The sequence below is a fragment of the Carica papaya genome, chromosome 4 (assembly GCF_054855325.1).
Source record: "Carica papaya isolate Zhongbai chromosome 4, ASM5485532v1, whole genome shotgun sequence".
Classification (NCBI taxonomy): Eukaryota; Viridiplantae; Streptophyta; class Magnoliopsida; order Brassicales; family Caricaceae; genus Carica; species Carica papaya.
This window is the reverse complement of record NC_142312.1, coordinates 19,874,321-19,946,409: the sequence shown is the minus strand read 5'-3', so window position 1 is coordinate 19,946,409 and position 72,089 is coordinate 19,874,321. Positions and strand designations below refer to the sequence as shown.

At 34.8% G+C, this 72,089-nt stretch overlaps 3 protein-coding genes across 4 annotated transcripts; 2 read left to right on the top strand and 1 right to left on the bottom strand.

Moving 5' to 3' along the window:
- The first annotated feature begins 24,535 nt into the window (after nucleotides 1-24,535).
- On the top strand, nucleotides 24,536-27,713 carry LOC110810850 (serine/threonine-protein kinase SAPK3-like). Of its 2 annotated transcripts, none has more exons than XM_088218069.1 (9): nucleotides 24,536-24,779; nucleotides 24,966-25,040; nucleotides 25,406-25,507; nucleotides 25,611-25,664; nucleotides 25,744-25,836; nucleotides 25,929-26,021; nucleotides 26,891-26,995; nucleotides 27,077-27,175; nucleotides 27,332-27,713. In XM_088218069.1, the coding sequence occupies exons 1-9, from the start codon at nucleotides 24,657-24,659 to the stop codon at nucleotides 27,593-27,595; spliced, it is 1,008 nt and encodes a 335-aa protein (XP_088074195.1). In that variant the 5' UTR covers nucleotides 24,536-24,656; the 3' UTR covers nucleotides 27,596-27,713. The 2 variants fall into 2 exon arrangements, with proteins under 2 accessions (XP_088074195.1, XP_088074194.1); XM_088218068.1 differs by having other exon boundaries at nucleotides 25,929-26,051.
- A 1,524-nt stretch (nucleotides 27,714-29,237) lies between these two features.
- LOC110810868 (large ribosomal subunit protein eL43) lies at nucleotides 29,238-31,606 on the bottom strand. The gene is made up of 5 exons (XM_088218067.1): nucleotides 31,472-31,606; nucleotides 30,390-30,429; nucleotides 30,174-30,262; nucleotides 29,552-29,634; nucleotides 29,238-29,446 (listed from the first exon to the last, which is right to left on the bottom strand). Exons 1-5 carry the CDS (start codon nucleotides 31,472-31,474, stop codon nucleotides 29,383-29,385), a joined length of 279 nt encoding a protein of 92 aa, XP_088074193.1. The 5' UTR covers nucleotides 31,475-31,606; the 3' UTR covers nucleotides 29,238-29,382.
- Nucleotides 31,607-36,370: 4,764 nt separating this feature from the next.
- LOC110810842 (peptidyl-prolyl cis-trans isomerase) lies at nucleotides 36,371-56,686 on the top strand. The gene is made up of 5 exons (XM_088218066.1): nucleotides 36,371-37,107; nucleotides 49,027-49,125; nucleotides 50,228-50,272; nucleotides 51,766-51,903; nucleotides 56,120-56,686. The coding sequence occupies exons 1-5, from the start codon at nucleotides 36,709-36,711 to the stop codon at nucleotides 56,480-56,482; spliced, it is 1,044 nt and encodes a 347-aa protein (XP_088074192.1). The 5' UTR covers nucleotides 36,371-36,708; the 3' UTR covers nucleotides 56,483-56,686.
- The last annotated feature ends 15,403 nt before the right edge of the window (nucleotides 56,687-72,089 follow it).

The window sequence follows — 72,089 nt, the reverse complement described above, 5'->3', positions numbered from 1 at the left end:
ATATAGTGTGATGTCTTTACTGGACTAGTGTAACTCATTCCTTATTTAACCATTTCAGATCATGAGGACCTGACTCCCGAGCCTGATCCACAAGAAGACAGGGAGTAGATGCTAGATACTTTATAGTTTCCTTTATTTTTCTCATTTCTCGTATTTCTTTTAGAGAACTTATTCTGTGATATTGTTTAGTACTTTTAAGTTATTGTATAAGGGATATTAACCTTAATTTTTTATTTCGCTTCCGCACTCAGATTATTATATGTATTTTCTTTTGAATTTTCGGGACCGTTACAGTTGGTATCAGAGTCGCGTTCCTCGGACTCGTCCCTTACACAATGATACTTAGAGAAACACCAAACTAATGAATCATTACTCAACCCTTCCTTATGAGATACAGTTACAAAGAGATGAGAAGAGGAAGACCCCCACTAAACCGAGCAGTCCAGGGTGGTTCAGTTCGGGAAGATGTTGGCAAGATATTTGAGATGCTGGAGAGAAGGGAGCTACCCGACCCTCCCCCACTGCCATAGGTTGAGCCACCACTGCAGCGAGAGGATCCCAAGCCACCCCGGTACGAGCCTACTACTCCACAGTACCAACCGGTGCCACAACCATAGTACAATCCGGTGTTTCAACCACAGTACTGCCCGGCACAGCCACAGTATAATCCAGTGCCCCCACCATATTAGCAAGTACCACCACAGGGCCCCCCAGTCTATCCTCAGCCTGGCCCAATCCCTCTTTTGCGAGACCCATCATCTCCTTTCATGATTGACCCAAGCTACATAGAGAGGTACAGAAGACTGAACCCATCTACTTTTACAGGGGAATCCTATTTTGAAGATGCCTAGTACTGGTTGGCGAAGACGGAGAAGGCCTTCAAGACCGTAAGGGTAACTCCCGAGCAGAGGGTCACCCTTGCTACCTACATGCTAGTGGGAGAAGCAGACCGCTAGTGGGAACTCAAGCAGACCACTCTGTCTGTTCCAGTTACTTGGGAACAGTTCCTAGCAGCCTTTCATGCAGAGTACCTCCCAGAGCACATCCGACATTTGAAGGAGATAGAGTTTATCCAGTTGGTCCAGGGGAACATGAGGGTGTCAGAATATGCTCGTAAGTTCCTGAAGTTGGGCCAATACTCCCCTGAGACGTTGATGGATGAGGGCAGAAAGGCTAGGAGATTTCAGTGGGACCTCCGCCCAGAGATCAAATAGCATTTATTTGTACTGGAGCTCAGGACTTACTCGGCCGTTCTGGCCAAGGCACAGTTAGTGGAGAGGAGCCTCCACACCCTCCCTCAGTTAGCAGGGAACCACAAACCCTCAGCTCCACCCCGCAGACCAGCCCCTACTGCACCTGTCCAATAGAACAAGAGGCCCAAACCGGTGATCCAGGCTCCCCTTCAGGCTTCAGTGGCAGGGCGTGGCAAGATCTGTCAGCATTGCGGCAGGGATCACTAGGACCGACCATGCTACTACCTCAACAACACCTGTCGCATATGTGGTAGTGCCCAACACTATACGAGAGAATGCTCAAGGAACTAGAATTAGGGAAGACCTTCTATCCAAAGCAGGGCTTACAACCTCACCCAGCAGGATGCCAAAGCCGACCCGGACGTGGTACAGGGTATGTACACTATCTGTAACCATCTTGCTCATGTTTTAATTGACACTAGTGCATCGCATTCATTTGTTTCACCTGTTTTTGCATCCAAATTTAATGTATTACCTGATAAACTTAATTTAATGTTATTTGTGTCTACTGCTGGAAGTGTAACACTATTAGGAGAAGTTGTTTACAAGGCTTGTGCCGTGGAGATAGGACATAGAAAATTGAGTGTAGATCTAATAGAATTAGACACGGGGATTTTGATATAATTTTAGGGATGAATTGGCTAGCGGCGTATCACGCCACCGTAGATTGTTTTAGTAAGAAGGTTGTATTTAATCCTCCTAATGATGAGCCATTTACAAATTGATAAAATTATTTAGTACTTATTCCTTGATGACAAGTTTTCTTATTTGTCGAGTACCTTAACCTTGCTATTTTCTCTAATTAGGCAAACCCAAGAAAGAGAATTGTATTCAAGAGATTCTGTTAGTCCGAGACTTTCTAGATGCGTTTTCGGATGAACTACCTGGACTGTCAGTGGACAGAAAAGTCGAGTTCACCATAGATCTACAGCCAAGCACCTAGCCTATTTCGATTGCTCCTTATCGCATGAGCCGCGTTGAAATGGATGAGCTGAGGAAACAGATCACTGAATTGCAAGATAGTAGTTTTATCAGACATAGTGTGTCCCTTTGGGGTGCCGGAGTCACTTTTACCAGGAAGGGAGATGGAACGTTGAGACTATGTATTAATTACAGAGGATTGAATAGGGTCACAATCAGGAACAACTATCCCATTCACAAGATTGATGACCTCTTCGATCAGTTGCAGGGTGCGCAGTTCTTCTCCAAAATAGACATGCGATCAGGTTACCATCAGGTGAAAATAAGGACAGAAGACATCCCCAAGACGGCTTTTCGAACCAGGTACGGACACTATGAGTTCCTGGTCATGCCATTTGGGTTAACCAACGCCCCAGCCATCTTTATAGATCTGATGAATAGGGTCTTCAAATAATTCTTAGATCAATTTGTTATCGTGTTCATCGATGACATCCTGGTCTACTCAAAAAGCAGAGAGAAACATACTCACCATCTAGCCCAGGTTTTACAAGTTCTTAAAAGAAATAAGTTGTATGCAAAGTTGAGTAAGTGTGGATTCTGACTTGAGCATACCGCCTTCCTAGGACACATCATATCAAAGGATGGAGTATCAATGAATTCTTAAAAGGTTGAAGCAGTACTCGGCTGGGAGAAATTGACAACAGTTAAAAAAATCCATAGCTTTCTGGGAATGGCGGGCTATTACCACAGGTTCGTTGAAGGATTTTCTAGTCTAGCAGCTCCCCTAACCTGACTCACAAAGAAGAATGCCAAGTTTAAGTGGAATGAGGACTGTGAAAGAAATTTTTCAGAACTAAAGAAGCGACTGACTATTGCACCTATACTGGTCTTACTGAGTGGATCGAGGAGATATACAGTTTACAGTGATCCTATCTAGGCCTGGGTTGTGTTCTAATGCAGCATGGGAATGTCATAGCCTATAGGTCCAGACAGTTAAAGAGTCATGAAAAAAATTATCCCACCCATGATTTAGAGCTTGCCACAATCATACATGCCTTGAAGACTTGGTGCCATTATTTATATGGAGAGACCTTTCAGATCTATACCGATTATAAGAGTTTGAAACACATATTCACTCAGAAGGATCTCAATATGCATCAGAGAAGGTGGATAGAACTTCTTAAGGACTATGATTGTGATATCTTGTACCATCCGGGTAAGGGCAACGTGGTAGCCGATGCACTCAGTAGAAAAAGTGCAGGTATCTTAGCACATTTGATGGTCTCATAATGTAGGCAAATTGAGGCCACACAACAGGTTCGACTTTGAGACTTAAGGAGAGTCACATGTTTGGGCCATTTGACCATTCAGCCTGAGTTAATCCAAAGAATAAGGAAAACTCAGTCAGTTGATCCCGCCCTAGTAGCTTTCAAGAACAATGCAGAATAGGGAGTTAGCTCAGAATTCTGAGTCTCCACCGATGGGTTACTCCGATTTCAGGATAGGGTGTGTGTTCTAGGTGACAGTGAATTAAAGAGAGACATCATGACAGAGGCCCATAGCTCAAAATTTATCATGCATCCTGGAAGCACTAAAATATACCAAAGTATACGACCCCAGTTTTTGTGGAATAGGATGAAAAGAGACATAGCTGACTTTGTGTCTAAATGCTTGGTATGTCAGCAGATCAAGGCAGAGCATCAGCGCCCAGGTGGGTTACTTCAGCCTTTACCGATCCCATAGTGGAAGTGGGAACATATCACCATAGACTTCGTGACAATGTTACCTAAAACACGCTCAAGATATGACGCCATCTGGGTAGTTGTTGACCAGGCTACTAAGTCTTCCCACTTCTTAGTCATCAGGATGACTGATCTCTTGGACAAGTTGGCAAGAATGTATATCTGAAAAATAGTCAGATTGCATGGAGTCCCAGTGACAGTGGTGTCCGACAGGGACCCCAGGTTCACTTCTCGATTTTATAGTAGCTTTCAGCAAGCCATGAGAACGAATCTGTCCCTCAGTACTCCCTTTCACCCTCAGACTGATGGACAATCAGAAAGGACAATCCGTACACTTGAGGATATGCTTCGAGCTTGTGTCCTTGACTCTGGGGGCCATTGGGACAACCATCTGCCCCTGATAGAGTTTGCCTACAACAACAGCTACTAAGTGAGTATTGGCATGGCTCCGTATGAGGCGTTATATGACCACCCATGCAGATCGCCGATTTATTGGGAAGAAGTGGGCGATAGAAAATTATTCGGCCCAGAGCTGGTAGAGGAGACTACATTCAAGATAGTTAAGATCAAGAGGAACATTCAGACGTCTCAAAGCAGGCAGAAGAGTTATGCGGACACCCGGATGAGAGATTTAGCGTTTGAGAAAGGCGACCGGGTGTTCCCTAAGGTAACTCCTTTCAAGGGAATTAATAGGTTCGACAAGAGGGAGAAACTGAACCCCCGATTTATTGGACCATTTGAAGTCTTAGATAGGATTGGTACCGCCGCATACAGACTAGTACTGCCTCCAGAGCTTTCCAAGGTCTACAATGTGTTTCATGTATCCATGCTACGCAAGTACAACCCAGATCCCTCTCATGTCTTGGCCCACCAACCTCTCCCACTCCAGGAGGACTTATCCTACAAGTAAGTACCAGTCGGCATTATGGATCGAAAGAGCAGATTACTCCGCAACCGGAAAATATCATTTGTAAAGGTCGTATGGCAGAACCACATACCAAGGGAGCCACATGGGAGCTAGAATCAGACTTTAAAGCCCAGTACCCCCAGCTGTTCGATCAAGAGTAAGAGACAAATTTGAGGGACCAAATTTCTTTTAAGGGGGGGAGAGTTGTAACACCCAACCTTTCCTTTTTTCTTTTTATTAATTATTATTGTATGAATATAATTATTATTTATGTAATTTTAAATTGAATTTAATTTAATTTAATTTATTTTAATGGAAATAATAATAATAATAACAATAATAAGGGATAAAAATTATTTAGAGATTTAATTGAAAATAATTTTGGGAAAAAGTGGTGAAAATTTGAGTTCTAGGGGTATTTTTGAAAGAAAAATAAAAAACCGGGAGTCAAAATACAATTTAAAAAAGTTGTACCACGTCAGCTGCCCGGTCAGCAGCCCCGGCCAACCAGGACGCGCCAGGTGGCAGAGATGCTAATGCGGGAAGCCACGTGGGTGATCCGTGTGCGCGCGATCGAACGGCTGAGATCCGTCCCCACGCACACGGACGACCCAGATTGAATCACGATGAATGGCCCAGATTCATTTCTTATTTAATCGCGATCGGATGGTCAAGATTAAAAGCGATGGACGGCTCATATCAAAAGCGGGATGGGTATAAATAACCTCATCCGTACCCAAACCCTAACCCTAGCTGCCAGAGCCCCTCACCGGAGAAGACAGCTCAGCCGTCAGGGAGTCGACCGCCACCACTCGCCGCCGTACCGGAGCAATTTTCGGCCGCCAAATGAGGTTAAAATTCTACCCTTTGCTCAGAATTTGATTCTAAACCCACCTATGGCCAAATCAGAGTGAAAGCACTAGCCAATTGGCTGGAAAACACCACCGAAGTTCAATGGCGCCGTCGCGGGGTGTTTTGATTTTCACCTCTAATGAGGCCCTTCCCAATTCCCGTTCGATGTGATTTTTTCACCGTTGTGATCACCATTTCCTCCTCTACAGATTGAACGGAGCAAAACACCTAACTGCAACGTAAGCTGGAGGAGCTGCTGCACCGGAGAGTTCCACTACTGGTGAGTTTCGACTTTCTACATTTTTTCGACCCACCGAGGGCCCTAAGTGTGTTTTATCACAGGAATCGATGCAAGTTTGGCTGAATTTGACCGAAAACATCCAACTCGATGCAGATCGCTGCCGCTCGCCGTAGCACGGCAGAGCCGCCGTGCCAAACTTTCAAAATTGGCCAAGTAGGCCCTGGGTATGATTTTTGGGTAATTTGAGACATGTGTAAGTACCGTAAGCACGTTTCAGTTCCCGAAGAAAAATTCAGAGAACCCAGGGACCGCCCGTAGGCGCAGTGACAATCTAGTTTTCAGCGTCAAATCAAGTAAGGACCCCTCACCCATTTTCTTTCATGGAATTGAAGTTTGAATAAATGATAATACTGTATTTTGTACAAATTAAATAGATATGCATAATTAATTACGGCTGCTAATGGAGCCTGAACCACACATATTTTTCTGTCGATTTCTGTTGATTTATTTTACAGTTTGAATGCATTATAGTATCTGGTTTATCTATTCTATAGTTTTAAATGCATGTACCACTATTTACTTCACTAATGTTTGATTTTGGGAATCTAAGATATGTTTGCTTTATTGGATGCACGTTACTTATGTATGTATTCATGTTTGGGAATGGGATGTAATTCGATAAATGGATAAGATGACAGTCTCACTAGATATCCTGGTAGATGGTGGACGGACCGAGTTCATAGGGAACCCTACCGTAAATGTTGTTTCATACCGGACGGGGTATGAGGACGGCCCACTTCACTCTCATACCGGACGGGGTATTGAGGTTTATTATTTTGACACTCATATTGGACGGGGTATGAGGACGGCCCTGAAATCAATATTGTTAAAAAGAATGGTTCACGTGTAGCGAAGATCCCTATAGATCCTCATGGATACTAATAGGCTGGTGAAAACGAGAAACGATGATAATCAGTTATTGTTAATGAATACGGGTTTATAATGTGTTTTATGTTACTAATTATGCATGAAATTGTGATATGTATGATGTTATTGTCTTTATAGGTTGTTTTCACAGGTTCTCCAAGGGTAAGAAAAAGGGTAAGTGGTTTTATTTTAAATAATTGTATTGGTTTAAAATTTGTGCTCCATTGGTTGTTTTCGATTTTCTACCAACATTTGCTTCTATGACGGTGATATAGTGTGATGTCTTTACTGGGCTAGTATAGTTCATTCCTTATTTAACCATTTCAGATCAGGAGGACCTGGTTCCCGAGCCCGATCCATAAGAAGACTGCGAGTAGATGCTAGATACTTTATAGTTTTCTTTATTTTTCTCATTTCTTGTATTTCTTTTAGAGAACTTATTCCGTGATATTGTTTAGTACTTTTAAGTTATTGTGTAAGGGATATTAACCTTAATCTTTTATTTCGCTTCCGCACTCAGATTATTATATGTATTTCCTTTTGAATTTCCGGGGCCATTACACCCCAGGTTCTCTAAATTTTTTTTCGTGGATTAAAACGCGCTACAAGTACCTGCAAATATTTTAAAAACCAAAAATCGGTGTCATGACCTCTTTTTGGCCAATTTTGAAATTTCAGCACGGCAGCTCTGCCGTGCCTGGGCGACGGCACTACCGTCCACGACAGTAGTTTGTCTCGGGTCAGCTATTTTCTGCCGTTTTCGATCAAATTTGGCTGGTTTTGCATCAATCCCTGCAAAAAAACACGTTAATGGGACTCAGTTGGCCCAAAAAAAATGAAAAATCAAAACTCACCGACGGTGGATTTCTCCAGTGCAGTGACTCTGCCAACTTACCTTTACGGTTGGGTGTTTTAGTTTGGTCAACCTGTAGAGAAAGAAACGGTGTTTAAAATGGTGAAAGAATTATGCAGAATGAAAATCGGAAAGGGCCTCATTGATGCATTTTTTGCAATTTTTTGTGGTGGTGCTGACAGGCTTTGCCTGCGGTTTCTGGCCAATCTGCCCGTCTTTTAGCTCTGATTTGGCTATGAATGTGTTTAAAATTGAATTCCGAGCAAAGAAGAAAATTTTCACATCTTTTGGCGATCGAAAGTGACTCTGGCGCGGCGGTGGGTGGCGGCGGCTCTCCTTCCCGATAGCTGGGTCTTCTTCTCCGATGAGGGTGTCTGGCGGCTAGGGTTAGAATTTGGTGTGAAGAGGGTTATTTATATTCGTCCCCTTTTAATCTGGACCATCCATCACGTTTGATCTGCACCATCCGATTACGATTAAATAGGTAGTAGATATGGACCGTTGATTGCATTTAAATTTGACCGTCCGATCGCGTCTAGGGAAGGGACGCATCCGGGCCATCTGTGCGCGCGGTAGCGGATCTGGACCGTCCGATCGCAGGCACACAAATCACCCGCGTGGCCTCCCTCGTGGCACTGCGTCAGCGTCTTGCCACGCGGCGCGTTCTGGTTCGTCGGGGCTGCTGACTGTGCATCCTACGTGGCAGAACTTTTTTTAAACTACATTTTGACCCCCGATTTCTGATTTTTCTTTCAAAAATACCCACATAATCTAAATTTTCACTATTTTTTTTCAAAATTGTTTTCAATTTCATCCTTCACCTAATTTTCTTCATTTTTACATTAAATTAAAATTAAAAAATTATATTTATAGATTAATTTAAATTATAATTAAATCAATTTGGGTATTACAAAATATGTCAATTTTAGTAATAAATTTAAGTTTTATATTATTATTTATTATAACAACTATATTATGACTTTGGTAATGATAATTGAATGAAATAAGAAAAAAGTTCTTTATATCATTCACTAGTTAACTATAATTGATATGAAACATAATTGGTTATTTTTTGTAATTTGACAGTTGAACTATATGTTAGGGTTAACCTTGAGTAATAATGATGTAAGAAAATATTACATTATTTTTTAGCATATTCTTAAGAGTAATTATACATTTTATGCTATCCGATCATCAAGAAATATTATTAAATGTCAACTTTAATTAATAAATTGATCTGATCAATGTGTTACTGGTTTAGTATTGAACTTACAGGGTTGCACACTAATAAATATTCTGTTTTTCGCTAAATAAATTAATTATTTGATAATTAAATTAAAAACTTTAATTTAGTCAAATAAATAAATTTTTTGATATAAATATGATATAATTATATTCTTTATTAGCACAGAAGATATAATTAATATTAAAGATAAATTAAATTTTTTTATTTTAGAAGTAAAAAATTAATATTTATATTTATTAATTATTATATTATTAGTATTATATAACATGTGTGCCTGTTACAATAATGAATATTATTGTAAAATTTAATTTAGAATTGAATTAATTTGTAAAATATTTTATTAAAAAAATAAAAAAATGACTTGACAAGACATATATGTGTATGAGATTTATATATAATTGTGGGTTGAAAAAATTAGAAGTGTAGCCGCATACATATATATATATGAGATAGATATATATATATATATATATATATATATATATCAAATTGGGGGCTGAAAAAAAAAATAAAAGGGTTAAAATTGTGCCACGACATATATATATATATATATAATTGGGGTATTGGAAAAAAAATGAGAAGATGAGCTGCGCACTATAAAAAAAAAAGAAAAAATTGAGGAAATTTTGTTCTTTTAATTTGTTAAAATTTTGTGAGAAAATTTTAATATAAATATTATTCAATTAATTTGTGTGTTCTATTAATCAAAGAATTTATTGGTAAATATCGGTCTCAGTGTAAATACGCATAAAATTTTCGTATATTCAAATAATTTTAATTTGAAAACACACTACAGATATATTTTAAATTTAATTTTTAACATGTAATATAATTTTGAATCACAAATAAATCAAATTAAATTATTTTATATTTTTCGCTACGTATCATACTGAAAATATCTCACGTCATGATATTCTATCTTTAAACTTGATTAAAACATCCTCCGTTAAACTTTATAGTCGATTATAGTGTATTTATCTATGTATTGTTTATTAGAGCCAAAGCTGGAACTTTGTTTATGGAAACTATTAACAAAATGGTGAATGCTCTTTCAGATTTTTATTCGTAATCTGATTGTATACCTTATCTTGTAACTCTTCAAGGGTTGGAAAAACTTACTTATATTTTTCTACCACTAGTGCTAAGTCAACTACTTTGAATATAAAATACCAGTATAATAGGATCCAAAAGTTTATTGCGACCTCTACTAATGTCAAATAGATCTATGTTAAGGAGTAAATTGGTTTAACCAAACTCTAAAAAAGTCTAAATGCTCATTAAAAGTTATGTCATTATAAGATTTCTTCAAATCTTTCTAAATTTGATTATTGGTTGATCTGTTATTTTTAAGAAGTAACATAAGTTTTTGAACTTTTCTATTTCAACTAAGTTCAAAGATGTCATTTTAAAAAAAAAACAAAAAGATTCCTTTTTTAAAGTTATACATAATAAATAGAATCCAAATTCTTCCCAAGTTAGCTCATCGGTGCTGTATAAAAAGACTTAAATCAACACTTGAAAGAAAATTAAAACCCTCGCATTATGTTCATGGGTGATGCGTAATTCTTACATGACAAGAGCTTTACACTTGTTGTACCTCCATTATTCATATGAATTACTAGCAGATTGTTACACAAAACACTCATACATAGTCCTAGATGTGATTGAACTTTTATATGCAAATCCTAGGTTTTATGTCAAAATTTTTGCAATGTCCCTTGTATTATGAAAAAAAGAAAACGAAAAAGGACATGCATCTCTATCTCTCAACCGAATAAATAAGTTGTATATCTAGCGGAGTAACCTAACTATAATAACAGTGACACATGATAAAATTATACAAAAATAAAATATTTTCCAATAATAAATCACTATTGATTTAAGATGATCAATTGACAAAGATAATAAGTTTAAGATATTACAATATTGAAAAGAACTTAGATCATTCACAGTTCACCTTTAATATTTATTTGTTTAAACCATTTTAATTTCAAATTTTTTTTAATCCTTCATGAAATACTAATAACTCTTCCTTCATAAATGAAATTTCCATGCGATTCACCAATAACCACAATTAATAGCTCTAATCTCATTTTTCAGAACACCATATATATAATCATAGCCTTTTATAATATTTACGAACATGAACATGAAACCCCTAAAAGGTATTAAAAATTCCTTTATTAGGCATCCCATGTTTAATTAATATCTATCCAAAACCGAATATCAATAATTCATTTGAAAATGCAAATATTAAAATAAAGTAAAACTTTAAATGACCCAAATTGCACCTTTGAACAAATTCTAATATTTTTATATTTATTTGTAAAGTTGGAGTGAATAATTGAAAGAAAAAAATTTAATAGGTTTAATGATCTAACTAGCAGTGAATTAAATAATTAATCGCATTGATTAATAATATAATTGATAATTTTGTTTATTAATTATATTCAACACACAAACTTTGACATTTATAGTGTATGATAGATCTTAGAAGACATCAAAATAATTTCTTAAAAAGTAAACAATTTCATTAACAATTTCTATTCATATATATTATTCCATCTATTGTATCTTGAAAAATCTAAATGCGTAGGTAATATCATATTGTAAGAGTTATAATTTCTAGGTTCAGTGATATCTAAATCAATTATGTTAGGAAATACTAATTTCTCTGGTATCATCGTCTATCATAAATTTTTTTAACACTATTATAATGCACAAGTATATGATACCTTCTCTCCTATTAAGAATGATACATCATGGAATTACAGCTAACATAAATTTATAGAGCTTGAGTCGTACCTAATGACTATTCTCTTAAGAACATGGAGAATTAATGTAACTCATTCAATCTAAATTAAACATGGTGAAATTAAGTCAAAAATCATAATATATACACTAAGGTTATAGTTTCATGTGAGAATCCATATCTTTTAGATTATTTATACGACAAACACCTTCACATATAGTATGATACTCTTTATATTAAACTGAATCAAATATTTATTTACAAATAATATATTTCAGTATCTAATTAAATATTTTTTAAATAACGTTAATTCTTTTGTTAAGAAACTTCATAACTATGTTGGAGTCTCATTACTATATTTTTTTATAATCGTATCTTGTTCTCAATAGATTAATGTGTATTTACTACTAAAATCTCAAACATTGTGATAAAATATACAAATTTATTTTTTTATTAATGAAACAATGTATTACAATATATTTCTTTTAGAGAATTATCACAATATTGTAATATCCATATTGTAATATCCTAATCCTGGCTAGGTCAAATTTTTTTAAAATAAAAATAAATTTAGATTTTTTAAGAAATAATATATAAATTTGTGTGTTTGTATGTATATTTACTTTTAGTCCCATTTTATAAATCCAAACAGTAAAGCCCAATCCCATTTGACAAACTCCAGCCAACTATACTCAAAGTTCATAAAACGACGTCGTTCTTTTTTCTTCTTAAAACGATTGTCTGAGAAATGGGCTTAGGCTTTCTTCATCTCCAAAACCAGGAGGAGAAGTGTCGGCCCAACGCGGGCGGGGGAAGAAGAAAATGAGAAGAGATTGACAGAGATATTCGACTAGGGTTTCTTGGAAATAGAGTCGAGGATGTAGGGTGTCTTGAAATCAAGGGTTGTGGAGCTGGGTTTTACACAGTTTAGGTAAAATCTAAAACTGTAGATGCAGTTATTCTTCCTAATGGATTTTGAGTAAGGCAATTGATGATCGTCATTGATGATGATATAACTCTTGTGGGTTGATGAATGATGATATTGATGAAGATAATTAGTTGATAATAATTTGTCTCCTTCAAAATGTCTTCTACTTCATTCATGATCTCATCAGTTTCTCCATGGCTGTAACTTTGTTTGTTGTTGCAGAACATATGGACTTGTATGAGTTGTATCTTTATCCTGCAATTTTTTCAAAAAAAAAAAAAAAAAAAAAGAAGAAGAATTATACACATTAATAATTTACCTTTAAATACCTTTTATTAGTTAATTAGTGTGTTAATTTAATTAATTAGTTAATTACCTTAGTACCCATATGCCATCAAAAAGGCAAAAGCAAGAAGAATATTGTACATGGCGGCTGTGAACTGCAAATTTTTGCCCTCCATTGATTTTCTTTTTTGAAAGAGAATTGTTCCATTTATATGTTGTGTGCATATATGTAGAGACCATACACACACATATATACTGTCTTGCATCTATGTTTTGTGGTTCTATAATTCTATTCTCTTTTAATAAAATTATTTTATCTTTCAAATGTGTATATATTGTTGCATCTTTTGACAATATTCTTCTCTTTCCCCAATTAGTGTTCATTATCGTCACTTTGTCCACTGTAACAGAGCAATATTAATGGTTGCTTGTCTGGCTTCAAATCATCCAAAACCCTGTACCCATTTCCATTAAAAGCACAGAATAAGTTCCCTGCGACAACAAAACCCCACTTCAACCACATAGAAGCCAACATAGTTACGAGCACACACGGAAAGAAGTATATGGAAGCAGGTCGTATCTTCGATGGACAATTCATTTTGCAAATCACAGCCAGGATACCCACATGCAATATTATTACATGTGTGTGTGTGTGTGTATATTATTGTCATTTTTTTTTCTTCTTTTCTTCTGTGAGCAGAAATATGCGTGTGTATACATATATATATATATATAATATGAATGTTGGTTCAGCCCATCATCATCAAGAAGAAAGAGTAATCCGTACACGCAACTTGAAAAAATTTTCTTGTGAATTTTAAGCGGCACGTAAAAATCAATTCTTTAGAAAATTTTTTGGGCAGGAAAATTGATCTTCACTTCTTCCCTCGCCTATGAAAGGAGAAGCCTTGAAGTGTAGTGCAAGCGGATAGGAGAAGAAAGCAGGAAAAAAAAAGAGAGAAGAGAAAGAGAAATGCTCCATGTCTAATATATATACATATACGAAGATTGGTTGTTGCCTCGTGGAAAGAAAAACAAGCGGCCACCATTTCTTTTAGTTTTTTTTTTTTTTTTTATCTCTCTCTCTCTCTCTCTCTCTCTCTCTCTCTCTCTCTCTCAAATACATAAAAAGATTAATTTTTCCTCTTTTTTATTTTATTTTTGGTAAATTATATTGTATTTATTTTTATGTACAGTGAATTTTTCTTAGAATTTCACTTGTAATTTTTTGTGTCCATTTTTTTTGCTAATTATTATTATTATTTTGTTCCGCGATTATTTTAATTTATACAATTAATTATTCTTCAATTGGGACCCAAATAGTATCAAATTTTGATTAATATCTTGCCTGAAATTAATTATGTATTAAAATGAAAAAATTTGCAAGTACGATGACTAAATTGATTATTTTAAATTACTCGATTTAGAAGTTCAAAATAGTAATCTTTTTTACTATAAAGATCTATATGATACTATTAAGTTAGGAACAGACAACCCAACTAGAAGATAAGAAGAGGATTATAAGAAAATGCATAGAAAAATTGTCAGATCTATCCGGTGTTAGGTAAATATCAGCGTCTATCATCACATAAACAAAGAAGTTAATGTACAATATTTGTTGAAGAAATTGGAGACTATGCACGAAAGAAAAAATGCTAAAAATAAAACTTTTGTTATTAAAAAGTTGGTGAACTTAAAGCTGCAAGATGTGCAGTCAATAACAGAACACTTGAGTAGTTCTAAGACTTGGTAAATCAATTGAATACCATGAAAATAACTCTAGATAATGTAATGTATGTATTATTGCTCCTGAGTTCATTACCAGACAGTTGGGAGACTTTGATGGTGTCTCTTAGTAATTCTGCTCTAAATAGTATTTTTTTTTTTATCATTGGTAAATGATAATCTCTTTAATGAAGAGATTATAAGAAAATACATGAATATTAATACTTCACGTACTCTTTTGTCTTAGAGAGCAGTGGTAGAAGTAATAACAAAAATCCTAAAGAATATAATAAAGGAAATTTTAATTATTATCACTACAGCAAGGAATGACATATGAAAGAAGAGTTTAAAAAATGGATAACAAAAACCAGAGAAAAATGGATGATTAGAATGCCACGACAGCTATAACTGATGATGAATAGTGGTTGTACTTTCTTTTATTGAGGATCACGACCATGTTACTGATCCTGATATTGAGTGAGTTGTTGACTCAATAATATCCTACCATTCTACATCCAGAAGAGATGTTTTTACTTTGTAGAAAGTAAGAGATTTTAGTGAAGATGAGTAACACTAGCTATGCAGAAATAGGCGCCATTGATGATGTTTGTGTACAGAAAAATGTTGGTTACATGTCTATTTTAAAACATGTGCAACATGTGCCCTATTTACGCTTGAATCTGATTTCTACTTATGTCTTGGATCTAAATGGTTATTACAACTCATTTAATTATAGACAATGAAAATTCACCAAATGTTCAATTATGGTTACTAAAGGTAAACTGGGCACGCATTCTACAAGACTCAAGTGAAGACAAATAAAGGTGATATGGGTGCAATGGAATATGATACTTTACCAGACTTGTGGTATAGGAGGATGACTCATATGAATGAGGAAAGATTGCAGATTCTGACAAAAAAAATCTCTTCTTCACTTTTCCAAAGGTGCAAGTTTAAACTCTTGTGATGATTGTTTGTATATCAAACATAATCAAATTTTTTTTAGTAGTTCTTCTAAAAGAAAAAAAATGTACTTAAATTAATATATTCTAACATTCGTAGTCCCATTGATGTGAAATTATTATATGGTAATAGATATTTTATTACCTTTATTAATGATGGTTCACGAAATATTTTGGAAAGAAAATATCAGGTTCTACATTACTTCAAACAATTTTATGCTATGATAGAAAGAGAAAAAAGTACATACTTAAAAGTGTTTACGTAGTGACAATGGTGGTGAATACACTTCTGAAGAGTTTGAGGACTACTGTTTATATCATAGAATTAGACATGATAAGATTGTTCCTAGTATTATTTCACATAATAGTGTTGCTGAAATAATAAACAAAACTATCTTAGAGAATGTCATATACATACTAAAAAATGATTAATTTACCAAAGCCATTTTGGGGTGAAACACTTTACACCGTCTGCTATCTAATGAATCGCTCTTTGTTAGCTTCTTTGAATTTTGATATTCTTGAAAGAATATGGTCTAGGAATGATAGCACCTACTTTCACTTGAATGTATTTGAGTGCCAGCCATTTATGCATGTGTCTGAGGAGTAGAGACAAAAATTAGATGACATAACTATTTCATACATTCTTATGGGTTATGGAGATGCACAGTTTGGGTACAAGTTATAAGATCTAGTGAAAAAGAAAGACATCAGGTCTAGAGATATGATATTTGATGAACATAGGACCTTATTGGACTTTGAGAGCTCATAGAAAAATACAAAAAAGTGAAAACATTCCTCTTCATGTACTGATTTCTCTTTCGATCAGAGATGCCCCTAGTGAAGGAGATGAGATTGATAATGTGTCAACACCAGTAGATGTAAATGATGATGTTGAGCAGAGGGAGCAGCCCTCTCCACCACAGATTATAGAAGAATCTCAAATTATAAGGTCAACTAGAATACATCATTCATCTACTAGATATTCGAGTTCTAAGTATGTTACGATTACTGAAGAGGGAGAGCGACAGAATTTTCAAGAGATTCAGAATCACAAAAAAAGCTCAATAGATAAGAACCATGTAGTAGAAGATGAGTTCTTTAGAGAATATTTACGTTAATGATAATTTAATTGACATATTAACTAAGGTAGTGATTCGTGACAAGTATCAATTCGGCACTAAAACAATGAGGTTGAGTGACAATCAGATAATAGATCTGCAAACATTCCCTCATGGGTTAAAGGGGGAGATTGTTAGTTTTACCCCATCACCACTAAGAAAAAGATAAGAGTATGGCATACACGTAATCATAAACAATTTACGTTTTACCCCTGCAAATTTCCAACAGAATGGTAAAAATCAATTCACGATATTTTTGAAAGATTTTTCAGGCAAAAAATTTGATTTTTAGACTAGGGAAGCCGTGAAGATTAATTTTTTTGCTTGAAAAGTCTTCTAAAAATCTCGCGATTGATTATTACCATACCGTTAAAAATATATAAGAAATAAGAAGCAAATTTTTTTTTACTGCATGTACAGCTTACTCTTATCTTTTTCGAGATGATCATGGGCTGGAACTAACAGTCTCCCTCCCCAGCCCATGAGAGAATCTCTGTACATCCATTTCTTAATTATCACTCAGTCCAACCATTTTGGTACAGAACTGATACTTATCACAAATCACCACTTTAGTCAACATTTCAATTAGATTATCATCAACATGATTTTTTTTCCAATGAACTCATCTCCTATGATGCAGAATCTGATATCAACAATGAAATCTAAAACCTCGCATATACATTAGCAATTAGAAACTCAAAACCCTAAGCAAACCCTCCTTTCTTGACCCCCACTTAATAGGGGAGTGAAAACCAAGGTAATTAAGAAAGAAATAAAGAACTAGAATTGAAAAGAGCAACGAAACTTACTTCAATAAGTGATCCCAATTTCTAGCACAACAAGTCGGTCGAAGACCACTCACTCTTATAAGCTAAGAAGCTTAAAACAATAATATCTAAAAATTTTGAATTAAATGCCTATTTATAGTGTAGGCTATGCGAATAATAAAGAAAAAATAATTTTCTAATTAATAGTAGAAATTACACAAGAAATTAAATCTAAATTAGAATAAAAAAACTAGTAAAAATTAAGAAAATAACCATTAAAATAGGATAGATATGATTTCCCTATGAGAAAAAATTTTTAAATAGGAAATGTTTTAATTAATTGTAGTTGATATAGGAGAAAAAATTCTGTCAAGATATTTTGTTCTTTCTCAAGTATTTTTCTTTTTCGCGATATTTGACATTTAAGTAGTTTTCATCTTTCTTAAGATAGCTTGCAATTTAGAAGCAATTTCCCATTTTATTTTATCTTTAATTGTGAAGATTTTCTATATGATTAGTAAATAAAATTTCATAGAAATTTTCCTTTTTCATGTCTTGCATAATTTTTTTTTTTTTTTACTTTTCTTCCTTATTTCCTTCTTGCAATTAGGGTGAATATATATACTATTATACCATTGGGTTAATGGCTATATTGTCTTTTTTTTTGGGCTTCTTTAATGGTCTAAACTCGTCTTCCTCATTGATCCACGCTTGGATAAAAAGTTAGAAGACTTGTTGTAATCTTTTAGCTCTCCCCCTTATAATAGGCCCACTTGACATTGATATACCATTTTCACCAACTTGATCCATGTCCATGATCACATCATCCTATTTCATTGTTTTTATCTACTAAGCTTCTTCGAGATGAATTCTTTGGAGAATATTCATGCTGATGAGAATCGAGCTGACATGTTGATAAATGTGGTGATTTATGACAATTATCAGTTCTGCAAAAAAAGAATAATAGGATTGAGTGATAATTAGGCAGTAAATGTGCAGACTTTCCTTCATGGGCTAGAGGAGGAGATTGTTAGTTTTAATCTATCACCATTAAGAAAAAGATAAAAACGGAGTCTTTGTCTAAAGAAATGTGTTGAGAAAGGGCAAATGGATTGAACCTTTCAACGAGATAGTGCTTTTTCAACTCTCTCAAAATGGAATCTACTCCAAATATGTAACCCATACATGTAACCGAAAAATATTTTCCTCTTACCTCTTGCAAATTTTTAGCAGCATGGTAAAAATCAATTCATGACATTTTTAAAAGATTTTTCAGACGAAAAATTTGATTTTTACTACCCCGCTGAAAATCTATAAGAGGTTATAAACATATTTTTTTCAGTTGTATGTGCAATTTACTCTTATTTTCTTTTTAACAGTGATAGACTTGAACTAAAAATCTCTTTCCCCAGCCCATAAGAGAATATTTACATATCCATTGCTCAATTGTCACTCAGTCCCACCATCTTAGTGTATAACTAATACTTATCACGAATCACCACATTAGTCAACATGAGAGCTAGATTCTCATCAATGTGAATTTTTTTTCAAAAAACTCATCTTCTATTGCATTACTTTTATTTGCTGAATTTCTTATAAATGAGTTCTTTAGAGAAGATTCATGTTGATGAGAATGTAACTGACATATTGATAAAGTTAGTAATTTATGATAAGTATCAGTTCTGCACCAAGATAATGAGATTAAGTGACAATTGAGCAATAAATGTGCAAACATTTCCTCTTTAACTGGAGAGAGAAATTATTAGTTTCAACCCATCACCATCAAGAAAGAATATTAGAGTAAGTCGTACACGCAATCAGAAAATATTTGTCTTTTAACTCTTATGGATTTTTAGCAGCATAGTAAAATTCAATTTATAGGATTTTTAGAAGATTTTTTGAGTGAAAAATTTGATTTATAGGTGAGATAAGCTATGAAGATTAATTTTTCCGCCAAGAAAATCTTTCAAAAATCCCATGAATTGATTGTTACCATGTCACTGAAAATCTGCAAGATATCATAGGTAAATTTTTTTCGATTGCATGTATGACTTACTCTTATCTTCTTCTTAATAATAATGGGGTGGAACTAATAATCTTTCTCTCTAGCCCATCGAAATAGCTACATATTCATTACTCAATTGTCACTCAGTCTCACCATTTTAGTGTAGAACATATACTTGTCACAGGTCACTACCTTAGTCAAGATGTTAGTTAGATTCTCATCAGCGTCAATTTTCTTTAAACTCATACCCTACTTTATTACTTTTATTTACTGAGCTTCTTGGAGATGTTGATTCATGAAAAATATCAGTTTTATACAAAGATAGTGGGACTGAGTGATAATTGAGTAATAGATGTGTGGACATTCCCTCATGGACTGGAGGGAAAGATTGTTAGTTCTTACCGATCACCATCAAGAAGAAGATAAGAGTAATTCATACACGTAACCTAAAAAGGTTTGCCCCTTACCTCTTGCAAATTTCCAACAGAATGGTAAAAATCAATTCATAGGATTTTTGGGAGACTTTTTAGGCAAAAAATTGATTTGTAAGCGAACTTCATTACTTTTAGCTACTAAGCTTCTTAAAGATGAGTTCTTTGGAGAAGATTCACGCTAATGAGAATCTAGCTGACATGTTGACTAAGGTGATGATTCGTGACAAGTATCAGTTATGTACAAAGACGATGAAACTTAATAGTGATAATTGAGCAATGGATGTGCGAACATTCCCTCAAAGTTGGAGAAAAATATTGTTAATTCTAGCCTACCACCATCAAGAGGAAGATAAGAGTAAGTCGTACATGTAATCAGAAAAGATTTTTCTCTTACCTCTTGTGGATTTCCAGCAACATGGTAAAAATTAATTCACAGGATTTTTGGAAGACTTTCCAGACGAAAACATGGTAAAATCCATAAGGGAGAGGTTCACTAACACTTATTCAGAGGAGGGAGAAACGAAAACCCCATAGAGATAATAGTCGAACGAATTTTTTCTTTTTTTTCATTTATTTAATTCATACTCATAGTAATTTCATATTCTTTTATATGCATACTACATGTTCAATGCAACCGTTTTCGAATCCAGAGGAATTTTATAATTTATCTGGCTCATAGGTTTCTTTTTTCACATATTTAACCTAAAGGCTCATGTTCGACCCGAAGGTTTATTTCACATATCCGGCCCAAAGGTCCATTTTACCCAGACTTGACCTTCGGGTCATCCTCTTTAACCAAGATCCACTAGAATAACCCTTTTCACCATTATCAAGGTAAGGCAAATGGTCAAACGCGTATGCAATTTCTAATCTTCATACATCACACTCAATACTCCATGATTAAATAATATCAAATACTGTGGAGACATTAAATGTCAAACTAATAAGTCAACAATGGAAAATATCACCTTGCATTCATGTATCTCAATGATGTAACAATTGTCATGTATCATGCCTTAGTTCGGAACCCGGTGGGGTCCAACTCATTCGGCAAAATTCATTATTTTCGGTTCTGACCATCGGACTTTTTCTCGCAACTGAGGCTCCTTAAAACACCCCTTTACTCTTACTAACAGGTAAAGGGTCAATACCTATAAAAAGTCTATTTTTTTGTCACTCGTACAAAGAAAGTATAAAATTACCGAATAATTTACCAACCAACACAAATCAAAATATGTCACCAAGCAAGCATTCATAACTATTTTACATTATCGTTACTTTGTTTATCTAAAAAGAGCACTTAGAGGTGTAGAAATAAATACTAAAGAATCCCTTACCATAATTGGGTTGACTTAGCCTTTCGGTAGTGAAGGAAGAGCTTCTAAAACTCAATTAAACAAATTTTCGAAATTCCAAACTTTTTTTTATTTTCTTGCTATTTACTCTTCTTAAAAGCTTCATCTTTCTTTCTCTAAAAGTCTCTCTTCTTTTTTTCTCTAAATTTTGGAAAAGGGAAGAAGGAAGAATGGTGTGGAGAAATAGAGAGGACAAGGTTTAAATAGAAAAAGAAAAAGTCATATTTGCACCACTTGGCAAAAATCAGTGAAATAGAGTAAAATTGTGGATTTTGGGCCCACCAAGCACGGCCAAAGAAAGAAAAGAAAGGCCAAGAGTGGCCATTGACCGACGAGACAAAGTCGTCCCATCGGTGACAACATGTTGTAGCGTTGTGCGTGTGCCTAGTGCGCGGGCTTGTTGTGCAGGTTGTCCACGGTTGTGGATCGCGGCTTGTAGGTCAGGAGCCACAGGCTATGTTTTCCGAAACCATTTATCTTCTTCGTCGTTTTTCTCATAAAATTTTAGTTAATTCAGATAAAAATTTGGAAAAACTAATTAAAATAAGAATGACTCATAATTCAACGAAAATTTTATATGACAGTAGGCTTGAAATATCGTAAATTTAAAATCCGTTAATTGCCAAAAAGTAGGGGTGTTACAAATTTTTTACCATGTCGCTGAAAATTCGTAAGAGATAAGATTTTTAGATATAGTGGATTTGATTTGGAGTTCTGTCCGTAGTTTTTCTCTCTACACTAGAGGGTTTTCCATGTTAAATCATATGTCCATTTTTTTAAAAGTCATTTTTTGCTAATTATTATTATTATTTTACCTCATGATTTTTTAATTTATACAATTAATTATTTTTTAAATGGGACCCAACGTTGAGTACATCAAAACCTTAGAAAACCATTTTGAAGCCACCCACTAACCAAAAAAACTTGAGAAGACTAGTGGAGGAGTAATGTGACCCCCAAGAGGTGGTGGTAGCTTCAGAGGTAGCTAAGACAACAGTCATGGTAGTCGCAACAAAAGAGGAGGATGTGGTTTTGGCAGAAAAGGTGGTAGAGGTGGTTTAACTTCGTGGAAAAGGGTGTTAATTTGGAATATTAATAGAGTTAAATTTATCATCAGTAGCAAAGGGAGAGAGATATTGGTTTTTAGTTCTTTATCTTATATTTTAGTTACGTTTTTGCTTAATTTATTTAAAATAAATAAATAGTGTAATGTATTTTTGTTATAATGGTAAAAATTATTTTTGTGTGAAAAGAGAGAAAGATACTTACGAGGACAGAAGGAGAGGGTGAGCGAGTTAGAGTGAGTTATGATAGTAGAGAGACAATGATGAGTGCAAGAGAGAGAGAGAGAGAGAGAAAGAAAGAAAGAATGTGGGGTGATAGCTAAGGGTGTGTATCAGTCCAAGACTAGCTCAGACCAGTTCGAACTACAACTAAAAAAGTTTTAACTCCGAATCAAATACTCCATCATCGTATTAGATTTGGTCTTCTCGGTCTATACCAAATTTTTCTAGTCCGGTCTCAGTCCAAATCGAATGGACCAAAAACCTGAACCACACTCCTCAATCATTAAAAGAAAAAGAAGAAAACTTGCCCATTTTTCCATTTGATCTAATATACTCAGATTTGTTCCTTTCAGTTGCAAATGATGTTGGACTGTTGGAGTAGTTGAAACAAAGGAGAGGATATTTGGAGAGGACTGATAGCAGCAAGTGAGGCTTGAGAAAGGGTGAGACGTCGAGATCCAAGCGATGAGGCCAAACGCCCAGCGATATCAAGTTCTTTGAGGAGAAGAGTTGAGCAACTAGTGGGAAGGACGACATAGCAGGAGTTGAGTGATGCAGCTAGCAGGATAGTAGGAGAGGGAGTTAGAGTAAGGTGCAGCCAAATGCTGGGGAGTGTGGGTGGTTGGTCGATTGGATGGGTAGAGTCTTGGCACCTCTATATATATACTTATGGTTTTGTGTTTTTGTATTTGAAGTTATTTTTTCAATTTTTTGTTATTAGTTTAGACTTGGACCGGACTGGTTTGGATTGATTGATTTTCTCGGTCCCTCTATCCATGGATTTAAAAACTGGATCAAACATAATTTGGTCCAGTTCAAACAATCTAAACTGGTTCGGTTTGGTTTTTCGGTGCAAACTGGGATTTGCACACCTTTTAGTGACAACAAGGGGAGAGAGAAAAAAATAATAATAATTTTTACAAGCAAAATAAGTTGATTCAAAATTTTCCATTCATTTTTTTAATGGTGTTAATTGTTTGAAAATTTTGGAGATTATTTTGTAATATAAAATACTTTGAGGACTAAATAAAAAATAGACAAAAATTTATTGAGTAAGATCAATTCATGTTTGAATGCAAAATTCCTGCTCGAACCCAATTATAGTTAATAATAAATTATTATATATATTTTAATCTTAATTAAAAATATAAAACTACAAAAAATATATATATAACATTTTTAATTTAAATAAAAGATATACAGAGGTGGATCGATTTAATTTATTCCCAAGTTCGATTTGAATTTTGTAAAAAAAAAAGGCCACTACCGCTTTTTAACTCAAAGTTTTCTTCTCTTACTCTTCTAAAGTTGATAAAACATGAGGCCTTGCATCCCTTCATCACTTTTTAAAAGACATTTCTTAATTTTTTTTTAAATCAATTTTATAATTAGTACTAAAAATAAATATTATATTAAGAAAATATATATATATATATGGGTAATATAATTTTCTACCATAATACTTATTATAGAGTGTATAATACTATCTAGAGTATAGACTGAGTAATTCACTGTTAAATAATAATTTCTGAAAAATAAAAAAAGTGAACATAAATTTTGAAATAAAATTAATGCATTTAAAATATGTTGTGGGTCAAATTGAGTTTATTTATTTATGTCTCATGATTGGATGCTACCAACTTCCCAATCACCATTACAGTAGAGTTTGAAGTCATTCCCACAAGGTGCACGCTAGCATACTACACTATATTCTTCTGACACCGACGCTGAAAGCGACTTATCCTGTCCACCCCGCCCCTCAAATCTAATCACCCCCTTAACGTACGCATCCCGCATTGATTATCTAACAACCGCGTGTCCCGTTACGTCAGACATTCGTCATCTATTTTTGTCCCTGTCGCTCTTGCCTTTTAGGATCCGAAACGCGTCGTTTTCAGCTCTTCGTTGTCTTTTTTTTATAAATAAAAAATAAAAAATAATATATAAATATATATTTTATTATTTTAAAAATTGAAGCGTGAAGAAAAATTTAAACGAAGACCGGTGGCTGCCATTTCTTCTTCCTCATTGTTTAATCTCTCGTTTTCTTTCTGAGGAAGTTTCTTCTGTGGCTGGATTCCTTGTTTCTGTGGGATGGAGGAGAAGTACGAGCCATTGAAGGAGCTTGGTTCAGGGAATTTTGGTGTGGCGAGGCTGGTGAGAGATAAGAACACCAAGGAGCTTTTTGCAGTCAAATACATCGAAAGAGGAAAAAAGGTAATTTGCTTTTCGAGATTACTAATCGATTATACAATTCATTTGTTCCTTGGCTAATTGTTTCAGATTTTAAAATTGACTTTCTTCATCTACTGCTTGTTGCAAATGGAGTGGTTTTATAAAATTCACTTCTATTTCTTCTGCTTTTTTCTATGAGAATTGCTCACCGTGGGCACTGTTTTCCAGATTGATGAAAATGTGCAGAGGGAGATAATTAATCATAGATCTCTAAGGCATCCAAATATTATCAGGTTCAAAGAGGTAAATGAGTTTATTTTCCTGAATCTTATGCTGTACTGAAGCAGAGAGAATGGTTATTATACCAGCAGCACACCCGAATTCTCATCAAAAAGCAAATCATTTTGCAGTTTTAGAGACAAACAAATTGGTGAAGTTATTGAGAATGTTCTCCACATTCTAAAACGAGGGAAAACAATCTGTGTCCATAAGTTTACAACATCTATATGATTTTTCAGGGAGTTCAATTAAGTTACTTTTGGTTAAATGATTGGCAGGGGAAAATAATTATGCTAAACTAAAAGTTGTCCCAAAATGATTGAGATAAATTCCTTTTTTTAGTCTTACATTTTCAAGAGGATGCTTTGAGAGATCACTTCTGTGTGTAGGTGTTGTTAACTCCGACCCATTTAGCAATTGTCATGGAGTATGCTGCTGGTGGTGAACTTTTTGAGAGAATATGCAGTGCTGGTCGGTTCAGTGAAGATGAGGTTGTGAACTTGGAACCCAATACACTCAGTCATTTTCTGTCCGGATTTCTCCACCTGGAAGTAAACTGATGGTAACTTGGTTAACATTTCCTGCTTACTGCAGGCAAGATTTTTCTTCCAGCAGCTAATATCTGGCGTCAGTTATTGCCACACCATGGTATGGTATTAGTTCTAGTATTTCATATTTCTCCTTCAATTTGTATGTTCTGTCACATATTTTATTGCTTTTGTTACAGGAAATTTGTCACAGAGATCTGAAACTAGAAAATACACTCTTGGATGGGAGCCCAACACCACGTCTCAAAATATGTGACTTTGGTTACTCCAAGGTTAACCTCTTTATCTGAATAGTTAAAAATTATGTCTAAGTTATCTTACATTTCCTGTTTATAATAATTTTGACATTCTTTATGGCTGACAGTCCGCTTTACTACACTCGCAACCCAAGTCAACAGTCGGGACACCAGCATACATTGCTCCAGAAGTATTGTCACGTAAGGAATATGATGGAAAGGTACCAAGTGCATGCATTACAGTTATAACCGTGAGTTTCATGTTTTATTATCATCTAAGAATTAGATAGGAGTAATTTTGCAGTTCTGTTCTTTTAATAAACATGGAATATCATATCTAGCATATTGTCAGGAAATATGCAATGAATGGTTGCAGATGTGAAAGAATTAATTAGTTATGCTGCTCTTTTCCGCTTCAGTGCAAATTGTTTAGCAGCTATTACATTTATTTTTCTGCAGTATCGTTGTTGTCTCTATCTATGAGTTCTTTGATTTCTCTGTTTCTGTATTAAGCACTGAGGCATGAATGTAGATTTCACTATAACATGGTTAGGCCTTAATTTGAAGACTTGAGTGGTTGCTTTTTGACCATCATAGGGCATCTTCCTTGTAAATCAACAACACAAAAGGTGTTCTTTATGGATAGTGCCCTAAATTTTCAGTTCTTTCCTCTAGGTGTGCCGTATTCAAATGGAACTATTTGTTCCATAATCATGAAGGCTGGAGTCAAGGAAAATGTTTCTGGAAGGGGTAGAAGAGAAAAAGCTGTCCATCCCAAGTGGAAATCTCTTTCATGTTTATTAAGCTTTGTCCTGATAACTTAAACTGGAACCTCAACTTTGAAATGAACGCACAGTTTAAAAATGGTCCATTTATCTTATATTTATCATTAAAGAAAAAATGGCTAAAGTTTCAATTTGGGTGGCAGCATGTCTTGAATTTTCTTTAACCTTTTATCTGAATTTCTATTTTAATGAATAAAAAGCTTTTCTCATAATTGCTGTCTTTTTTTTTTAGATAACTCATAACTGGACTCTGAAATAATAAGATTTCTCATTTTGCAATCTGATTGATAGTCTATTAGTTGTAGATTTCAGATGTTTGGTCCTGTGGTGTTACACTATATGTGATGTTGGTTGGAGCTTACCCCTTTGAGGATCCAGAAGATCCTAGAAATTTCCGTAAGACAATTGCGGTAAGAGTTCCCTGGTCAAACAGATAAGAATCTGCTTTCCAACTTAAACCACAGCACTAAAATTGGTTGTTACTTTTACAGAGAATAATGAGTGTTCAGTACTCTATACCAGATTATGTACGTGTATCTGCGGATTGCAGACACCTCCTTTCTCGCATATTCGTTGCTAATCCGGCACAGGTAAGATTTCTCTGAGGTATTTTCCTTGTACAAAGGACTTCAAAGATTTTGCTGAGATATGGACATGGAGAAATGATGGAAAAAGCAGTGAAGGGAACATTTAGTTTTAGTATGTGAGGTTTTTGGATGATGTTTACAAATTGTTTTCTTTTGAAGAGGATTACAATTCCAGAGATTAAGCAACATCCTTGGTTCCTTAAAAATTTGCCAAAAGAGATTGTAGAGATTGAGAAAACAAAGTACAAGGAAAAAGAAGGGGATGGAGCATGTCAGAGTGTCGAAGAAATAATGCATATCATACAAGATGCTGGGATTCCGGGGAAAGAAGGGAAAACAGGTGGTGGTGGTGGTGGGGAATCAGACACAGATGATTTAGAAAGTGAGGTTGATGTCAGTGGTGACTATTTGCCTAATTTATGAAACAGTCCTATTTAGAATTGGCTCTTTCAAATAATTTGTGGCATTGTAAAAAAGTGGACTCTGTTGTGCTCTGGGAGCAGATAAAAATCTTTAGTGAATGTTATATTATTATTTTTTACTTTCTATCTCATACCGTTAATTCTTTTGGTGTCCCTTTTCTTAATCTACGTATCTAATTAAATGAGATTTTTTTTCTAGTTTTTCTCGGGTTAACCAAAAATTAAGATATTGATTGCATGAGTTTTAAATTTGAATTTTGATTAAATTAATTTAATATTTTATTTTTTTTATCATCATAAATAAATAAATAAAATATGAATATTTTAACTATTGTTAAATTTTAACAATGATAACACCCTACCATTGAACTATAAAATTCTAATTAAAAATTAAAAATTTTGTTAAATTTTAGTGGGGGTGGTGAGATTTCAGACATAAAATTAAAATAACTAATATTCACTAAGTATTAAATTAATTAAAAGAACATAATGGAAATTATAATATTTATAGCTTTAAAGTTTGTATTTCATTGAGGGCTGAAATTAACCAAGTGGCTAACTATAAATCTATCACTTCTAAATATACGAATACGATTTGTTTCAAACCTTGTATTGACTAAATTAGTTAAAACTTAAGCTTTAACCCTCGCAGATTATATAGCTTGATCGTATAAATTTTATTAATAGAAAATAGGTGTAGTATAAAATATAATCTTAATACATAATCTTATTAATATAAAATAAAATATATATGTAAAAGGTTGAATTTGATGAATAATATTTATCATTGGATAAATTATAACATCTCGGAAGAAAATATCTACCACTTCAGGATATTGCATGCATTAATGCAATTTATCAAATTGTGTTTTTATTTTTTATGTTGTGCTTTTTTTTTAATAATATGTATACATATGTTATTTTTTGTTAAAATTTAATTTCTTTTGGTTAATAGTCTATATTTATATATTTATTTTTTATTTTATTTTTTTTTTTTACTTTTACTGCATATTTATATTTCTTAAAATTAATGCTATTACATAGGTATAGTTCATCTTCTTTTTTTTTTTGTTTGGCGTTGTAATTTTTTTAGTTTGATTTATGTATTTATTTTTGGTAAAATCCTTTTTATGTATTTGGTGGTTATGTATTTGATTTGATTTGATTTGATTTTTGAGTCCTTGTATTCATAATTTTCTACTTGTTTTATTATTCTTATGCTTTCTGTAAATCCCTATCGGTTCATATAAAAATATATATTTTATAAAAATTGAAATAAAATTTTCTTGTTAATTTAAATTTCTTGTTTCTTCCATTACGGCCATCTTGAAAAATTGCATTTACACTTGATATCACTAAAGAAAGATGATTATTAACAAAACAAATCACATTTTTACATATTCCCAAAAATTCAATCATATTTTTATTTATATAAATACACCAATATAATTTACTTTCGTAATTTACCCTTATAAATTGATGAGACTTTGTTCATGTTCATAGTGGTGAAATCGGTTTAGAAACTATAACTATTACCAGCTAAACACAAACACTTATACTAGAGAACATAAGAAAACATGTGGAGAATATAAAGCAGAGAACAGATTCCAATGAATTAACCAGCATCGATGCAGCTTCAGGGATAACAGCAAATATGTGATCAAAATTAAAACATAAATTCAATAGTACCCAATTCAGACTTAGTCCTTCTAGTATAGAAATGACAATCATGAGCAAAAATAGTAGCATCTTACAACTAGAACTTACATAGCACTACAAGCTGGTAATTTAGCTCTCAGTTTGCTCCCTCAGCCTCCTAATGGTGCTCCTCACTGTCACAGCACTGGCCGTGCTGTTAAGTTAATAACAAAAATCCTGTATTAGTAACTTGGAGAGAAAATTTCAAACAAACTTGATGGGGCAAATAGATGATGAGATAACGGAGTTAGGATCTTACTTCAATGTGTAAGCACCACCGGCTTTGACTTTCCCGCAGTCCTTACAGCCCCAAATTCCAACAGCCTTTCTCTTCACTGCATACTGTTGAAAGACAATATTATAAATTAAAGGTTTGTTTGGAAGAGGAGGAGATTAAATTGGAAATGTTCATGAGAGGAATATTTAATATTGTTTAGGAGACAATTCATTAATGGAATGGAAAAGAAAAGAAGGTGATTTATTTCCATCCCTTGTCCCTAAATGACCTCAAATCTTCCTACTCCAAATTGAGTAGAATGGACAGAGACAATTTTAATTATGTTAACAAATAGTAGTTTAATTATTACTAGTGAAATTATTACCTTTTGCACATTAATAATAATTTTACATTCCTCCCTCTTATCCAAACAAGATAAAACATTCTACTCCTCATTAACATTAGTATCTTATCCAAATAATATAAAAAAAATTTCATTCTATTCCATTTAATATTTTCCATTCAATTCCGTTAATTCCATTGCTTAGCCCTGTCTTCCAAACAAAGTCCTAGTGGGAACTAATCATGTGCTACGATAGCGTGTAGAATGCTACTATTTGAACAGCATGTTTCCATGCATAACTATAAAGAGACCATACTGTACCTTTCCACAGAACTCGCAGAAGTATTTGCTGTGCTGACTCACTTCCATCTTCTTAATTTGCTTCCTCAGACTAGCCCCATATCGGGTACCTGATTCAACACATTAAACAGTTAATACATAAATCCTAATTTTTCACCATTAAATGAGACAAAAGCCCAGCAGAGTGCTTCTCAAAATTGAAAATAAACGAGACCTATCCCGATACTATGCACTTACCATATTTTCCAACAATACCAGCCTTCTTAGTTCTCTTGGTCTGAAAAGCAAAATCATGAAAGTTAAACCAAGAAAATGAGAACAGGACAAAATTAATTCACCGAGTAAAACCATGAACAGCAATAAGAAAACAAGTATTAAATCCTTGCATAGGAGTGATACCACAAACAAAAAGTAAAACAATTGCTTAAAAATCAGAACGTTATACTTCATAGTTCAAATTTTTCTTGTCAATAATCTCCAACCATTTAACATTGAAAAAGCAAGTAAACAAAATCATGGAAGTTAAACCAAGAAAAGGAGAGCACGCAAAACTAATCCATCGAAGAAAACCATGAACAGAAATTAAAAAAAAAAAACAGGCATTAAATCCTTGCACACAAGCGATACCAAAAACAATTGCTTAAAATTAGAACGTTATACTTCATAGTTTAAATTCTTCTTGTCAATAACCTCCAACCATTTAACATTGAAAAAGCAATTATACAAAATTGTGGAAGTCAAACCAAGAAAAGGAGAGCATGAAAAATTTATTCACCGAAAAAAAACCATGTACAGCAATAAAAAAACAAGTATTAAACCCTCGTATAAGAGTGATGCCACAAACAACAGAAGCAAACAATTGTTTAAAATAGAACATTATACTTTATAATTTAAATATTTCTTGTCAATAACCTCCAACAATTGAACATTGAAAAAGCAAGTCCACAATATTGTCATAGTTTTTTCTCACCGTTTAGCACAAATAAATGCATTTTACCAATTTCTACAACAATTTATGTATTGAATCGCTAAAGCTTCTCTCCTTCAGTTCATTGCTCAATTGAATGAGAACGATAGATAACCAAAACTGAAATTGAAAAATTTTCGGCTCTGAAACGAAATAATTGTTTTACCAGTAAATCCACTAAAGAAACATGTCAAACGAAAACAAACCAACTAAGATAGACTTAAATTTGCAGAGTTACATATATCGACGAATACATAATGTATATGTACACATCCGTGTAATAAGACACGTAAAACAGGGAAAACGACACATAAGAAGATAGATGTAGAAAAGAAGAAGAGCCAAAGCGCACCATGGTTGTTGACCTGGAGAGTGTACGTCTGATTGGCGGAGAAGAAGAGAGCGGCAGCAGAGGAGAGCGAAGACTGGTAACTAGGGTTTCTTTTTCTAGGGTTTTTATAGAGACGATGAAATAAGCCACCAAGACGGGCCGAAATTTAAACCAAGGCCTAAATCCATAAATTTTTATTTTTAACCTTTTTTAATTTATAAAACTAATTTTCGTAATATATTTTTTTCTAGTTATTAAAATATATAATGAATATGATTATTTCCAATTATAGTTATTCTAATTTTATTTTTGAATTTAAAAAAATTATAAAAATTAACAAAATTTGTGTTTGTTGAATATTAATAATAAATTAAAAGCATGAATTTGTACTCTTTTGTATCCTAAATATGTTAAGATAATGTTTATTATAATATATAATAAATAAAAGATCATATACAATGTATATATTAATAATGTCAAAATTGAGTATATTTTTTCTAAATATAAATAAATAAGAATATGATATAAACTATATTATTATTAATTATAATAATTTTAAATATTGGGGCATGCACTTACATTAAAAAGCAGTCAATTTTAAATATTTTGTGATATTTAATTTGATTTAGGAAACTCACATTCTTAGATACATGCAACGTTAACAAAAATTGATTGCATAATAATTTTATTTATGATTAAATTTATAAAAATTACATCACTTGATACATTTAACATTAATAAATGTCATCTATATTAATAACTGCATGTGACATGACATGATTCGTAAGACCACATATTTATATGTTTTTAATATACTAATCATTTTTAGATAATTTTTTTGTATATTCATAAAAGTATATGTACTTTAAATTCATTTTTTGTTTATTTTAAAATATATAAAAATATTTTTCATTAAACTAACTATTGGATAAGTAGTAAAATATGATTACTAAGAAAAGCAAAATTGTCAAAAGGGATTTTTATGAGTGAACAAGCAAAAGAAAAATTCTTTTGAACCATCAACCATGCATTAATTAATTTACATAAAAGATAAATAAATTTTTTAAAAAAAAATTTATCGATTTATTTGTTTTCGTGTTAATGTTGCTATAATTTTTCATGTAATATTTAATTTTATTAAATTATGTCATAATCAGAAATATAAAAATAAAATTAAATTATTTATAAAAAAAATAATTATTTTAATTCCAAAAAATAAATAACTTAACGCAAAAAAAAAAGGAACTATTTAATTTTGAGTAACAACAAAAGTACTTAATTTAATAAAATTATAATAATTTTGTCAAAAAAAATATATTTGACAATTTTATTTGAACAAAAAACTTCAAAGACTTCCTTGGATTTTTTTTTTTTAATTCATAAGATAATTCTTAATAAGTAATATTATTTTTTAAAAATTCTTAATAAGTCACATTTTTACATTTAAGCATGGGAGAGTTTCTCCCCCTCTCTATTGTCTTTATTTGTTCCTAACTTTATTTTTACCCGGTCATGTGGTGGAATTTAGCCTTTTTCTTATGCATATAAAAGGAAATGGCTAGTAGTGAAGAGAAAACTATTTGATATTGTTTTAGAACGAAACATTTTGTGATATATTGAGAGTCACTAATAATGATTTTAGGAATTTATTATCTGTTTATTTTATAACGGGAGTATTCAATGATTTTTCTTTTTTTATAATTCTATTCGAGTTTTTTTTTAGAGAACTTGTTTATTAATTTGTTAAATTATTCTAATGAACTTGTTCGTGCAACAATATTCTACACAATTACTATAACATTTTCTACAATAATATTTAAAGAGATTAAATAATTTATAAAGAAATAGTACATTATGTATTAGATTATCTAAATTCAATGATGTCGCAGCCGCATTAATGATATAATTGATACTTTATAAATTATATTTATAGAGAATATGTCTTATTATTATAATTTGTAACACCCGAATAAAAATAAAGATTTTATTTATTTATTTTTATTCTTATTTATTTATTTGAATTTTTTATTTAATTTAATTCGATGAAAATAAAAATAATAATAATGATAAATTTGGGTAAAAATATTATTTGGATTTAATTGAATTTAATTTTGGAAAAAAGTGGTGAAAATTTGGATTTTGGAAGTGTTTTTAAAAAGAAAATCAGAAACTGGGGGTCAAAACACAATTTAGAAAAGTTGTGCCACGTCAGCACCACGTCAGCAGCCACGTCAGCGGCCCAGTCAGCAGCCATGGCCTACCAGAACGCGCCGCGTGGCAAGAAAACGCTGACCAGGAAACGGGCCACGTGGGCGATCCGCGTGCGCGCGATCGGACGGCCCAGATCCGTTCCCGCACACACGGACAACCCAGATCCACGCTCACGGATGGCCCAGATTCAATCAGGCATGGATGACCCAGATTGCATCGTGATGAACGACCCAGATTTAATCCCAATTAAATCGCGATCGGACGGTGCAGATTCAATCTTGATGGACAGTCAAGATTAAAAGGCAAAGGGTATAAATACCCTCACCCACACCTGACCAAAGAAACCCTAGCCGCCAGTGCTCGCCGGAGAAGAAGAACCAGACGCTGGAGGAGCCGGCCGCCGCCACCCGCCGTCGCACCGGGGAAGTTTCCGATCGCCGATCGAGGTAATTTTTCTCTCCCTTGCTCGTTTTTCGACGTTGAGTCCGCCTATGGCCAAACCGGAGCCAAACCACCGGCCAAACGGCCGGAAAACCCAGCTGAAACCCAGCGACGCCACCGCGCCCCTCCTCAATTTTTGCCTCCGATGAGGCCCTTCCCGGCCTTCGTTTGATGCAAATTTTATACCACTGTGATCACCGTTCTTTTCTCTACAGGTTGATCGAAGCCAAACATCAAAACGCGACTCACGCCGGAGGAGCTGCCGGTAAGTTTCAGTTTTTCGGCCCACCGAGGGCCCTAGGGTTGTTCTATCGCAAGGACCGATGCAAGCGTGGCCGAATTCAACCGAAAATGGTCAACCCGAGGCAAATCGCCGCCACAAGTCGCCAGAGCACGGCAGAGCCGCCGTGCCGGAATTGCAATATTGGCCGAAAGGGGCCCTAGGTCTAATTTGGGATTTTTTGGGACACGTGCAAGTACTAGTAGTGTGTTTCAGTTCCCTGGAAAAAATTTAGGAAAAATTAGGGACAGCTTGTAGGCGCACTGTAGAACCGTATTCAGACTCCGAAACAAGTAAGGACCCCTCACCCTATTTCCTATCACGGTATTAAAGTTCAATAAATGATAAAACGATATTTCATGAATCAATAGATGTGTGAAATTGTTTAAAGTCGCTAATGGAGCGCGAGTCTGGTGTATTTGTCGGTCAATTGTTGTTTGTTCTATTTTACAGTTTTAAATACAGTATGATGTCTGATGTTTTCATTTCATGGTTTCATGTGCATATATCACTGTTTTATTGATTATGGGTTGAATGACTGAGAACCCGATGTTATGTATTGTCTTGTTTGACATAAACTACTGGTTTGCATGTTTGTGTATGATTTGATGATGGTGACTGAGGAAAAAAGGAATAAAAGGTTACGTGAATTGATAAATGGATAATATGGACAGCCTGACTAGATATCCTAGGAAATGGTGGACGGACCGGGTCCATAGGGAACCCTACCGGGAATGTGGTCTCTCATACCGGACGAGGTATGGAGACCTTCTGTGTTTTGGCGCCCATACCGGACGGGGTATTGAGATTCATGGTTTTGGTGCCTATACCGGACGGGGTATGGGGACGGCTCTGGAATCAGGTTATAAATGTTAAGGGTTCACGGGTAGCGGGACCCCTATGGATCCCCATGGATACTAGTAGGCTGGTAAATGAGGAAATCTGTTTCTTAATGATTGAAATGTAAAAGTGTGATATATGTTATGTTATAAAGTGTGTATGATTTCATGATATTATAAGGTTATTATTTTCATATAGTATTCTGTTATACAGTTCATATGATTTCATGATGATGATAATATTATTATTTTCATAAGTTATTTTCATGAATCTCACCGAGGTAAGTGGACAGTAAAAGTTTTTTATGTTAATAAACGAGTTTATTATAAATTATGCTCCATTGGTCTCTTTGTGTTTTCTACCCACCTTTACCTCCGTGGCGGTGAGATAATGTGATGTCTTTACTGGGCTGGTGTAGCTCATTCCTTATTTAACCATTTCAGATCAGAAAGACATTGTTTTCGAGCCCGTTCCGGAGGAAGACGGCGAAAGGGACGCCTAAAGACTCCGTAGTTATATTTATAGTTCTTATTTTCGAGTATCCCTTTTAGTTAGTTTGTTCTTTTATATTTTAAGCACGTTTTTAGTTTTTGTGTAAGGGATGTTAATCAAAATTTTTATTACGCTTCCGCATTTGACATTTTTAATACACATATTTCATTCTAAATTTCCGGGGCCGTTACATAATTGCATTACTAATATGATGATGATTTATTTGTTTAACTTTTAAGTATTTATTAATTTAATAAAATTGGACATTTATATATAAATAACGCAATAATAAAAACTAATGAAAATAACTTTTATCATTACCGATAACAATAATTATAATATATTTGAAATAAGATTACTACACCAATCTTTTTTACAGACACTATATTATATATAATTAGTTCTCTAAACAAATAGCAATTTTTTTTAAAAAAAATTTAATAACTCATAAATGTGTAAGTCTTACATGATGTGGTTGAAGATGTTGATTTAACAAATTATTTGGACTCCGAGATAGAATTCAAAAGTGATATTTTTAATTTTTTGTATTTGAAAAGTTAAAAACTATTTTTTTTTTAAAATAACTTCATTAACTTAAGAGAGTAAAAATATAATTTAAAAATAGAAAAAAAGCGCACAAAGGTAATTCTTCAATAATGTTCTGAAAAAGGAGAAGAAAAATTTTTCTTCTTCTATCATTTCCACACGTCAACCCTAATTTTGCCTAATTTCTAACAAACAGAAGTATAATTAGAAGAAAAAATTGGTCCCAAGCAAATGAATTTTCCCATCCAATTTCCTGTAGAACAAATTCCACTAGTCATCGAGTTACAAATTTCTTTGATTTCGTTTTCCCTATTATTATAATCCCCATATTTCTCCATGACTATTCTTTCTCCGATTCTCCTCTCTGTTTTCACGGTCAACGATTCCCAAAAATCCAGTCTCACAAGTTCCTTTCGGTGTTTCTGTTATCTTCATTCCAAATCTTCAAATGGGTCGCAGGCAAAACGACCTACTACCCGCTCGTTTCACATTTCTTCTTCTTCTTTTGTTGGGTCTCGTATCATTTGCTCTGGTATACGCTGTGATCTCCAAAATTATCAGACCCAATGCGAGCTCTGCAAGTTCAGGCGTTGATTCCTTGTCATTGATTGAGGGCAGTGGCAATGATGACTTGTTTAATGCGAATAGTGGGGAATGTTGTAGAGGGATTGATAATTTGGAGCTATGGGGACCTGCTGTCAAGTGGGGATCCGACTTCAAGTTCAATTCTTCCATGGAGTGTTGCAAGGCATGTAAGGATATGTGTAGCGGCAGTGATGGGCCGTGCTTGTGTGATACTTGGGTCTTCTGTGGGAACAAGGAGGCTTGTGGACGCAAATTTGGTGAGGTAAGTTTTTCCATTTGGTGATTTGTCTTTTTTCCTTTTCAGTGAATTAGAATTCTCTTAGGTTCAGATTATATGGTAGGTGAGTTGTTTTGTTGCCTGACGTAGTGAATTGGTTTGAATGAGAAATGATGAATTGTCCTTTATATGGCTTCATTGTTCAAATTCTTGGTGGAATTTGGACATTCTGCTTTTCTTACCTTGATGTTTAATTTTGTAATTTGAAAACTTCGATTTAAATAGTAAATTTTTAAAGGCTTAAACTAGACAAGTCAATTTATTATATGTCTCGTATCTATATACTTCTCTCACGCCCGTGCAAAATTTGGCAGGAATCAGGATGCAGAGTTTATTAGGTCTAGATTTAGTAAATGGATTAATAAATTATAACTGTTTAAAATATGGAAGAATAAATTATTTAGAACTCTATTATTACTATTTTAGCAGCTTCTTGATATTTTTCTAAAACATATAGTTTTTCTATTTTTATTAGGATTATTAGTTCTTAGTTTAATCTTATTTGAGGAATGTGCAGGGAAGAACTAGAGAATACTAGTACTAGCATTTTTAAGTAACGAGCATTTTGTCTAAAAGTCACTTAGGACTGCATATCGCCTTCAATCTACCAAACAGGGAGGATAAACCAGTGGTTAGGGAATTGTCTATGTTGCATGATATTCGTAAAGCCTCACTTTTGGAATCAATGGTTGGGACTGGAGGAATGGTGGTATACAGTTCTTGCCGTTCTAGGTTTCTGCCATATATGGCTACCAACCTCCTCACATCAAGGAATGGAAAATACCCTAATTAGACCTGGACGAGTGGCTGGGAGGAAGACAGGAAATGAGCAGATTATTGAAGTAACAAATATTGGAATCCCAGAGTTAGACCAATAGTTTATCGATGCCAAAAGGAAGGAGAGGGAGTTCAAGGACGAGGAGCTCGCCCTGCTCAAACTGGAACCTCATCACCAATACTCAGTTATTGGCTGTAGGTTAACACCAAAGTTTTATGGTCCATTTGAAGTGGAGAAAAGAGTAGCACTAGTGACCTACAAGCAAAAATTGCCCAATCACTTAATGATTGTCCCAGTTTTCCATGTTCTCAATGCTCAAGATGAAGGTGATTCACCCAAAATTTACAGTCAACTTCTGGTAATCAATCATATTCTAGTACTAGAGGTCATAATGTAGAAAAAAGACCATTTAATATTGGAAGAAACCTGTGGAGTAGGTTCGTGTTCGGTGGTTTATTGGATGTGCTTTAATTTCCACAGCTAAACTTTGAGGACAAGGTTCATTTGCAACAAGTGGGAGATGTCATGACTTGAATGGTGCCATTTATTAGGAATTTTATCCTTGTTTTTTTTTTTTAATTTTCTGTTACAAGTGGCCATTGATATCTGGAATTTACCCAACAACGTAGCTTGAATGCCATTAATTTGTACTTTTTCGGAAGTTATTTATCCTATTTTCTCCTTTCCCCTTGCAACCTTGGCATGTTAGTGTTTAACCTAGTAGGGTTATGTTATGCTGATTCAAATGAAGAAAGTTTTCTATTTCTCTCAAACATCCTCTTTTCCATCTCAGTCTCTACTCTGTCTCTCTTCTTTGTTTTTCTATACTCTGTGTAACACCCACCAATTTTTTTTTTCATTTTTTTTAATAAATATAATTAATTAATTATTTAATTTAATTTAATTTAATTTAATAAAAAGGGGTAAAATTTATCAAGGATTAAATTGAAAACAATTTTAAGAAAAAAGGGTGAAAAATTGAGTTCGGAAAGTATTTTTGAAAGAAAAATCGGAAACCGGGGGTCAAAACGTAATTTAAAAAAATTACACCACGTCAGACGCCCAGTCAGCAGCTCCGATCAACTAGGACGCGCCAAGTTGCAGAGGCGCTGACGTGGGGGGAGCCACGTGGGCGATCCGCTTGCGTGCGATCAAGCGGCTAAGGTCCATTCCTGCGCGCACGGACGGCTCAGATTGGATCGCGATAAACGGCGCAGATTCACTTCCTATTTAATCGCGATCGAACGGTTCACATCGAACGCGATGGATGACCTATATCAAAAGCGGATGGGTATAAATAACCCTATCCGCACCCAAACCCTAACCCTAGCCGCCAGAACCCCTCGCCGGAGAAGACAACCCAGCCGCTGGGGAGCCGACCGTCAAAAAAGGTAAATTTTTTTTTTTTTGCACGAAATTCAATTTTAAACCCACCAATGGCAAAATCGGAGTGAAAGAACTGGCCAATTGGCCGGAAAACACCAACGAAGCCCGGCGGCACCGCCGCAGAGAATTCCACAAACTACTTTCGATGAGACCCTTCTCGATTCCCGTTTCGCGTAATTTTTCTACCGTTATGATCATCATTTTCTTCTTTACAGGTTGACCGACGCGAAATACCCAACCGTAACGTGAGTCAGAGGAGCCGCCGCACCGGAGAGCTCCGCCGCCGGTGAGTTTCGGATTTTTGTATTTTTTCGGCCCATTGAGGCCCTTTAGCGTGTGTGCTCGCAAGAATCGATGCAAAATCGGTCAAATTTGGCCAAAAACGGCTGAGCTGAGGCAGACTATCGCCACGGGCGGCGGCGCCATCGCCGGAGCACGGCGGAGCCGCCGTGTCGGATTTCCGAAATTGGCTGAGCAGGGCCTGGGACTGATTTGAGTTTATTTGAAACATTTGTAGGTATTATAAGTGCGTTTCAATTCCTGAAGAAAAATTTAGGGAACCCAGAGACCGCCCGTAGGCGCAATAAATCGTTTAGCTTTTCGGCGTCAAAATCGAGTAAGAATCCCTCACCCTATTTCCTATCATAGAATTGAAGTTTAAATAAATAATAATATGGTATTTTGTACAGATTAAATAGATGTGCATGACTAATTACGGATTGTTAATGGAGTCCGAACCGGATATTATTCTCTGTTGATTTATTTTATAGTTTAAAAATATGATAGTATCTAATTTATTTATTTTATGATTTAAATGCATGTATTACTGCCTTACCTGACCATTGTTTGATTTGGGATTTGAGACATGATTGCATTACCGAATGCATGTTTATTTGTTTATGTGATTATGTTTGATTTGGTAATGGAGACTAAAGGAAAACAGGAAAGGGGTGTGATCAAATAAACAGATGGAATGACAACCTTATTAGATATTATGGGAGATGGTGGACGGATTAGATACATGGGGAACTCTACCGTGAACGTTGTCTTATACCGAATAGGGTATGGGGACGGCCCGTTTCACCCTCATACCGGACGGGGTATTGAGGTTTAATGTCTTGGCCTCATACCGGACAGGGTATGGAGACGGCCTTGTAATTGAGATTGTTAAAGAAAAATGTTTACGTGTAGCGGAGACATCTCTATGAACCTCCATGGATACTAGTAGGCTGGTGAAATGAGAAACGGTTATGATTTGGTTTATTGTGAATAGATATGAATTTATGATATGTTCTATGTTACTGATTGTTTATAAAGTTATGATCTGTATGGTATTATTGTCTGTATAGATTGTTTTAATAAATTTCACTATGGTAAGTGAACAGTAAATGATTTTATGATTGATAAACGAATTTGCTAAATTAGTACTCCATTAGTTGTTTTGATTTTATACCAACATTTGCTTCTGTGCGGGTGATATAGTGTGATATTCTTATTGGGTTAGTGTAGCTCATCCTTTATTTAACCATTTCAGATCAAGAAGACCTGGTTTCAGAACCTGATCCACAGGAAAATTGCGAGTAGATGCTAGATAATTTCTATTTTCCATTACTTTTCTTATTTCTCGTGTTTTTTTCATAGAATTCATTCCATAATGTTTGTTTAGTACTTTTAAGTTATTGTGTAGTGGATGTAAATTTTAATTTTTTATTTTACTTCTACACTTAAATTATTATATATTTCTTTTTTTTGGATTTCCAGGGTCGTTACACTCTGATTCTTCCTCTCTCTCAAAAATCTCTATTCTTCCTTCTTCCTAAACCTAGTCTTAAGAACTTGACTTGTAACGGCTTCGGAAATTAAAAGGAAATGTATATATTTGTTTTAAGTGCGGAAGCGAAATAAAATAGATTATGATTAACATCCCTTACACAATAACCAAAACGAATTAAACGTATGAAAAAATAAACTAACTTAAAGGAAATATTATGAATGAATGCTATAAGGAAAACTAATAAATTTTTTGGTTTCTACTCGCCGTCTTCCTGCAGAATGGGCTCGGGAACCAAGTTCTCCTGATCTGAAATGGTTAAGTAAGGAATGAGCTACATTAGCCCAGTAAAGACATCACACTATCTCACTGTCACAGAAGTAAAGGTTGGTAGAAAACAAAAATGACCAATGAAGCATAATTTATAACAAATTCATTTATTAATAATAAAACCCTTTACTGTTCATCTATCTCGGTGAGATTCATGAAAACAATTTATGAAAACAATTACATCATAAATATCATAAGATCACGCACACTCTGTAACATAACACATATAATGCTTTTGTATTTCAATAATCAGGCAATAAATTTCCTCTTTTATCAGCCTACTAGTATCCATGGGGATCCATAGGGGGTCCCCGCTACATGTGAACCATTCACATTAATAACTTAATTTTAGGGCCGTTCCCATACTCCGTCCAGTATGGGCGTCAAAACACATAAAGTTTCCATACCCCGTTCGATATGAGAGACCACGTTCCCGGTAGGGTTCCCTATGGAGCCGGTCCGTCCACCATCTCTCAGGATATCTAGTTAGGCTGTCGGCATTATCCATTTATCAATTCACATACCTTTTTCCATTTTTCTTAATCTCAATTTTTCAATCAAACATAAACACGTAAACCAGTAATGGACACTAAATAAGGCAATACAACATCGGGTTCACAATAATTCAAATCGTAATAAATGAAACCGTGATTCATTGCATACGAAACCATAGAATAAACACATCAAGCACCATACTGCATTTAAACTGTAAAATACATCAAACAAAAACAGATCGACAAATACGTCAGATTCGGGCTCCATTAGCAATCTTAATTAATTATACATATCTATTAATTCATAAAAGACCTTTTTATCATTTATTAAACTTTAATACCGTGATAGGAAATAGGGTGAGAGATCCTTATTTGTTTCGGAGTTTGAAATCGGGTTCTCACTGCGCCTACGGGCAGTCCCTAGATTCCCTGAATTTTTTTTTCTGGAAACTGAAACACACTTCCGGTACCTGCACATGTCCCCAAAAAAATACCAAATCAGATTCAGGGCCCTTTTGGCTAATTTCGGAATTTCGGCACGGCGGCTCCACCGTGCTCCGGCGATGGCACCACCGCCTACGACGGCGATCCGCCTCGGGTTGGCCGTTTCCGGCTGTTTTCGGCCGAATTCGGCCAAACTTGCATTGTTTCTTGTGATAAAACACCCCTAGGGCCCTCGGTGGGCCAAAAAATTTCAGAAAACCGAGACTTACCGGCGGCGAAGTTTTCGGATACGGCGGCTCCTCCGGCACAAGTTGCGATTTGGTGTTTTGCTCCGGTCATCCTGTAGAGAAAAGGACGGTGGTCATAGTGGTATAAAAATTATATCGAACGGGAACCGGGAAGGGCCTCATCGGAGACAAAAATCGAGGAAACCCGCGGCGGCGCCGCTGGACTTAGGCGGTGTTTTCCGGCCAATCGGCTGGTGGTTTGGCTTCGATTTGGCCACAGGGAGGTTCAGCATCGAAAAATGAGCCAATGGGAGAAATTTTACCTCGTTTGGCGGCTGAAAAATCCTCCGGTGCGGTGGCGGGTGGCGGCGGCCGGTTCCTCCAGTGGCTGGGTCGTCTTCTCCGGTGAGGGTTCTGGCGGCTAGGGTTTGGGGTTGGATGTGGATGCGATTATTTATAACCTTCTCTTTTTAATCTGAGCTGTTCATCATGATTTAATATAGGCCGTTCGATCGCTATTAAATTGAAAATAAATCTAGGCCGTCCATCGTGATGCGATCTGCGCCGTCCGTGCGTGATCAAATCTGGACTGTCCGCACACGTGAGATCTGGGCCGTCCATCGCGATGCGATCTGCACCGTCCGTGCGTGATCAAATCTGGATTGTCCGCATGCGTGAGATCTGGGCCGTTCGTGCGCGTGAGAATGGATCTGGGCCGTCCGATCGCGAGTACGTGGATCACCCACGTGTCTCCGTCCCGCGTGGCTTCCCGCGTCAACGTCCCTGCCGCGTGGCGTGTCCTGGTTGGCCGGGGCTGCTGACGCGGCTGCTGACGTGACGCCATTTTTTTAAATTGCGTTTTGACCCCTGGTTTTCGATTTTCTTTTCAAAAACACCTTCAGAATTCAAATTTTCATCATTTTTTCCAAAATCAATTTCAATTAAATCCCAAAAATAATTTTACCCAATTTTATTATTATTATTATTTTTATTTCTATTAAATTAAATTAAATTAAAATTTTATAAATTAATTATTAAATAAAATAAAATTAACAAAATTCTAAATTAAATTAAAATAAAATAAAAATAAAATAATAAAAGAAAAAAGTTGTTGGGTGTTACATGACCAACATCCACCCAAAGAGAGGTCTATAAAAGCCTATAAGGAGGAACTTAAGCCAATGGTTGGGTCTCATGATATTTAACTCAAGGATGAAAATGAAACCATAATTTATCAATATGTTAATTTCATTCTGCTTACAGGGTTTCACATTACTACTCAATTATGTGTTTCCATTATTTTTACTATTGAAGAGCAAGACAAAAGCAAAGTTCATTAAATTACTAGGAAGCGCAAAGATTGAGGTTTGAGATTATTCTCGTCAAAATTCGTGGATGAGTTTTCTTTACCTTGGAGAGAATAATGTAGGATGCAATGCATTTAGATTTCATAAATATATTAGATATTATAATTCTTTTAAGTATAAAACTGTTGTACTATTTAGGAGTATGTTATTATTCTTTTTAAGTATAGTTTTTTAATTCTTATCAACACTAGTAGTTTTTAGTTTAATCCTATTTGGAAAAGTAATTAAAGAAGCACTATAAATATATATATCCTACTTTTAATAAAATGCTAACTACCAAATCAAAAGTTCATTGAAAATTTTCTTATTTTTTCTAGCTGTATGATGCAATCAAACCTTTAAATATGATTCTTAAAATTTCTTAAATAGATATTTAAGAAGTTTAGTATGATATGTAGATTTTATCCCCATATGCTAAGTAAGCAAATTAACTCTAATTTGTTTTGTATCATAGAGAAAGATAACCAGAATTCAACAAATTTGCAGAAGGAACCTGTTCAACATTAGAATTTCAAACTTTAATATCTAAGAAGTCTAGTATAATATCTAGGTTTTATCTGCCCTTGATTTACGACACCAAAGGCCATAGTTTATGGCCCCCCTATGATGGTAACTACTTGCCATATATTGAGTGAAAGACTATTCCCAATTTGCCATCAAAGTCCAAGACTCAAAAGTCCATTCTAGTTAATACACTTCTTCATGTATAGTTTGGGTGATACCCAACTGTTGCATTAAGGATGTTCCCCTCACTTGAAGTAGCGCACCTTTAACAGTTTGGCCACCGAAGTATCAGGATATTGTATGAGTGCCCATGTTTGTTTGGCCAGCATCATAAGATTAAGACTCATGAAATCCCTAAATTCCGGATCACCCTTCTCCTTGCTTTCACATGGAGTTGCTCATTTCACCTAGTGAATTTTTATGTCTCCATCTCCTTGGCTTCACCAGAAATTTGAGACAAGGCTTTACATCTGTTTGCAGACACTTTGGGGAATGATTAATGATATAAGTGGGTATTGCTGGGGCCACCACCTTAAGCATTACCTCCTGACCCACTCTAGAGCGTTTTTTATTGGCTAGCTTTGGATACATTTCGCCATCCTCTCTATCAAAAAATTAATGTGGTCTTTAATGATCTTCCTGCCATTGTTGGTAACGCCAAATATTGGCTGTGGGAATTAACAAGTGTGACTCCTGATTTGACTTTCAGATGTTGCCTGGTCCTTCTCCCCGCCCCTTTTGAAAAGGATATTGAGGACTTCACCATATTAATTGCTTGATAGATGCCTTAGCATGTCCCTTGAGAATGTCTTTCAGAGTCTGCACGTTGTTATCTTGAGCTCTACCAAAAATAACATTGTCATCTGCAAACAAGAGTTGGGAGATAGAGGAGCATCATGGTAAATTTTAATTGCATTGATAGATCCATCCCTCTTTGCCTTATGAAGCATTGTTGAAAAGCATTCTGCACACAAGATAAATAGGTAAGGCGAAAGGGGGTTCCCTTGCCGGATTCTCCTCTTAAGACAAATAATATCAGTAGGATGGCTACTCACCAGAATAGAGTAGGACGCAGTTGACATACATTCCATGACCAAAGATGCAAAGGAAGGATGAAAACCTAGTTTTAACATGATATACTGAAGATAAGACTAAGCTACATGGTACAAGCTTTAATGACATCTAATATCAGGGAAAACAATCATTTTCTAGAGTTTGAGCCAGTTTTCGTGAAATGAAACAACTCCAGAGATAATGAGGGCATTATCAGGAACCAAATGACCCGAGATGAATGCAGGTTGAGATTCATGGACTATATCAGACAGGAGCATATTCAGCTAGCAATACATTTTGTAGTTAGTTTCATAACAACATCACATAAACTAATCGGCTAAAAGTCAGATGGAGTGCTTGAAGACTATTAAAGAAACAAATGAATGATTCATCTAAGTAGTGGGCATTCTATAATTCAAAACACCTAACACGAAAATAATCACCTTATTTTTGACAACTGACCAGAATTTTTTTTGGTTAAAGGCAGGGGAGATAACATCTGGGCCTGACACTTTTGTAGGATCCATTTCTTGAAGTGCATGAAGGACACCCTTTCCTGTGTATGATTCCTGAAGTTGTGTATTCATTACTTTTGTGGCCCGGACTTCCACAAATTAGGACTAACTCCATATTACCAATTGTCTCCTTCCATAAACCGAGCTATAATGAGAGTGAAAGACTTCTACCATTCTCCGTAAATCCATTTCCCAGCCCTCTTCTTGTTTCCTAATTCTCCATATATGTTACATTTTCTCCCCGAGAGGCTTTGGTATGAAAAAAGTGAGTTTTCCTATCTCCGCATTCCAACCAATCAATTCTAGATCTTCGAGCCCATAAAAGCTCTTCTTGTTTATAGAGATCCTCCAAAGTAGCCTCCACTCCTCTAATCTGATCAAGCATCTCCTCAGATTGCCCTGACTCCTGTATCTATAAAGCTCTAGCTTTTCTGCCAATTTTCTGAGAGATGTTACCAGCCACTTCAGTCTCCCATTGCTTCAACACTTTTGTACCTTCCATCCATAAACTGCGCCCTTCCCATGCAAATACCCTTCCAAAGACCCACCCCATGAGGCCTAACAAACACCTTGCTATTCCCCGTTCCAACTAACCTTGAATCCTGGTGAGATAGACAACATCTCTATCAAACAACCAAGGTGCTCCTGTTGAGATCCTCTGCATGTCGTGTTCACTGGAAAACTTAAACAGGAAACATGTCCATAGTTGGGCCACCATTGTTTCCTTCGGTTTCCGTAACCTTCTTGTCATGTCCATAACCACATTAGCATTAACAGGACATTCTCTATGCGCATGTCCAGCCAAACAGAAGGCAGGTGTCTGGTCTCTTTCTCCAGCATTGATCTCTGTTAAATCCAGAATTTCATCCATACTACTATCCTGAATCCCTTCTTTGTTCTGCTGAGGAGTGAAAGCCATATGGTATTATGCAGTGAAAACATAAACGCCGGTGACCATAATAAGCTTTTGAAATCCCTGCACAAACGAACAAACACATATAAAACAGCAAGCAAACCATGCGCAAACAGTAAAACTAAAATAGGATATTGAACTGATGAAAGAAAAAGAAGAAACATACGTAGGATCCTACCCCAATCAGAAAACGGAGACTAGAAAGCAATAGTGATAGGGGAAAACCCCCAGCTCTAGAGGCCTGAAAAAAGTTAGAGTTGATACCATATTGTTCTAACCAGTTTTTGCAAAAATAAAAAAAATGGTATTTATTCACAGGCACCAAGGGGGTATATAAGTATTTACATGTCTAGTAAAATATCAATAAGTTCCCCAAGATCCTCATACGAATAAAGAGGATGACCATTATAAAAGAAAGATTCTCTAACTACGTGTCTGTAAGTCTATCAAAATTAGCTTCTACATCCTTGAAACCTCTCTTATTATTTTCTTCCGAAACCAGCCAAAACACAGACAAAAGACTGGGGCTTGTGTAGTTCTCCACTCTACTGATCTTTTTCCATGCCCAAATCTCATCCCTTATGGTTTCAACCATCACCCAATTAATACCTAAAAGATTGTAAGCAGAGTCCACGATCTGTAACAAATGTACCCACAAGAGAATATGGTTGCACGATTCCGCATCCCTCTTGCACAAGAAGTAACTATTACCAGAATTCTGCCCCTTCTACTCAACTTGTCCAAAGTTAAAATGCACTCTTTAGCTGCCTCCCAAGCAAAAAAAGTCACTCTAAGCGAAGTGTTAACTTCTAAATCTGGTTAGAAGGAAAATCAGTGCATATCTCCTCTCTCTTTGCCAAGTTGTAGTAGAAGGGAGAAAATCCTCCTAACTTTGAGCCTCCAAATGGGATAATCCCTGGCACCATTAGAGATACATCTCGGAAGGGCAATTAGAGTATTATCCTCATTGATCTCCCAATCATTATGATTCCTTGTAACCTTTACAAACAACACTCCGTTACCTGGTGAAACACGAAAAGATTCCTGTATCAGGACCTCTTCGTGAGAAGCGATAACATAGATATGGAGGAATTGGGGCTTTAGCACCCTGCAATCCAGCCAATCATCGTGCAACGAAGTTACCCTTGCACAAGATCCCACCCTCCACTCAATTTAATTCTGTAATGCCTCTCCCCTCATACAAAATTTCTTCCACATTTCAGTGCCATGAGGTCGAGAAGAAACCTTGTGAACCTTCCTTTTCCGTCTGTGCCAAATTTGGTATTATCACTCTTCTGCAAAAGCTATCTTGCTCCTTCATAAATCTTTGTAACCATTTTCCTTGAAGAACCTTGTTAACATCAGCCAGCAACCTCAACCCAAGGCCACCTTGTTAAAATCAATCACCGTGTTGGACTGGATATTTAACCACATCCCAAGCAACAAAATGATATTATCTCTTCTCATGGGAGTGATCCCGTAGGAATTTTCATTGAATGATTTTAAATTTTTTGGCCACAATTGTAGACATTGTCATTAAATACATGTCGTAGATAGGGATATTGGTCATGGTGGTCTTAATAAGAGTAAATCTACAACACTTAGATAATAAATTTCTCTTCCTCCGAGACAGTCGATGCTTAAACCTTGGAACCATAGGGATTCCACGTTGAAACCTCATATTTCAGCGCTGGAGGCAAACCCAGGTATTTGGTTGGAAGATTGACACATTTACACCCAGAATGCTAGCCATACTGCTAGTGTCTCAACCATTACTCTTTCTTGCCTAGGTTAATATTGAGATTGGATACTGCCTGAAAGCTCAGAAATTTTGTATCTTGACAAGATGAAATTTTGCTTGATAAGCTTAATTTCATGTTTAATTTATTGCTCTATGATTTTAGTTGTGTTTCAACTTTAGAAGTAACGTTGATAAGTTTAGGATCTTGTACTTGCATGGTTTTCAATACTACTAGACTAATCTGGAATAGACTGTTTATCATGTTTGCGGAACTTCTACCTATTCTCATATGCATCAGACTGTTTAAACAAATATGCTGTAGGCTTCACATTGATCTAATACAGTTTATTTTCCTGTTCCGATTTTCTTTTATCCATGAAGTGTTGGTTGAAGAAACAAAAGGATACATTAGCACCAGACAGGCAGGAAGCAGGGCAGACAGTTATGTGGACTTCTGGGCTCATCTTTGGAAGAGGAGAGGTACTTGTGTGTATTGGAAGCTTTTGGATACATTTTCTTCCTCCTCTTATCACCATGGGTACCTTGTCAAGCCCAAATCTCATCTGCCTCTTGGCCCACCACCACCCAACTCAAGAACAATTGTTGCCTACTTCTTATTCTATTTATTCCAGAAAGAATTTTTACAGAAACTGAAGCTTTTTTTTTTCTGTAATGAACATTACGTCATGTGCACCAGTGTTAAGCAAAGAAACTGGTCAGATAAAATTGAAAATTACCGTAGAGTAAAACTATCATTTTTTGTCCAATAGGATCATTGATAATTTTTGTATACTATGCTTCTTTATTTTTTCCCATAATATAATAAAAAATGACAAATTACTAATTTATTTTCCAGTCTATAGGTTCTCTTATGATTGACTCTTAAATTTTTCCTCATTCCAATTTAGTTTATAAACTACAAAATTGTTTCAAAAGGTGTGCTTTTAAGATTTTTTTTGGCAGAATAGCAGAAACTTTATTTCTTGTTTCTGTCATAGAAAAAATAATAAAAAAAGTGTAACATTCCTATTAAGAAATGAATTAGGATTCGAATTTGGAAGAAAATTATAAAAAGCAGTTCTTGCATTCGTCTTCTTTCCAAATTTCTGTTATTATTATCAACATGGTTTATCAAATAAATTGATTGTCCTTATCAAGTCATCCTTAGTTGGTATAGATTCTTTACTTCACAGAAAATAAAATATAGGCAAGAGAGAAATAAAATCTGCAGAATTTTATAAAATAGTTATGTTTTAAAACAATTTTATAAGTTTATAGATCAAACTATGACAAAAAGTTTATAGTTTAGGGACTAAAGTAGGAACTGTCTGCAGAACAAATGATGTAATTTTATTTTTTTGGGATAAAAATGATGAAATTTTATAATGATATCATTTTATGCATAGAGTGGCATAGTGGATAGTCGTTTGTTTTTCTTCCCTTGGCTTTCTTCCTTTGTGGCTGGAAATTGAGTTTTTTATCTTTGCAATTTATGCACAGCAATGTGTTCTTGTCTCAAAAAGTTTTACAATTATAAATAACCTTTTCTTTTGCACGCTTGATTTCTTTTTTCTGTGCACAGGGCATTGTTAGCATGGAAACAGAGTATGGTCCACTTCATATAAAAGTAAGTACTTGTGGTCTTAGTAGATCATTCAATCATAATTCCACCATGTAAGAAGCTTCTTTCTTTTACTCTACCAATAATTTTACTTTCTTTTTGACCTGTTTAAGAAGAGATGGATCTTTATTGGTTTTTTGAAGGATTTTTTTTAAGTGTTGCGTGCATGCTTCCTTTAGAGTTACCCTCTACTATATATATGTATATCTATTTGTTATTCATTTTTTCTTAACAAGGAAGTTAAATTTGAGAGGCACGTTACCAGGAAGCTAAATTTGGTAAAGAAATGACTGAGCAAACTGTGAAGTTATAAACTTGTAGACTTTGTTTGATGGGAAAAAGAAGTGTGGCAAAGTATGACCAAGTGTGAGCATTGACTTTCCAGCTAATGTGCTAATCTTACACTCACAAATTTTTCATTGTAAAAAAATATGTATCAAGCAGATCCTCCCCTATTTTTATTGCAAATGCACTTTTTTAATCGTGCTACTGTATATTTTAATGGTTTATATACCTTAGGTTTTGCATAGCTTTGCTCGAGTGTATAATTCTGTATAGATCTTTGAGGGAAAAAATATTAAGCAACAAGAGCAGTTACCTACCTGTGGTTTCCCAATTTGGAGATGAAGGCATGATCAGGTTGAATTACTCACTGGGGTAGAAAGAATTATGGATATATTCAAGACAATACATCCAAGAAATTTGATAGCTTATATGTAAATATTGCAGAATGGTAGCTTATTAGGTAGGCTTCAATTGGAAGACGTGCTCATCTTTGTTAGAATATAGATAATAAAGGTGACACGTTCTGATCAATTAAAATTTTTTTTGGTAATTGGTTACTTGCCTAAGTATATAAATACTATTAGATTAGAGGTCTTCAATTCTACCTGTTAGAACTTCACACTTTCTTGTTCACTGGTCTCTTCCACAATGTTTCTTAGATGAGTCTCTTACCAAGAATTGGGCCTTCATGCATAATTCTCTAATTGGTATTTCACTTGAGCAATTTAGGTTTGTATTGCTAAGTATCTTACCCCATTTGCACTTGAGGGGGCATGATCAATGATAAATGATAAAGTTGGTTCATATTCTATTAGATTAAGTTATAGGAAATGGATCAGAAAACTATTTATTTAACATTCATATTTATGCCATCACTTTTACACCTCTCAGTCATGAAAACTAATATGTTTTTTTTAGTGCAATCTTTAACCTTAAACTTTAGGGTGTAACTTGTGAAACACAGTAAGTAAAGTTGAAAAGGAATCCTAATACTTTAAGGACCAAGAGTTATGACATTGCGATTTTATTTCCCTTCCTTTTAGTTCGCTCTCTTCTTTTATTCTTTTAATTCAGCCTTCGAATTTGCTCAATCTGAGATTACCAAGAGAATAGTTGCATTAATATGTTCGAATAGATGTCTGAAACTGTGTATATAATCCTCCTTTTGCAGCAATTCAATTGCTAGTTTTCTGATAATGCTCGGTTTGATGTAGCTTCATCCAGAGTGTGCCCCACATTCTGTGGCTTACATACTTGAGTTGTTAGCATTACGCCACTGTGCAGGCTGCCAATTTTATCGTGCAGAAAGCAGGGGAGAATCTTGGGATTCAGAAGGAAACCACATTAAAAATGTAAGTTTCGATCTCTTACCTTCTATTTTTTACCTCTAGGATTTGCTCTAATTGTTGTGAGTTTAAGTCTGTTATAGGTGAGTCACTACTGAATTAACAGCTTTAAAATTGCTTCCTTGACTAACCTTAAATTTCTTAATTTCAACTTTCTAAACCAGTATTTATGCTGTTTACAGTTTTAGACATAGTAAGTCATGCTAATGCAAATGCTTCATCTCTCTCTCTAGGCTTTTGCATTCTGTTCCAGTAAGAAAAAATGGGTTTTCTACTCTTGTTTGTCTCTACCTCTTTTCTTCTTTCCTTTGCTAGAAAATAAATTTCATGGGAAATTTGTGGAATAGGAGAGCTGGTTTTTCCATTACAAAAGCAACAGATACTTGTCATTCTTTCTTTTATGTGTTCTAGCAAGAGAAAACATTTAGATAGGGCCCCCTTGTCAATTTAGGCATCGAGCCAAAAACTCAACCTATGTCTCGAGCCATCCTGATGCGACCATAGAATTTATCCCATCTGGACATAATGTTATTCCATAGGCTAGAACCCATTCAAAGCTCTAGAATATCTGGTCCACCCCTTATCTTTGGTTCTAAACTTTTCCGTAATCACCTTCCACCAAACACCAAGTTTTGCATTTACGAATCTCTAAAGCCACTTCCCAAGCAAAGGTTTATTAAAGCAAACAAGCGATTTAATACCAAGCCTACCGTGAGAACAAGGAGTTTCACTCTATCCCAAGCTACCAAATAGAATCTCATTCGAGCCTTGGTATCACTCCAGAACAAGCGACATTGGGCTGACTTATACCTCTTTGCTTCACTCATGTAGGACAAAGAGAATTTGGACATAATACTTGCAAAAAATTTATTTAGAATCATAGTTGAAGATCTTGATCTTGAAATTTAAATTAATAACTCAATGTTTGCATAATAATCACATGAATAATCAACCAAATATTAAGTTAGAATATAATAAAAATAGAAATTCTTAATCTATCTAAGAATTCTACTAAGATAGGAAACCAGCTAATTAATTGAATAATCTGTACACAACAAAATAGTTAAGTAGGAAGTATACCATTAATAAGACTTTAGATAGTAGCTCCTAAATAACCTAAATACTTTAATAATACATAAACGTTATAGTTATGTAATTATATCTTATTATTGAAATTTGTCCAAATGCTCCACCTAGAGTGGCTTTTTTTCCATGGGAAGCTGCTAGAGAGTGTATATTGACTATTGATATGCGGAGGAAGAGGGGAAACATTATGGTTAATTGATGTTTTTTGTGTAAAGCTGATGAGGAGTCTTGTAATCACATCTTACTGTGGTGTCCAGCTCTGTACAGCACTTGGTCCATGATCTATGGGTTGTTGGGGTTGAGCTGGGTCATGGCAGGTAGTGTAAGGAGCTGTTGGCTTGGGAGGGTGTGTAAAAAGAACAGATTCCTACGTCTTATTCCACTGCCTATTTTCTGAGTGGTCTGGAAAGAAAGAAATGTGGGGGTGTTTGAGGGAATTGAGAAAGATTTTGTTAGTATTAGAGATACTTGGTTATATACTTTTGGCTATATGATTTTGGGTCATGACGATAGGGACTTGAATGATTTTGGGACTGTTTTTGACTATCTTATTCACATGTAACTAATTTGTATATGGGTTGTTCTCCCTTAGTAGACTGTTAATAATATATTACTATCTTTTGTTTAAAAAAAAAAATCTTCCTGTTCAGCATCATTCTATTCCACTTAGTGAAAATTCAACATCAAGTTTTGAAATGTCGAACTAGAAGTAATATTAAAATTGAGACTTGTCTTCCAGCTTGCAAAACTTCAAATTTTTGTGAAAAAGCAAGAATGTTCACAAATTCAATGATTCCCGACAGAGAGACCATTCTTATCTAATGTGAAGGATCTTCAAAACTCTTCTATTCACAAAAAAGTCCTCTTAAGCCAATTTCTCTTTTTCTTATCAAGAGAATCAAATTCCAGGCAATCAAGATTTGGCCGCCACATACAAGTATCTTGGTAATGCTTCTAAAGAATCTTTTAATTGTCTCTCTCTCAAATTCCCGTTGTTCTCAAGAACCTGGTCGCCTACTTCCATTTTCTTGATGTAGTCACAATGTTTTGTAATTGCTAGGCAAGCTGTGGAACTTGGTGTTTCTGTTGCCTTTATGACTACATTTGTAGATCTTTTGTCTCTAAGAGATTTCTATCATCAACGGTTACTTAACAAGATCCATCCTCTCCTTCCTGACTCTCTCGCTCCTTAGGAGATAAGACTCTTCTGCTCTGAGCTATCAAAGCTTGTGTCAGCTGGCTCTTTCTACTTTGGAATCTTCAAACTCCCTCTTGTATCAAAGCTCACTTTGGGTTTAAGATGCCAAAGATTATTGGCTATCTTGAAGCTAGCATGCCTTTCTGCCTGAGGCTCCTTCCACCAACAATGAAACTAAAACCCAAAGCATTTATTACCAAAGCGGAATGGACAGGGCCTTACTGGATATCTCTGCTCTTGAGACTCAAGCGAAAATTGTCCGTATGGCGTGCAACAATAGTTTTTGCATCACAACCAAAACCTGAGAATCAAAAGAGGCAGATCAGTAAGGTCAAAGTTGCCCAAACTCCTCCAGGACTCCTCAACAAGCACTCAAGAAAAAAACCGTCCTGATCTTTCATGGGCAAAAAGATCATATTTAACCCCAACGAACCAAGAAATTCCCTCTTCCATACACACCTGTGGATACCCAACACCAGCCAACCGTCTTGCATTTCAGGACAGAAGACACAGGGAACAGCCCGGTACACCAGTCTACAAACTCTTAACTTTCATCCCACAAAACTGTACTTCCATTTGAAGCTCCCTTTGCAGAGAAAAACTTCCACCCACCTCCTTGACTCTCCAAATATTACCACCAAGTTAACATAAATAATCTCCACATTTTGGATTCTTATACGCTTCTGGTTTCCATTTGCACAAACAACCCTTTATATTTACTGCTTCCTATACTCATTCAGGCCCCTATTCCAAGACAAATTTTTTAACATAATGAAACAATGTTTGAGGAACTCTCTAATGCTTTTCCTGTCTTGGTTGGTTGATTAACATAATGAATCAATATGGTTTTTTGGGAAATCTAAATGATTGAGAAGTCAATGAGTATTTGAGACACCTTCAGCACCTTGTTTGCTATAAATGCTCATTTGATGGGACCGATAAACCTGTTCAGGATTGCCTTTTCCCTTGGAGGTAGCAATTTCTCTTACCATCGACAAACTCCAAAAAGGGGAAAGATTTAGCTAATTGTTGCTACTTGTGCAACAGGTAGCTGAGATGTGGGATCATTTTCTTTTTTGGCATCTTTTCTCCCTCTTACCCTGGTGTGTTGCTTTGGATTTCTTTGGGATGAGATGGGTGACGGCAGGCTGTATGGCTAAGAGATTTGGCGGGTGCTTGCATGACATTGAGAGTACAAACATAGCAAAAAAACTTAAGGAAATTCTAAAGGGATCAGTGGGTTTTGATCCTAATTACAACATAGATCCATTAATTTGAAAAAAATGACAATATACGAGCTTTAGAAGTCTTCCATTTGAAACGTTGGTTTTGCCACTTTTCCAAATTGTGAGAAAGAACTTTGAATTTTTAATTTTAAATTATCTAAACTCTAAAAGCATCCTGCTTATTATCATATTAATGACAATGTAAAGGAAAATTTTCTTATGAAACATTAGCCCAAATTTCTGTGCAGATATAAATCATGTAAAAGATAACCACTTTTTCAAATCGTTCACTTCTTCAATCATTTTTCTTCCCACACGTTATTAGAATTCTAAACTAAAACCTTTACCTTAGGATCTCTACTATTCAAATTCTCAAACTAGGAGCTGACAGTCATTTTTTTCTGAGGAGTTATTTTAAAATTGACCCTTCACCTGATTAATACACTTGTTTGTGCACATTATTTTGTGGCAATTAACTTGCAAATAAAGTGTACCAGAGAAGTGATTATCAGAGTTCTGTTTTGAAAATTTTTAAAAATTGTAGGTCCTAAAAATATGCAATTATAAGTATAAATTATAGTAGACAAGGTTTTTTATTTATTTTACCTAGAAAACAATACAATGAACCTCACAGATGAAATAATGAATTGAGATATTGAAGGGTATTCACAACATTTACTTTTCTGATTTCGACTTCTTGTTCTTATGCTAGGCTGCTTTTGGACCTCCGTTTGCACTGATTCAAGGAACACTTGAAGCGCAAGGAACGGCATTCAAAAAGATTCCAACAGAAGTTTGCCCTACCATAAGAAGGGGTTCGGTAGCATGGGTTGGTTCTGGTCCAGAGTTTTTCATAAGCCTAGCCAACCACCCAGAGTGGAAGAAAACATACACTGTTTTCGGTTCTGTGCTTCCTGAAGACATGGAGATAGCAGAAAGTATTGCACATCTGCCCACCAGATCGGATGTTTGGAACAATATCAACGTATCAGTCTTGGAAAAACCTGTCCCCCTTATATTCCGGAGAATGAAGAGAGGCCATGGAGATCATAATACAAATTCCAAATCAGAGTGAACTAGTTCAATGTTTTTCCTTTTTCATTTTTCATTTTTTATTTTCCTGTTATTATACAAGCCTAATGGTTTTCAGCAGTTTTTCACACATCCTCTTTTTTTGTGTACAAGCAGGAGACATCATGTCTCTTCCAATATTCCATATATTTATTGTAAAAATGTTGCAGCCAAGTTCAAATACACAAAATATGTGTACTTTTGATGATGCTTTTGATTGCGCTTGTTTTAATAACGATTTTGTATGGTTAGTTGAAATCTTGCCAGTTATGCTATTAGGTTCTTACAACATGATAGGTCTCTATCTCTCTCAGGTTTTGTTTTGCTTTTTTAAAAGCACAATCTGGCTTTTAGCTTTTGGTATGGTGATAGGTAACTACTTAAAAGCTCTTCTTAAGGTGAATGCAGTGTCTTCAAGCAGCTTACCATACGGCTTCCAGCGTCAGTCAGCGAAAAACAGTGATTTCTAGCTCTGTGATGGGTAAATGGCAACCCCCTTCCGTCTGCGACAGGATATTCGGCACAACTAAATGATGATATCATTGAGAAATAGGAATCTGTGTTATCAAAAGAATTATTGTTATTCTTTTTAATATGGAATGAGTCAATCATCCATTTTGATATTTTGTTGAACAAAAATAGTGATATTGTTCCTTTATTGATCAAGAATTTCAATTTTTGAGAAGTATTATAATCATTCAATAAAAAATGTTTCAATTTTTTCAATTGAACGGTTTGAAGATCTATTAATTTTAACAACTAATTGTAGATTTAATCATTTGAACTTTTTAATTCATAGATGTAGATCTTGTAAGTGGAAATATTCTCGGAACTCATAAAAAAAAAAAAGAAAGTGAGTTAGTCAAAAAGAGAAATAATTTAAACAAAGAAAAAAGTAAATTGGATAGAAAGAAATGAAATGATCTAAATAAATTTTTTTTATCAATAATATCAAATCAATCAATCGAATATTGATTAATACGTAATTGATCGAACACTACTTGAAATAGCTCTTCTTAAAATGTTCCAAATACTCTTGAAAATTCTTGCTCCTATTGGAACATTTGTATTTATATGCACGAGGATATCTCATATTGAACCTTATTGGGAATATTGACTTTGCAGTCTTCTAATCTGGGTTCTATTGGAGAATATATTTTATTTGTAGTAATTCTATATGCAACTTTTTATCCTCAGTTGTCCTCTAATTATTGTTCTACTAAGAAATCCTATTTTCTCTCTTAGAAACTCATTCAGTTCAGTCACCATGCTGATATTTTTCCTCTCTTGAAGAGAATTAAGCATATTGCAGAGTCTAAATCTGTAAGGAAACATTAGTGAAGAAAATAGCAATTCATCATGTATTTCACTACTTAACGTTTCGTTCGATCTCATTTATTCAAGTTGAATGTTAAAATTAAATTCCTTTAAATTAAGATAATCAAATTTTGTTTATAACCCTTAAGGATTCTTAGTTAAAAAAAAGTAGTAAAAAAATCTAAATGATACTAAATTTTTTAGTTTATATAAAGCTTATTTTATACACAAAATATACTTAAAAAATTAGCTTATTTACAATAGTTGTAAATAATTTAGAATTTTATGTTTGTGCTCAAATTAGAGAAAGTGTCTTCAAGAAAAGAAAAGAAAAAAAAAAAAAAAAAGAGAAAGTAAGAAAAAGAAAGAAATTATAAAATGAAAATTGAAGCAAATTTATGGAATGAATAGGAGTATCTCAACATTCTCTTTTGACTACCATTTTATTTGAAAGCACACTCCAATCCCAGTTTTTATTTTACAATGATAAGATTTGAAAATTTAAAAATTAAATAGTATGGAAAAATTACCAAAATTAATATAAAGAATTTTCTATGTGGAATGTGCTTTTCTTGGTAATTATCTCAATATTAAAATGATATTTTTTATTTTTAAGCATGTTTGAGATTCAAGTTCTAAAGATTATAATGTGTCTAATATTATTTGCTATTTTCTTGGCTGAAAATTTGTAAATGGAATGACTTTAGAATATTTTCTAATTATTGGACATACATATTCTATATGTAGTTGCTTTAGATTATTATAAATTTGTAAATGGAATGACTTTAAAATAAAAATACGTTCATTCTTTTTTTTAAAGTGTACATTTAGAACATGATTATAATATATTAAATATTTATATTTTTTGTAACATCCGAGCCTGAAAATTTGGCCCAGAATTATTTAATATTAATGAAATAATAAATTAAAATAATTTTATTTTTAAATTTTTTGTAAATTTTTGAAAAAAAATTAAGTTTTGGATGCATTTGAAAACATTTTCAAAAATCAGGATTAAAATAAAAATAAAAGAGAACCTATTTGAAAAGAAATCTAAAAAACTGGAGTGAAAATAAAATTAATAGAATTTTGGCCATGTGAACTGCCACATAAGCACCACAGCCAGTCTCCTTGCGCCGCGTGGAAGACACATGGACATGCATCCATATGGGAGGTCACGCGAGCGATCCGCGTACCAGCAGATCCAATGGCCCAGATTGCATCCTGCACGCAAGGATGACCCATATTTGTTTCCTCTTCAAGTGCGATCGAACAACTAGATTTGATCAGATTCTGCGGTTCAGATTAATTTCCCAAGTAAGTCCAATCCAGTGGTTGAGGATGAGTCACGTTTCCACCAACAGACGACCCAAATTTAATGAAGAAGAGTATTTAAACTCATCTTCACAGGAAACCCTAACCCTAGCCGCCAGAGAGGAGATCGAAGAAGAAGACCGACCACCGTTGCCGCCGCATCGGAGCCACTGTCAATGCCGAAAAGATAAACTTTTTTTGCCTTCACTCAAAATTGAATGTCAAACCTTCCCACACCCATATCGAAGATAGAAGGTCAACGACTGAGCCGAAAAATACAAGCGGAGCTTGGCCGAGCTGCTGTGGTTGCAACCCAAAAACTCCTCTAAAGAGCCACTTTTTGTTTTTTGTTTCCCTTGATTTTTTGACATTCGTGTTCCTCGTTTCATCCTGCTGCATGTTAGCCGAAGAGAAGTCCCGACTGTAAGAGAGGAACGGTGGAGCCGCCGCACCGAAGAACCCCTATGCCAGTAGGGTCTCGAATTTTTCCTTTTCCGGCTGACATAGGCTCTCTATCCATGTAAAACTGCCAAAACTGGTCGAAAATAGCCAGGCCGAGTGGAACTGCCGCCATAGGTGGCGACACCGTGCCGGAACCCTAAACCAGCCAAAAAAATTTAAAAATGTTCATTTTGGCCTTTTTAGGATATTTTGTGATACGTGACGCATATTTTTTATTTTTGTAAAAAAAATTCAAGAAACTCGAGAACCGCCAGGAGGCGCAGTAAAAAAGATGGTATTTCAAACACCGATCTGGGGTAAGAATTTCCCACCCGTTTTCTCTCGTTACAATAAATTAAAGTCTAATAACTAATAACAGTGTGTTTTATAAAAATTAATAATTCCTAAATTAATTATAGGTCACTAGTGGAGCCGGAACTGGTTACTATATAATTGCCATAGTTGTGTTGTTTATTTTCTCCTATACTGTCTAAATTGCTATTGTTTATTTATTTTAATTACTTTCTCGTTTATTGATTGTTGGGCTTATTATTCTCACCTATCGACTGATTCGAAGCAAATGTCATAATCACATTTTCTTGATTTTCGTATTGTCTATTTGCATAAGTTACTATTGATATGTAAATATGAAATGTTGGTATGTAATTGGTGATTAATTAATGGTATGGATATATGTATGAAAGGTTTATCGGGTACCTTGTGAAAGGATATACGGGCTCGGTGCATAGGGTTTTAACCCTACTGTGAACATTAGCTTAGTTGAACGGGGCTGAGAATTCCCATACCGGAAGGGTTTAAGAGGTATAGTTTACCCTCATATTGGACAGAGTATTGAGACGGTAGTATGTTTAGCACCTATTACCGGACGGGGTATGAGACGACCGGTTAAATGATAAATTAGATATTAGGTACATGCGTAGGGGGAATCCCTATGGACCCCCAAAGATACTAGTAAGAAGGTAAGTTTTCTATTATTATTTATTTAAATGTGAAATAAAATATTATCATAATTATTATTTTCATAGGTCAATTTTGGAAACTCATAAGGGTAAGTATGAAAATAATAGTTTTTATGTTAAATAAATCTATTTAAAAAGAGATAATGGCTCCATTGGTTGTTTATAATTTTTTCCAATCTTTGGTTTTCCTTATCGGTGCTAAGTGTGATATTCTTACTAGTCTAATGTAGCTCATCCCCCTATTTAATCATTTTCATATTAGAAAGATAAAGATCCAGATCCTGAACAGCAAGAAGAATATTGCGAATAAAGCTGCTCCCGCATCTCATCAGAGTTTTCAAGTGAAGGTTAACTCCATAGGATTTTTAATTGTATTTTATTTATTTATTTATTATGTTATTGAAAACTTCCTTGAAGGGACATTCCCGTAGCCCTATTGGGCATCCTGATTCATTGTGTAAGGAATGTAAACCGTAAATTCTTAATTGCTATCGCATTTACAATATATATTCATTTCTTTTAAGTTTTGGGCTTTTACAGTTGGTATCAAAGATAGGTTCCCCGGAACCATTCATTGCACAAATATTTGAATTATTCAAATATAACCCAACATTCAACCCTTTCTCATAAAATGCATGTACAAAAATATGATGAAAGGAAGACTCCCACTAAATAGAGCAGTCAAGGATGAGTCACTTCGAGAGGATCTCGATCAACTCTTCGAGATGCTGGAGAGACTTATCTCTGCCCAGCAAGCCTGGGAAGAGAGGAGGAGCTGCCTAACCCTCCACCACTGCTACAGTATGAGCCACCCTTACAACGAAAAGATCCAGTGCCACCCTGATACAACCCTACTCCTTCACAATATCATTCGACACTACCATAGTATAATTCGGTGCCCCCATCGTACAACCAGGTGTCGTCATAGGGCCACCCAGCCCCTCCCCAACATAATTCAGTTCCTCTTCAACAAGATCCAGTTCAGCTCATGATGGACCCAGACTACATTGAGAGGTACAAGAAACTTAACCCATCTACCTTTGCAGGGGCATCCACTTTTGAAGAGGCCGAGTACTGATTTGCAGAGACAAAGAAAGCCTTCACAACTCTTGGGGTGGTTCCTGAATAGAAGATCATACTTGCTACCTATATGTTCGTGGGTGAGGCAGATCACTGGTGGCAGCTGAAGCAGGCCACCATGCCCATTCTGGTAATCTGGGAACAGTTTCTAGTAGCTTTCAATGCGAAGTACCTCCCAGAGCATCTTCAGCATTTGAAGGAGATGAAGTTTGCACACCTGGTTTAGGGTAGCTGACAGTGTCTGAGTATGTGCGAAAATTCTTAGAGTTGGGTCGATATTCTCCTAAAAGCATGATGGACGAAGGCAGAAAGATAAGAAAGTTTGAGTGAGGCCTCTACCCTGAGATCATGCAACAATTGTATGTATTCAAGCTCAGTACCTACTCAGCGGTTCTGGTTAAGGCACAGTTGATAGAGAGGAACCTCCGCATCTTCTCTCCAGCAATGGGCAATTCCATACCGTAAGCCAGCACCTAATGCACCAATTCAGCAGAATAAGAGACCTAGACCCGTAACTCAAGTTCTTCCTCAGGTCCCGATAACAGGACATGGCAGGACTTGCAAGCACTGTGGTAATGATCATGGGGACCAACCTTACTATCTCATCAATAATACCTGCCGCATATGCAAAAGTGCTCAACACTATGCGAGAGAGTGTCTACGAAATTAGAATCAGGCCAGACCTCCAATTTAGGGCGGAGCCTACACCCTTACCCAGCAGGATGCTGAAGTCAACCCAGACGTGATATAGGACAAGCCCAAGAAAAAAATTTGCATTCAAAAGATTCCTGTAGTCTGAGAATTTTCGGATGTATTTTCTTATAAACTACCCGGACTGCTGGTGGATAGGGAAGTTGAATTTACTATAGATCTTCAGCCTGACACCCAACACATTTCAGTTATCCTTTACCATATGAGTCGCGTTGAGATGAAAGAATTGAGAAAACAGATTAAAAAATTGCAGGATAGCGGGTTCATCTGATATAGTATATCTCATTGGGGTGCCGGAGTTACATTTATAAGAAAAGATGATGGGATCCTGAGGTTGTGTATTGACTATAAGGAGTTGAACATGGTCATAATCAAGAACAAGTATCTCCTTCCCAAGATTAATGATTTTTTTTATCAGTTACAGGGTGCTCAGGCTTTTACCAAGATTGATTTGCATTCGGGTTACCATCAGGTAAAAATCAGGACAAAGGACATCTCCAAGACGGCTTTCAGAACCCTGTATGAGCACTATGAGTTCTTAGTCATGCCCTTTGGGTTAATCAATGCACTAGCTATCTTTATGGGCTTGATGAATAGGGTTTTCAGACAGTTTTTGGATCAGTTCGTCATAGTATTTATTAATGACATACTTGTCTATTCAAATAGCAGAAACAAACACGTTCAGCACCTGACTCAAGTTTTACAGGTTCTTAGGGAAAAGAAGCTATATGCAAAACTGAGCAAGTATGAGTTTTAGTTTGAGCAGACTACTTTCATAAGACATATAATATCAAAGGATGGGGTGTCAGTGAATCTTGAGAAGGTTGAGGTAGTAATGAGTTCGGAGAAATTAACTTCGATTAAGGAGATTTATAGTTTTTTACCACAGGTTTGTGGAAGAGTTTTTGAGCCTACCCACCCCATTGATTGACTTAGGAAGAACGTCAAATTTGAGCAAAATGATGATTGTGAAAGTAACTTTACAGAACTCAAGAAACTATTGACTATCGTGCCAGTTTTAGCTCTGCTGAGTGGGACAGCTAGATACACAGTGTACAGTGATACTTTCTACATAGGGTTGGGTTGTATTTTGATGCAATACGGAAAGATTATAGCCTATGGGTCCAGACAGTTAAAAAGTCATTAAAAGAATTACCCCACTCACGACTTAGAACTTGCCGCTATTATCTGTGCATTGAAGACCTGACATCACTACTTGTATGGAGAGACTTTTGAGATTTATACAGATCATAAGAGCTTGAAGTACATATTTACTCAGAAGGATCTCAACATGCGTTAGAAGCGTTGAATAGAGCTCCTCAAGGACTCCGATTGTAAGATCTTGTAGCACCCAGATAAGGACAATATGGTAACCGACGTACTCAGCAGAAAAAGCACAGGTATGTTGGCTCGCATAATGGTTTCTGAATACAGGGTAATAAAGGCTGACAACAAATATAACTTTAAGATTTAAAAAGGGCCACATGTTTGGCCCATATAGTATTCAACTAGAACTAATTCAGAGAATAAAGGAAGCTCAACTGACTAATTCCACTTTAGTAGCTCTCAGAAAAGATACAGAATATGACGCAAATCTAGAATTCTGAGTCTCTGTAGATGAGTCGCTCCGGTTCCAAGACATGGTGTGTGTTCCAAACGATAGTGAACTAAAAAGATATACCATGACAGAGACTCACATGTCAAAGGTTACCATATATCCTGGAAGCATTAAGATATATTAAAGCATGCGACTCCGATTCTGGTGGAGTATGATGAAAAGAGAAATTGTCGATTTCGTTTCTAAGTGTCTTGTATGTCAAAAGGGTAAGACAAAACATTAGCACCCAAGATGACTACTTCAGCCATTACTAATACCGGAGTGGAAATGGGAACATATCAGTATGAATTTTGTAATAAGGTTGCCTAAGGTACACTTAGGACATTATGCAATTTGGGTAATTGTCAACCGACTTACTAAGTCCTCTCACTTCTTGGCCATCAGAATGATCTAACCCTTAGATAAGTTAGCAAGAATCTATATTTGAGAGATAGTCAAACTACATGGAGTTCCGGTGACGGTGGTATCAGACAGAGACCCCAAGTTCATCTTTTAGTTTTGGTCAAGTTTCAACAAGTAATGAGAACAAAACTGTCCCTTAGCACAACATTTCACCCTCAAACAGATGAACAATCAGAATGAATCATTCACACACTGAAGGATATGCTTAGGGCCTGTGTCTTAAACTTTGAAGGGCATTGAGACAATCACCTACTCCTAATAGAGTTCGCCTACAATAACAATTATCAAGCAAGTATCGGCATGGCTCCGTATGAGGTATTGTACGGCCAATCTTGTAGATCGCCGATCTGTTGGAAAAAAGTGGGTGATAGGAAATTTATTGGCTTAGACATTGTAGATGATATTTCAACAAAAATAGTTAAAATCAGGAAGAATATCCAGATAGCTTAGAGTAGAGAGAAGAGTTATGCAGACACCCGAATGAGAGATTTGGAATTCAAAAAGGGCAATCGAGTGTTCCTTAAGGTCACCCCCTTTAAGGGTATCAACAGGTTTAGAAAGAGAAAAAAATTAAACCCCCTGGTTCATCGGACCATTTAAGATCTTGGATAGGGTTGATACATCCGCCTACAGACTAGTACTACCTTTATTACTATCCATGGTCCATAATGTATTTCATGTGTTCATGCTACGCAAGTACAATTCAGACCCCTCACATATTATATTTTATGAGCCACTTTCATTCTAGAAGGATCTATCTTATGAGGAAGTACTGGTATATATTTTGGACCAGAAGAGCAGAGTACTTCGCAATAAAAAAATTCCCTTCGTCAAGGTCATATGGCAGAATCACTCGAAAGACGAGGTCACTTGGGAGGTAGAATCAGACTTCAGGGCCCAGTACTCTCAACTATTTGACTAGTGAGAGAGCAAAAAATTTGGGGGGCCAAATTTTTTCTTAAGGGGGAAGAGTTGTAACATCCAGACCCAAAAAATTGGCCCCGGATTATTTAATTTTTAAATTTTTTGTGAATTTTTTAAGAAAATTGGGTTTTGAATTCATTTAAAAATATTTTCGAAAATCAAAGCCAAAGTATAAATAAGGGAAGATCTATTTGAAAAGAAATTTGAAAAACTAGGGTAAAAATAAAATTAATAGAATTTTAGCCACGTGGACCGCCATGTTAGAAGCATGGTCGGTCTCCGTGCGCCATGTGGCAGACACGTGGACATGCATCCACGCAGGATGCCACGCGAGTGATCCGCGTGCTAGTAAATCTAACGGCCCAAATTGCATCTCACGGCACAGACGACCCAGATCCGTTTCCTCTTCAGGCATGATCGAATGGCTAGATTTGATCAGATCGTGTAGTCTAGATTAATTCTCTAAATAAAAGCAATCCAACGGCTGAGAATGGGTCACGTTTCCTCATACGGACGACTCATATTTAATGAAGAAGAGTATTTAAACTCCTATTTACAGGACACCATAACCCTAGCCACCAGAGAGGAGATTAGAGAAGAAGAAGAGGGGCGGCCGGAGAGTGAACTAGTCACCGGAGAAGAAGATTGGCCACCGTTATTGTAGCACCGGAACAACCACTGACGTTGAAAAGGTAAAATATTTTTCCCTTCCACTCAAAATTGAATTTCGAACTTTTCCACACCCATATCAGAGCCAAAAGGCCAATGAGTGAGCCATAAAATGCGAGTGGAGCTTGGCCAAACTGTCGCGGCCGTAACCCGAAAATCCATTCGATGAGTCCCTTCTCGTTTTTTGTTTCTCTCAATTTTGTAACCTTCGTGTTCCTCATCTCATTATGTTTCAGGTTAGCCAAAGAGAAGGCCTGATCGCATGAAAAAAATGATAGAGCTGCCACACTGAAAAATTCATCTGCTGGTAGGGTCTTGGTTTTCCCCTTTTTCAGTCGACAGAGGCTCCCTAACCCTGTTTTTACAGGTTTCCGTGCAGAACTGGTCAAAAGCGACCGAAACCAGCTAAAAACGGTCAGGTTGAGTGGAACAACCGCTGTGGGTGGCAGAGCCGTCGTCGGAGCAGGATGGAACCTATGTCGAACCACGATGATGTCGCTGTGCTGGAACCCTAAACCGGTTGAAAAATTCAAAAATGCTCATTTTGGCTTTTTTGGGATATTTCAAGATAGGTGATGCATGTTTTTAATTTTTACAGAAAAAATTCAGGAAACAAAAGAACCGCCATGAGGCGCAGTGAAAAAGATGGTATTTCGAACATCGACCTAGGGTAAGAATCCCTCACCATTTTCTCCCGTTATGGTAAATTAAAGTATAATAACTAATAATGGTGTGTTTTATAAAAAGTAAAAATTCTTAAATTAATTACAGGTCACCAGTGGAGATGAAACCAATCAGTGTATAATCGTCCTAACTGTGTTGTTTATTTTCTCTTATACTGTCTAAATTTTTATTGTTTATTTATTTTAATTACTTTCTTATTCATTGATTGTTTGATTGATTATTCTCACCTATCGACTGATTCGAAGTAAATTCCCTATTCACATTTTCTTGATTTTCGTATCATTTATTTGCATGACTTACTGTTGATCTGTAAATATGAAATATTGGTATGCAATTGGTGATTAGTTGATGATATGAATATATGTATGAAAGGTTTATCGGGTACCCTAGGGAAGAGTGTACGGACCTAGTGCATAGGAAAAATTCTACCGTGGACATTACCTTAGTCGAATGAGGCGGAGAAGTCCCATACTGGAATGACTTGGAAGGTATAGTTCACCCTCATATCGGATGGGGTATTGAGGCGATGGTATATTTGGCGCTCATTACCGGACGAGGTATAGGGACGACCGGTTAAATGATAAATTGGATATTAAGTCCACACGTAAGGGGAATCCCTATGGACCTTCAGAGGTACTAGTAAGCGGGTAATAAGGTAAATTTACTATTATTGTTCATTTAAATGTGAAATTAAATTCTATCCTGGTTATTTTCTTCATAGGTCGGTTTTGAAAACTCATAAGGGTAAGTATGAAAATAACAGTTTTTATGTTAAATAAATTTATTTAAAAAGAGATATAGGTTCCATTGGTTGTTTATAATTTTTACCAACCTTTGATTTTTCGTATCGGTGCTAAGCGTGATATTCTTACTGGACTAGTGTAGCTCATTTCCCTATTTAACTATTTTCATATCATGAAAAATAAGATACAGATCCTGAACAGTAAGAAGAATGTTGCAAATAAAGTTGTCTCCTGCATCTTATTAGAGTTGTCAAGTGTAGGTTAACTCCATAGGATCTTTAACCATTTAACCATTTTCAGATCATGAACACCAAGATCCAGATCATGAATAGTAAAAAGAATGTTGCGAATAAAACTGTCTCCTGCATCCCATCAGAGTTGCCCAGCAGAGGTTAATTCTATAGGATCTTTAGTTGTATTTTCTTTTATTTATTTATTCCGTTACTGAAAACTTCATTAAAGAGACTTTTCCGTAGCCTTATTAGGTATTCCAATTCATTGTGTAAGGAATGTAAACCCTAAACTCTTAATTGCTTCTCCCTTTACAATATATATTCATTTCCTTAAAGTTTTGAGCTTTTACATTTTTAATAAAAATTAATAAATTTATTATTAGGTGATGCATACATATAATAAAAAACAACTTCAAAACAACTATATACATAAATAATGCTAAACTCAACTTATAATCTCTTATAAAACAATGATATTATAAACAAGTAAATAAAATAATGATTGATAATAAATACCCATATTCAATTTTGGCACATAAGGAGGATTATAATTAATGTTAACCTTGCCCATGTGTTTCACAATTTCAAGATGACCGTTAAAAATGTCATTAATGCCTACTTAACTACGGGTAATACTTTGAATATGACTAACTATGACATGTGGCATAAAAAAATTCAGTATATACTTAATGTATAACAACTATTGGATCATTTGTCTAATTTTGTATCACCACTTAGACTTAAAACTTAGAAACATTGTCGATTAGGGGATGATATAGATATTTCAATTTTGTTTGAATTGATTTTCACAACGGCAAAACGATATTCTTATCAGGATAAAATAACAAAATTCTATGTATATTATGTAAAAATGTTTAACATTCTTTTTAAACTACTTTTTTTAAATTCTCATTGTACTTTTGAAAATAGTTAAATTTCTCATTCTTTATTATATTCAACTAACATCATTTGATTTGTTAATAGTCATGGATATTTATTTGGCTAAAATACTAAGATTTCCCTTTTACTATACAAAATATACAAAATTCCTCCTAAATTATTTTTTTGTTTAAAATTTCCTTTTCATTTTCAAAAAACAATTAAAGTTTTCTCCCTCCATTCGATGCACCTAATGTCATTTGGAAACCGCTTAGGTGGTAGATAACATTTTAAAAGACTTGTCATCTTGTTTAAATTTGTCGATGTCAAAACCATGTCAGTAACATATTAACACCCATGTTAGCAAGTTCCCCCCCTCCCCTTCCCTCTATCTGAGCAAATCATCTTCTTCTCCATTTTCTTTGTCAATAATGTGTCATAAGATTGGATAACAATATCTAAAGCTTTCTTACTTTAAGGCATGCCGAGTATGAAGATATAGGAGAAGATGCTTGCCTGCTTGAGTGAAGGGAAGAGGGTAGAAAAAATTTGCTCATGGGGAACTAATATATGGTTGACATGGTGTCTCAATTGGAAAATTTAAAACAAAATGTCACATGCCCTTTAATAGTTCCTAAATTTCAATAGTTGAATTTAATAGAGAGAAAATTTTGATTGTTCTTTAAAAATACATGAAAATTTTAAAAGAATAATAATTTAGAGAGAATTTTGAACAATTTTGTATAGTACAAGAGAAATTTTGATATTTAAATATTTGTAACCATTAAGAAATCAAACGATGTTAGTTGAATTTAATAAAGATGAGGAACTTTGATTGTTTTTTAAAGTATAAGGAAAGTTTTGAACGAAAAAATAATTTAGAGAAAATGTAAGACGCTCTTAAGTAATATGAGAGGAATTTTTATATTTTAGCCTATTGTTATTTATATTATTCTACTTTTATTATTATTTTTTATATAAGATGAATTTTCATATTTTAGCCTACAATTATTGTTATTGATATTATTACTACTCTTATAATTATTTTTTTACTTTTGTCCAAATATTTTAACTTTTTCCTCTTAATCAATCCAAACATAGCTATTTTCTTCAGACAAAAGTATCAAACTCATTCCCAGCCTATGCATTCACTAAATATAATCTAGATAGAGTCCATAAAACTCATCTCACATGACTCAAAGCCAACTGGCACAAGCCCAATTCAAAAATAAGGAAGCAAAATTGTTAGTGAAACGATGACGTTTCACCGAAATTGATAAAGCTAGTGGTTGTGCTAATTAACTTCTAACTATATATTTTCAAAAGATTTGGTCATATAGAAGTTTAATTACTATATACTTTTAAAATTAACTTATTAAAAACTAACTAAATTGAACTAATTATGATATCATGTCTTGTATTGGTTATATGTGTTATCATCAATTTATGACGCGTGTTTTCACAAATTCTTACTTTAATAACTATATTTCATATTGTCTCGATACGAGTGACGCTAGATTTAAAAAGTTTTTCTTAAATTTTTTTTTATTTAAAATATTTTAGAAGTTATCAGTTTCTATTAAAATTAGAATTACACGGTGAAAACTTACTTATTTAAGTTTAGAAATTCTCAACTTTGGACGGTACAGAATATAAATATATTATGCTATTACTTTCTGATATAACCTAATTAATTCAGTAATTTGAATACATTCTTATTTAAAAACTACTTAAGATGAAATGTGTATAAAAATATTATTCTTTTCATATTCAATCCACTATTTAAATCCTTGAACCTAAAGAGCATGAGTTTAATTGCTAACATTAGTTAAGATCACCAGAAGTTTATCCTATTTTTTTTTTTACCTAAGGTGAAATATTATATGCAACAACTTACTATCATTAATCAACCACTAGAATAAGTTCCATTATTAGTTTTGAATCTTAAATAAAAATACCAAAACTATCTTTAACTTATACTAATTAACTAAACAAAATCTCAAAAAGTTTAATTATATCTAAATTGTATGTTTAAAAAATTATTTAAAAATGAGGACATCTATATTTATTAAAGTATTATTTATATTAAAAATTGTAAATTCATTTAAATTCTATTTTTATCTTTAAACAATATTTTAAAAGAAAATAAGAATATGAAATGTTATATTTTTTCACCATAGCTAATAGATTACATTTTTTTTTTCTAAAAGAAAAGGTTATACAACTTAAACATCAATGATTAAAATACATAATTGGCACTTGTACAATTTGAAATCTTCAAATAAGTCTCTATAATTCTTTTTTTTTTTGTTCAATTTGATCATATATTTTTAAAAATGATTTCAAACAAGTATCTTAACGTTAAAAAGTATTAATGTCATCCAGCTTAATCACATATGGACAATTATATAATATTTTCTTTCTATTTAGATGCCACATGAGCATCGCATAAATGTTACGTTGATACCAAGTGAATGTTCATATGACAACCATATGGACTTTTTTTTCTCCAAAAAAAAAAAATAAAAAAATAAAAGGTTTCCTCTTTTTCTTCATCATAAAGCCTCTAGATCTCTTTGTTGCTCAAGGCCATATCTATACCTTCCTCTCCTTCCTCCATCTCATTGTTATTCGTGCTTTTAAGTTGCACCTCCTTCCTATTTTTTTTCATTAACTCCGTTACACTTGTCAACTACTCACTCCTTGAATCATTGAAACATTTGGGAGTCCTTGATGACCTAGACTTAGACTTTGATTTGGATCTTGAATCCCTTGAATCTATACTCATTCCCCCTTTTATCATTAGTTGTTCACTCCCTGAATCTTTTAACTGACTTGGTGGCCTAATATCTTTTATTTTCCTCGCTCTCATGTTCGCAGTCCCTCTCTTACCTTTTTTTCACCTAAATTCATTCACTATGTTGCAAAATCTCCTCCATGATGATATATTGTTTTTGATCTTCTGTCATTCTTGGCCAGACCAAACCCTTTAGTAAACTCCCTCAATGAAATGCAAAAGCTCTTTGATAAATGAATCCTCTCGTTCCGACATTAATGATCAAACTTTTTCATCCTATCGAAACTCTTGAAATTGTGATATAAGATTTCTTGCGACAAAGCGAGTTGAAGATTTTATAATAAAGAAAGGAGATGAAAAGAGGAAAGTTTTAGGTTTTTTTTTTTGGACATCAATATGGATGCCACGTGGATGTCCAAACAAAAAGAAAATACTACATCATGGTCTACTTGTGATTAGGTTAGACTACGTTAATGACTTATTATAATAAAAAAGTTATCTGAATCATTTTTAACATATAAGACCAAATTAAATAGAAAAAAAATTATAATTACTTAATCGTTCTCCAATTGTGTAGATACCAATTATATATTTTACCTAAATAATTATGTATGACGATATCATACGTTATTTGATTTTGATGTCTTGATAACATGCCACGTGTCCATCATTCTCATCTATATGAGTAGTAAGTACCACACCCAACCTAACCAATACAACCATTCCTTGCTCCTATTGCTGAAGGAAAATGCACTCACCCTTCCATTTCCCTTTTTAACCTTCACTCTCGTTCTAAATTCCATTTTCCCTCTACCCTGG

What these genes read in the sequence shown, in the direction of transcription:
- LOC110810850 (XM_088218068.1), top strand. Translation starts at nt 24,657, where the DNA reads ATGGAGGAGAAGTACGAGCCATTGAAGGAGCTTGGTTCAGGGAATTTT. An exon ending in GTCGGTTCAGTGAAGATGAG is followed by an intron (nt 25,508 to 25,610) that starts GTTGTGAACTTG and finishes TGCTTACTGCAG; the next exon opens with GCAAGATTTTTCTTCCAGCA. An exon ending in ATTTCCGTAAGACAATTGCG is followed by an intron (nt 26,996 to 27,076) that starts GTAAGAGTTCCC and finishes TTACTTTTACAG; the next exon opens with AGAATAATGAGTGTTCAGTA.
- LOC110810868 (XM_088218067.1), bottom strand. An exon ending in TGGTATTGTTGGAAAATATG is followed by an intron (nt 30,263 to 30,389) that starts GTAAGTGCATAG and finishes GTGTTGAATCAG; the next exon opens with GTACCCGATATGGGGCTAGT. An exon ending in GGTGGTGCTTACACATTGAA is followed by an intron (nt 29,447 to 29,551) that starts GTAAGATCCTAA and finishes TTAACTTAACAG; the next exon opens with CACGGCCAGTGCTGTGACAG.
- LOC110810842 (XM_088218066.1), top strand. Translation starts at nt 36,709, where the DNA reads ATGGGTCGCAGGCAAAACGACCTACTACCCGCTCGTTTCACATTTCTT. An exon ending in ATGGTCCACTTCATATAAAA is followed by an intron (nt 50,273 to 51,765) that starts GTAAGTACTTGT and finishes GGTTTGATGTAG; the next exon opens with CTTCATCCAGAGTGTGCCCC. An exon ending in AAGGAAACCACATTAAAAAT is followed by an intron (nt 51,904 to 56,119) that starts GTAAGTTTCGAT and finishes TTCTTATGCTAG; the next exon opens with GCTGCTTTTGGACCTCCGTT.